This window comes from Dicentrarchus labrax, unplaced genomic scaffold (assembly GCF_905237075.1).
Source record: "Dicentrarchus labrax unplaced genomic scaffold, dlabrax2021, whole genome shotgun sequence".
Classification (NCBI taxonomy): Eukaryota; Metazoa; Chordata; class Actinopteri; family Moronidae; genus Dicentrarchus; species Dicentrarchus labrax.
Genome location: NW_026136706.1, coordinates 30414312 through 30465141, shown reverse-complemented (window position 1 = coordinate 30465141; position 50830 = coordinate 30414312). Strand labels below are relative to the sequence as shown.

At 39.1% G+C, this 50830-nt stretch overlaps 6 protein-coding genes across 7 annotated transcripts; all 6 read right to left on the bottom strand.

Annotated features, from left to right (window-relative positions):
- Positions 1 to 15938: 15938 nt before the first annotated feature.
- On the bottom strand, positions 15939 to 17531 carry LOC127365908 (trace amine-associated receptor 13c-like). Its single transcript, XM_051404480.1, has 2 exons — positions 17359 to 17531; positions 15939 to 17174 (listed from the first exon to the last, which is right to left on the bottom strand). Exons 1-2 carry the CDS (start codon positions 17529 to 17531, stop codon positions 16358 to 16360), a joined length of 990 nt encoding a protein of 329 aa, XP_051260440.1. The 3' UTR covers positions 15939 to 16357.
- Positions 17532 to 20350: 2819 nt separating this feature from the next.
- Positions 20351 to 23414, bottom strand: LOC127365913 (trace amine-associated receptor 1-like). Its single transcript, XM_051404486.1, has 2 exons — positions 21770 to 23414; positions 20351 to 21585 (listed from the first exon to the last, which is right to left on the bottom strand). Exons 1-2 carry the CDS (start codon positions 21940 to 21942, stop codon positions 20811 to 20813), a joined length of 948 nt encoding a protein of 315 aa, XP_051260446.1. The 5' UTR covers positions 21943 to 23414; the 3' UTR covers positions 20351 to 20810.
- A 1346-nt stretch (positions 23415 to 24760) lies between these two features.
- LOC127365912 (trace amine-associated receptor 1-like) lies at positions 24761 to 28893 on the bottom strand. The gene is made up of 2 exons (XM_051404485.1): positions 26180 to 28893; positions 24761 to 25995 (listed from the first exon to the last, which is right to left on the bottom strand). Exons 1-2 carry the CDS (start codon positions 26350 to 26352, stop codon positions 25221 to 25223), a joined length of 948 nt encoding a protein of 315 aa, XP_051260445.1. The 5' UTR covers positions 26353 to 28893; the 3' UTR covers positions 24761 to 25220.
- A 277-nt stretch (positions 28894 to 29170) lies between these two features.
- Positions 29171 to 33481, bottom strand: LOC127365907 (trace amine-associated receptor 13c-like). Its single transcript, XM_051404478.1, has 2 exons — positions 30591 to 33481; positions 29171 to 30406 (listed from the first exon to the last, which is right to left on the bottom strand). Exons 1-2 carry the CDS (start codon positions 30761 to 30763, stop codon positions 29590 to 29592), a joined length of 990 nt encoding a protein of 329 aa, XP_051260438.1. The 5' UTR covers positions 30764 to 33481; the 3' UTR covers positions 29171 to 29589.
- Positions 33482 to 33581: 100 nt separating this feature from the next.
- Positions 33582 to 35868, bottom strand: LOC127365914 (trace amine-associated receptor 1-like). The gene is made up of 2 exons (XM_051404487.1): positions 35002 to 35868; positions 33582 to 34816 (listed from the first exon to the last, which is right to left on the bottom strand). The coding sequence occupies exons 1-2, from the start codon at positions 35172 to 35174 to the stop codon at positions 34042 to 34044; spliced, it is 948 nt and encodes a 315-aa protein (XP_051260447.1). The 5' UTR covers positions 35175 to 35868; the 3' UTR covers positions 33582 to 34041.
- A 1895-nt stretch (positions 35869 to 37763) lies between these two features.
- On the bottom strand, positions 37764 to 40140 carry LOC127365910 (trace amine-associated receptor 1-like). Of its 2 annotated transcripts, none has more exons than XM_051404481.1 (2): positions 39425 to 40140; positions 37764 to 39243 (listed from the first exon to the last, which is right to left on the bottom strand). In XM_051404481.1, the coding sequence occupies exons 1-2, from the start codon at positions 39595 to 39597 to the stop codon at positions 38427 to 38429; spliced, it is 990 nt and encodes a 329-aa protein (XP_051260441.1). In that variant the 5' UTR covers positions 39598 to 40140; the 3' UTR covers positions 37764 to 38426. The 2 variants fall into 2 exon arrangements, with proteins under 2 accessions (XP_051260441.1, XP_051260442.1); XM_051404482.1 differs by having other exon boundaries at positions 39391 to 39487.
- Positions 40141 to 50830: the final 10690 nt, after the last annotated feature.

Below are 50830 nucleotides of genomic sequence, written 5' to 3'. Positions count from 1 at the left end.
CCCCTTTGCCCCTACATCTTTGTTCCTGAACGTAGTTCTAATACTTAATTCATTTTTTTGAATGAAACATACTTCTATTCTGTTCTATTTCTCTGCCTAGCTAGACAGCCAATGGCGATCCTGGGGGGGTGGCCTGAAAACTCATTTGCCACCCCTGTGGCCACCCCAGATCTGATAGGTAGTTGTTTGTCAACACAAGAAACAAGAGAAATGCTGTCAATCAATGACAGCTGATCAACTGATTTAGGGCCAGTTTTACATTTTTAACAAACACAGTAATGGTCGTACTGAGGCTGTGAGAGCTGATTTCTGCTCAGCGGACGTTTGGCCATGCAGGTCAGGTGACCCATGAGAGGAGCACGCTGCACCTGCTGCTGGTCCGTGAAACAGGAGGACGGTCACAGTTACAACATCAGCAATACAGCAACGATAAAAACACTGAAATCTGTTGATTGAGAGGTATGGTAATTTAATGTTTAGTTATATCGTAGTTCCCTCTGAAGGTGTAGGAAAACTTTATCTAGCACTAAGTAGCAGCTAAAATTCGAACTACACTGCCATAGCCAGCTTAGCAGCCTGCAAACCAAGTTAAGCATTGAACGTTAGCGTTTTTATTTTTTTTTTAAATTGTTATTTGGATACCGCCATGAAATATGAAACGCTATTTTCTGGACTGAAGACTGAGGGTGTTTTTTGCAGATGTGTGTGTTCAATAGAGCTAATGTTATATTTTTGGCCAACCAGTGTGTGAAATATAGTGTGACAGTCTAGATTTAAGTAGCTATAACACAAGAACAAGCTGTGACTTATTTATTTGCTCTGTGATTTAAGGGCTGTTTTTTTTTCTCTTGGAGATAAAGGACTTTTTGTTTGTATCAATTAGCTTATCTTCACAGTTTACATATTTTTAGAAGTTTAAATAGGCAGAGGCAGAGCAAATTGCATTCAAATGCCACAAATGCTTGAGATGCAATATGTGTTAATTGTGTTATTAAAAGTGAGTGGTAAGAGTGGTAGTTATGTAAAAATAAACCTTTGTAGAACCTATAAATAGAAATAATTAGGCACATTGCTGACACCTCCTTTCTGTTTGACATTTTAATAGAGTCAAAGCTGTTATTTAAGGGGTTCCAGAGCCCCACAAACACCTGTATTTTGCACACCGATTCTAATCCAATTTGACAATGATCCTGCTTGACGTTTGTAGTTATAGCTATTACTTCAAAGTGAATTGACTGACTGATTGATTGATTGAGTGATTGAATTACATTTCCCCCAGGGATATTGAGAGAATAGTTATGAAGAGAAGCAGAGATATTCAGAGCTTCTTCAAAAAAAAAGAAAAGAGTCAGAGCCAGCCACAGCTTCTACCAGCAGCAGTGAAAAGGCTCAGTCAGGTCAGCAGCCTAGGTACAGCAGTAGTGATGAAGAGCAGTCAGCTCTTCCTTCACAGGATGGTAAGTCATGCTTGGATAGTTTGAATTTACCATGTAGGCTCACATTCAAGTTGTTTGTCACTCCAGTTATACAATTACAACTCTGAAACATCACTACACATGAACAATAGTTAAAACAGTTGTAAAAGACAGAAGAACAATAATAAAATGTGCATATTACATAAATACACACACACACACACACACACACACACCGTATGTGTATATGTGTATGTTTGTACATATGTATTATTGTGAGTGTAAATATATGTATGTGTGTGTGTGTGTGTGTGTGGCAGAACCTCCAGCCTATTGATGTCTCAGATTTCTCAGATATCTGTGTATTCCCACAGCTGACCAGCCACACCCAGAGGAGGATCCAGCAGTGTCTGGAGCTCCACCTGCCAAGCATGGTATGTCAAGTTCTGTTATGTCCAGATATGTCATTCATGAACAGTTACCTGAAGTTGTCATGTACTCTCATACTTGATTTAATTTGCCCAAAGTGTATGCTATTCATTTGCTAATACACAGCAAACCCCACACTTAAACATAGACAATCTATTCTTTAAATCTCAATACAAAACATTATGAAAAGACAAAGGAAAATGTGTGACACTAATCTGTCCACATACAGTCTATGGGTGTAATGGTTATTGTTTTTACTACTTCAGGTACTTCATCTAGTGAGCAAAGTGATTCAGAGGGCATGTCAATAGGTGATGGTGACACCGATGACAGAGAGTACATGCTGCCCCACCTGGACCTCACACTATGTTGTGACATTTTATCTTTCAGTTTACACAACATTATGAGTGCCTTCCATTTAAATAACATGGAAGTTGTAATACTAACCACAAATTCACTTTGTAACTAATTATTTTGAATGAAACTTCATAAAAACTGAAGTAAGTACTGATCACGATTATTTATAATTTACAGCTGTTTCACAGTCCAGAGCAGCAGGTCCTACACAGCCTCAACTTAAGGTATTTCTGCGAACCATGCAAGGCAAAAGGAAGATGTCCTTCAACAGTGAGTGGTATAAACAACACCCATGGCTTGAGTACTCCCAAATCCAAAACTCTGTCTACTGTTTTGCATGTCGACACTTCTCTTTGCCAAAAATTCACATAACAACTGGGATTCTCTCATTGGTAAAAGGCAATGTACAAAGATGGTGGATTTAAAGGACATGAAAAGTCAGAGGGTTATGTCAATGCCATGTTTGCATGGGGTGAGCACAAGAAGGCAATACTAACAGATTCTTCCATACGTGATGCCCTTAATGAAGCATACAACAAGAAAGTCCAAGAAAATCGAAAATATATTAAAACAGTGGCTGAAGTACTTCTTTTGACAGCAACTCAAAACATTGCACAACGAGGTCACTGTGAGACAGAAAAGGCAGATAACGGAGGAAACTTTATAGAAATGTTGGAAATTATTGCAAAGCATGACCCAGTGGTACAGAAGAAAATGAAGGGAAAGCAGAATGCCAAGTACACAAGCAGTGTAATACAAAATGAAATCCTAGAATGCTTGGCAAATATGGTCCGTGAGGAGATAATTCAGGAAGTGAAGGAAAGATAAGTGTTCTGTGATTGCTGATGAAACCAAAGACCTGAAAAAGAAGGAGCAGCTCTCACTGGTACTTAAGTACTACTACAATGGGGCAGTGCATGAAAGTTTTCTTGACTTTCAACAAGCCACACGATTAGATGCAGAAGGACTCAAGGACAAGGTTATGACAGAGCATCAGTAATGAGTGGGAAACACTCTGGAGTGGCAGCCAGAATAAAGACTGACACAAAACATGCAGTTTATGTACAATGTAACACACATTGCCTTAACTTGGTACTCACTGATACCGTGAAGGCAGTCCCAGAGGCTGATTGCTTTTTTGCACTGCTGCAGAAGCTTTATGTGTATATGTCTGGGTCCTATGTTCACCAGAAGTGGCTGGATGTGCAAAAGGAAATGTATGAAGGTCAGCTGAGGGAGTTGCAGAAGCTCAGTGACACGAGATGGGCATGTAGATACTTGGCCTGCAGGAATCTAATGGACCGATTACCAGCTGTACTTCGTGTTCTGCATGACATTGCTACAGAAAATAGTGGAGAAAGATCTGTAGATGCTCGAGGTTTTCTGACTCAGCGAGACCTAAGCTTTGTCAGTCTTCTTGCAACCTTTCGAAGGCTCCTTGGGGATGCAAAGGTGCTGTCTGACACCCTCTAATCTCCTCCACTTGACCTTGCCATGGCAGTGGATTTGGTAAGGGCACTCAAAGACTAATTTCAGGAGTACAGAAGTGAAACATTTGTTGACAATCTGTGGAAAAGTATTGTAAACACTGCCACAAAGTGCAATATAGCCATGGAAAATGCAGAGAAAAAGAGGTCTCAAAAAGTTAATTCCAGACTTGGTGGGTCTGTCATAACCTCTACATTGGGTCAGCGCAAATGTAACGATGGTGACAAGGATTCCTTTAGGAGGAATTCTCCAAAGACAATTGTGAAATAATGAGAGGAATACAAGCTTTGGACCCCAAAAGTACGTTTCCTTCAAGAGGAAGCAGTCTTTCGCCTGGGAGAAATTTATGAAAGTGACTTGCAGCGTTCCTTGAACCTCTTAAGGATGTTTTTCACAAGCTTTTTCGTCTATGGAAGATTACCATAGCCCTCCCGGTAATCAGTGCAGAATGTGAGCGCAGCATTGAGGCTAGAAGAGCAAAGGCACTTGACATGGACAAGTTTATTAAACTTTTTGCTACCAATCACCAAAACAGGAGAATTCATCTGATGCAAGATGGATGAACACAGAATTTGTCTAATGGTCTTGTTTTTTTGTAGTTAAGGTTTGTTTGGTTAAATGTTACAACTGTTTATGTACAATTACAGTTACATTATGAAGAAGCACCTTAACCCTTAAGTTATATTTGGTCTGGTGCCATTGCATTGGACTTTAAGTCTTGTCTTGTGGTCTTATGGCCTATGTGAAAGCATTTTGTAGCAGGAGAATGAGCAAAAGCAAGAAGTAGCTACTTCTATAGTCTTTGTTACTATTATTAGAATCCTCTATTGTTCATGAGAGTTTGAAGGTTTACATAACATTACTTTATAGTATATACTTTGTTTGAGTTAAGATTTGTTTGGTTTATGTTACAATTGTTTATGTATAGTAATCATAAGTTAATTTATGAAGAAGCATCTCAACCATTTATGTTTCTAAGTCTTAACTGTTTGATTTAAATCAATTTAATTTATGCTGAATCAAAGCCAACGTTTCAATTTATACCTTCATCAGGGCCTTGGACATGAATACCGTCCGGGTTGAAAACCACTTTTTGCACATTTTCATACATCACAAGGCATCCTAATGACATTATTCAGTCATCAGGCCATCATCTGTGTTACCTGTATTGTTACCTATGTTTGCTTTACTAATTTAAGTGCCATCTTGTGGTTAAATAAAAACACACCTGGCAAAGAACAAACCAAAAAAATCAAATTCCAGTATCTCCAACAAATTATATCTAAGCTAAATAATAATACTATGCATGTAAAGAACAACAAATATTTCTGTTTTTTTCCTTACAAGCTTAGTTTATCTTTTGCTTACAGATACACTTTTTAATAAGGTCCTATCTTTAAGCATTTTGGTTTGTTCTGTTGCCTGGATTGCTGTGTTTTTATGTAACCATAAGATGGTGCCTCAATTAGTAAAGCAAACACAGGTAACAATACAGGTGACACAGATGATGAGCTGATGACTGATAAATGTTATTCTATAGGATGAGTTAAGAGCAGTTGAATTTTGCTACTCTAATCTAACTTGTGAAGGGACAAGGACTATTTAATCCACTACAAGGAAATGGCTCTTAGAAAATGTGTACCCTATCCTGAACATAATTACTAAAAATAGACATGTTAAAATAACCAGAGATACTTGAGGACTGTGATAGGTGGAAATGGAATAAAAAAATATTTTTTTTTACCAGCATAGACACCTTTATTTGACATTTACGAGACGGGAAATCATGGGAGAGAGAGGAGATGTGACATGCAGCAAAGGACCGGGATTCGAACCGCGGTCGGCTGCCTAGGTATACGCATTAAACTTTGCTATGCCATGGCCACCCCACACTAGCTTTGTGTCCCATCTTGGCCACCTCAGTAAAAATGTCCTGGATACGCCACTGTAGATAGCAATTGTAAAAAGAACCAACTGTTGTGGGAACATTTTTAAGGTTAGAGAATCCTGGCTCCTTCTGTACATAAGCATGGGGAACAAATGTGCCTGGTGCTAGGACCCCCAAGGCCGAGAGGTTGTCACTTGGTATTTTGGTTACCTGTTTGTAGAGCCCAAGGTTGTGTTACTGAACCTTTTGCTTAAAGTTGTTATAATCCAAAACCAGGAATGTAAGACATGGAGGTACAAAGACAAACTGGCACAGGGGGAATGAAACACACGTAATATCCGGTGAGGGGGAAACTAATGAGAAGCAGGTGAACACAATCAAGGCAGGGCAAAAAATCAACCTGGAGGTTAAAAGACAAAGACAGGAAGTAAAGAAACACAGAACACAGGATGGGCTCTATCTTGCACTCAGCGCAATTGACTTTGTACACTGGCGCTTGTATAATTCCTATTTTGCACTCGCACATTGGAATTTTCCCTCCACCGACGCACGTCCTTAAATCAGGGAATGAACTTGCGCTCCGGGGGGCGGTTCAGCGAAAAGAGGAGGCGTGTTCCGGCGCAAACGTTCCCTGGTGCTATTTTGCTGTTTCAGAAAACAATTCCGCCACAGACCAGGAAAAACCTAGTCTAAAGTCAGTGGCGCTTATTCAGATGCTATTTTAAGGGCGCAGACTTGAGGGGATGTGCCTGAGAGGCAGCAGCAACATCGCCACCCGGTCAGGACGGGCATTAATAATTTGCCGCATCCCGGACAGCTCCCGCTCCAGCATGTCAAACCCGGTTTGCTGCAGGAACGGGTGGTCCTCCGGCGTGTAGTGGGTCTGGATCCTCTGCACCTTGGTGTTTGCGCTGCTCCCTCCTCAGCTGGCCCTTGCGCACTGCTCGGCCCATGCGCACTGCTCCCGAGGCCAGGGTCTTCTTCCTGGAAGCTGCGTTACATTGTTTTGATTCATTGTATGGCTGTGTTACATTTATTTCATGTCAATAATGTCACTTCTCGGTCTTTTACGGCCCTGACGAGAACGTCGGTCTCCTCGGCTGTGAACCGCTCCTGGTGTGCGCCTGGCCAATCCGCCGTTATAATAGCAATCCGCCATGGAACAAGCGCGCCTGCTTTTAAAGGGAATGTGAGATGACGCTCTGATTGGTTTATTGCACGTTACGCCCAAACCACACCTATGACTAATGTAATTACTTCAGACCAACCCATTTTAGATTTGCGCTGGGCGCAAGAGTCATTTATCCCGCCGGCATAATAGCAACAGCACCCGAGATCCGCCCACAAAGCTACTTGCGTTTTGCGTTTGATACTTGCGTTTCAGATCGGCAAGATAGGGCCCGATATGTCAGGCAAGTGTGCAGATTGTTGATGACGCGCTGGTGTGCAGAGACGGCAGAACCTGGAGCCAGAGTGAGGAAGGAGACCACACCCACACAAACTGACAAACGGGAGACACAGGGAGACACAGTTGAATAGTCTTTTTTGCTTTGGAAGGTTAACAAAATTAACAATATGAAAAACTATTAGAAAGACAATAATAGACCATATGTACAATATGGCTATTAATTAAAATGGAAGATATACAGTTTGTGCAGGAATGTGAAAAAAATCCCAGTATTAAGCATAAAGTTTATTTGCAATGTGCAGTATAAGTTTTATGCACAGTAGTAGATTTGTAGGGCTATTTATAACACGTTACAACTGGTAGCCCATATTTCTTTTTTATTTCAATGCCAACCTGGCAATAAGGTCATAGTTTTCACTGGGCTGTCCACGTGTATATCACCTACATGAAACAACATGGCAAGAATGCAGGTGCGAAGTATCAAAAATGCACTTTTGTAGTCCATCCTTAAAGCCTTGTCCTTTCATTCCTTCAATGGCTGGTGTATAGGAGTTTTACCTTCACTATGGTTGAGACTAGAGAATAACTGCTGCTATTTCATCCTGTCACAAGGGTTTTGGCAACAGGTCAGTGTTTAACCACCCTCTAAAGAAACGCTTCCTGAGGGGCATACGGAGACACAGGCTAGTGTCATGCTCATGCTGAGTTGTCCGACTGAAATAGTCCTTTTTAATTTAGCCAAACCCAGTCCTCTTAAATTGGATCAATAAGGGGACCAACACAAAAGGGTATCAATTCTTTTTCGTGCACATTGTCAGTTTATTTGAAAGAGGATTTAGTTTTCGTTCAGGTCAACTTCAGCTCTGGGGGGCCTTTATCTTCTTTCTGTGTTTATTCTATAGTTCCTTTTGCTGGATTCTTCACTTTTTCTCCTTCTATTGCATGTAGTAAAGTACTTTTGATGCAGTTTTTTACTAGCATATCATATATACAGTAACACAGATTGCAGTTTTGAACAGAAATATAATATACTTTCTATATTAAATATAATTAAATATTTTGAAAACACCCTTACTTAAAGTGTGTGTGCAAATGAAATGCACACGATCAAAGTGTCATCTATGAGGCTTCGTAAATGTGGGTATGGTATATAAATTCATTGCAGCTAAAATTGATGATTTTATTGCTATAAATAAAAATGACACAGACCCAGTCTCATGCTCACTGCTCTGGGAATTGTTAAAAGCATAACTACGGGGACAAATAATCTCGTACTCTGCCCATTTGAACAAGTCCCGTAAAGCCAAATTGCAAGAACTCTCTATTATTATCACTAAATTAGACCAACAACTTGCTACCTGCCCCTCCCCCAGTTTACTTAAACAACATGTTGAGCTACAGACTGAATTTGATTTTATCACCACTAATGACTCAGAGCGACTTCTCTTACGATCACGCGCCACATATTATGAACATGGTGATAAGGCAAGGCGGCTTCTAGCTCATCAGCTACGTCGCCAGGCAGCCTCACGTATGATTTCCCAGATAAAAGATTCTTCAGGCACATTGCATAGAGATCCCACCACCATTAATTCTGTTTTTCACTCATTCTATTCCTCTTTATATAAGTCTGAATCTCCACCCGACACTACTGAAAAGAACTCGTTCCTAGATAGCTTAAATTTCCCAGTGATAAACCCAGATTATGCTAAAGACCTTGACTCACCATTAACGGTAGAAGAAATTATTCTCGCTATGAGAAACATGCAAAATAACAAAGCTCCTGGCGCTGACAGATTCCCAGTTGAGTTTTTTAAAAGATTTCAGGATAAATTGTCCCCATTACCGCATGCTGTATATAAGGTATCGCTACAACACGGTACTCTCCCTCCCACTTTAAGACAAGCCTCCATAAGTCTCCTCTTAAAAAAAGATAAGGATCCGGTTCTCTGCAGCTCCTACAGACCTCTCTCATTAATAAATGTGGATGCTAAGATCCTTGCGAAAGCTTTGGCCTATCGCCTAGAAAATATTGTACCAACTATTGTTTCAGCTGAGCAACTGGATTTATTAAGGAGCGGCAGCTTTTCTTTAATGTCTGTACTCTCCTAAATATTAAATACTAAATCTACTCTAAAACTAACACAGCAACACCTGAAGTAGTGATCTCGGTTGACGCTGAAAAAGCATTCGACAGGGTTGAATGGGACTATTTATTCACTGTACTAAAGAAATATGGGCTGGGAAATGTGTTCATTTCGTGGATACGTCTCTTCTATACATCTCCACAAGCTAGTATCTCCACCAATAACATTCAATCCAGTTTTTTCACTCTTGCCCGTGGCACCAGGCAGGGGTGTCCTTTATCTCCTCTATTGTTTGCACTAGCTATAGAGCCCTTGTCAATCTTTCTGAGGTCCTCTTCCATTTTTACTGGGATTTCACGATTGGGCACAGAAAGGTTATCACTTTATGCTGATGATTTATTGCTGTATGTCTCAGATCCTGTCCTTTCCATCCCAACAATTTTATCTACTTTTCAGAGATTTGGATCATTCTCAGGCTATAAAGTAAATATCTCTAAGAGTGAATGCTACCCTGTCAATGCTTCAGCATCACAGCTCAAACAGTCTGCTTTAAGTATCTAGGGATCAATGTAACCAGAACCCTAAACTCTCTTTTTTCTGCTAATTTCCTGCCTTTAATGTCTTAAATTAAATCTGACCTCCAAAGATGGGGAAGCTTACACCTCTCGTTAATTTGAAGAATTAATGCAATCAAAATGAACATTTTGCCCAAATTTCTATTTTTGTTCCACTGTCTCCCACTTTTCCTCCCAAAGCAGTTCTTTAAAACAATTGATCAAACTTTTTCTCACTTCCTATGGTGTGGAAAGGCACCCAGGATCCGCAAATCCACACTTCAGAGATGTAAATTCAATGGTGGATTGTCACTTCCAAATTTTCAATTGTATTATTGGGCAGCACATATCCACAAGATTTAATTTTGGTTCAAGTCAGTTGATCTGCCATGGTGTGATTTAGAGGCGCAGTCATGTGTTTCATCCTCCCTTACTGCTTTACTTACCTCTTCTATTCCATCCAACCTCTCTGGCTTTACAAATAACCAAGTGGTTCGTTCCACACTTAAAATTTGGTATCAATTTAGGAGGCACTTCAAATTTAAGTCAGCATCTACTTTAGCTCCTTTATTGAGGAATCATTTATTTCGACCTGCACTTACAGATTCAACCTTTTTTGCATGGCATAATAAGGGCCTGGAATGTTTTAAAGACCTTTACAAGGATGGTAGTTTTCGCAGCTTTACAGATCTCTCAGGAGAATTTCATCTCCCACCCTTTCATCTTTTTCGTTACTTTCAAATTAGACACTGCACTGACGCTTTGTTTCCAGTTTTTCCCTCATTACCACCAAGTCTACAGTGGGAGGAGCTTCTAAGCCATGACCCACTTCAGAAGTCACTCATCTCTAAAGTTTATAATGAAATCCTGTCTTTTGATTGCTCACCAGTTACCAAAGTCAAGGCTGTTTGGGAACAAGAACTGGGTCTACATCTGGGAGATGACCGGTGGGACACTGCTCTTAAGAAAATTTACACTAGCTCAGCCTGTGCTCGTCTCACACTTATACAGTTTAAAGTATTGTTTAGAGTCCATTATTCCAAAACTCGACTGTCACAAATCTATCCCAGTATCACCGACAATTGCGACAAATGCCATGCTTCATCTTGCAATTGAACTCATATGTTTTACTCTTATTCGTTACTGTCTCGCTTCTGGCAGAATTATTTTGATACCATGTCAAAAATACTTTCAGTGACCATAAAAGTCTCCCCCCATGTCGCCATATTCGGGCTGCCAGAAGACCACAACCGGTTTACCTCTAACCAATTAGATATTTTAGCTTTTACTTCCTTACTGGCAAGACACATCTTCTTCTTCGCTGGAATTTAACTAAAGCTCCCTGGTTCCTGTTCTAATGTGCCTTACCTCCTAATAAAAATATTAAAAGAAAAAAAAAAGGCATTAACCACAGGGTTTAGACAGGAGTTAGAATAGAACAAACAGATTACATAAGCTGCAGATGAAGCATTGAGCACGTTATCTTGGCCTGTAAGAGCAACACAATAATATGGACAGAGACATATAAGAAACACAACTACAACAACACCAAGAGTCCTGGCTGCTTTCATTTCAGATTTTTTAGCAGTTACTTTGACTGATTTCTGGAGTGTGACAGCTGCAATATGTGACCGCATGGCACGAGCCTGAGACACAGCCACCACAAAAACTCTCATGTAGAGAACTACAATGACAGTAATGGGAACAATGAAGGAAAAAATAAGATCTACAAGTCCAGCTATATAGTTAACAACAATGATACACTCCAACACAGGAGTTATACCTGCCTGGTTGTTCCAGGACATCCTTCAGAGTCAGACTTTGAAATATTACAGAACACACCCAACACAGACAAACACAGACTTGAACTCTTTTTTTCTGTAATTTCAGTGGAGTAATGCAGAGGATGACAAATAGCCACAAAGCGGTCAACAGATATAATCACCATGGTTCCTACTGAGGCAGAGGTAACAATGTATGTTAGATACTGGCCCAGAGCACACATGAGGTCACCAAAGAACCAGCAGCCATCTAACTGAATAATTTGAAAGCACATTACGAAACCCACGAAGAGAGGAGTATGAGGTTGGTGGAGGTGTGGAGCTGCCTGGGGAGGAAGACCAGCAATATATTTATCATTATTTATAGTATTAATTATAATTGAGATAACAGATTTCCTCACGGTTAAAGATCAGGCAATACTTTTTATCTATCAGTTTCATAAATGAATGATTATCTACTTGAAGTGGGAGATAGAGATGATGACCAGCAGGTTAAGAACTGCAGTGATCAGAGATAAGGAGGACAGCAGAATGTAAATCAGCATGGTCTCAAAGTGAGCACCCCCAATCTTCCTGCAGGAGGTGTTGAGGAGTTGTGGAAAGCAGAGTTCACTTCCCTCCAAGGTCTCCATCAGCACAGAGAGGAGAATCTGCTGAGCTCTGACAGCTTTATGACCAAAGCTTTCTGTCATATAGCTGATTTATGTCTATCCTCCTTCCCCACACCTCCTTCCTCCTCTCCTCTACCCAATCCCATTCTCAGCAAATTTAGGCATATGACCTAAATTTGGGGAAAGTTAAGGTGGCATTTAGAGTTAATTGTCCATTTAAATTTTGAGAAGTTAAGCTCTCCTGAGCTAACACATGTTAGGACCACCTTTAACCCTGTAGTGCCTGAACCATGAAATAATTGCCAGAAAATTGTATTTATTGTATTATTGTGTATTGAACCTTCTGACAGATTTAAAAAAAAGAAATTAAATATCAATTTGCATATATGAGTTCTAATTTGAATCATTTTTGCTACATCCGGTATTTTTGTTTGTTTATTTTATCAAACACATTATTTTTAACCCATTAAACTTTGACTTTCCTCAAGTAATTTCAAAGAGCATTTTTTTCCATACTGCACAACAACGTCATACATGAATGCTGAAATAAAGCGCAGCCATGACAAACCCACCAGTGGAACCGGCATGGTGGAAGAGGAACTTTTCACTTAGTTTAGTTCAGTTTTTGGTTCACAAACTCTTTATTTTGCATTGTGGTAGGCTTGAAAACAGTTTATATCCTTGTTTAGGGAAAGATGGATCTTACATTAAATGTTTTTCTTACCTTAACTTTTTCAACCACTTATGTGTCAGTGATTGAAGGCACACATTTTGGATGTCTCAACTGATCCCTGTATGGGATGTGTACATACCACAATCCCATTCAAAGCACATGTCCTCCGTTTCTGTTTCAGTTAATCTGTGTCTAGTTGAGATCTGTTGGGCTAACATTGGGAGATTGTCTTAGAGTTAGTCTTCTCAAGTGCAAATATCCAAATTTCAAGTAGAACAATCTTGTGTAGAAATGTACTGCAGTTCATCTATGCAGATGAGCACACAGACCAAATGGTCCTGTAAGTTGTCATGTGGGTTGTATTAATTATTAATTCATCTTTATTTAATCAGGCAGTCTCATTAAGATTAAGATTGTTTCTTTTATGATAATTTCAGATTGTGACTTGAGGAATTTAATGACTCTAACACAGGCAGGGTATTTGTGTGGTCTGCTAGTAAGTATGATGTCAGTTAAGGTTAATTTATGAGGGCTTATGAGCTGATTATGTTCCAGACACTGTTCTAAATCATCAAGGCTTTTGTGGGAGATAGGACTTTAGTCAACCTCTATGCCTAGCTAGGTGGACAGATTTATAGCATATTAAAAGCCCTACTTGTCGCAAAGACCATGCATCTCTTGTAAGATGCATGGTTCTGTAACACACTGGATGTGCTGAAGCCTCCCTACACACCCAGAGACTCTGCGTTGTGTTTATGGTTGTGATAGGGTGTTTGCGTGGGGAGAGAAGAGAAGCACTGGAGAAAGGAGTTCTGGATTGTAGCTGAGACCTGGAGACACTTTATTGGCACACATTGACAACTTTCACCTCTGGTCTGGTACACTGGCTGCTGGCTCCGTCACCCTTACAGGACAATGAATGGAAAAATGTTTTATAGTTTTTCTTAAAAACTATATTCTAGTGCAAATAAACAAATACATGTGTCAAAATAATACTGTACAACTAAAAAATTATAAATTACCGGATGTAATTTAATATGCAACCAAACACACTCTGGTTTCAATTAACTTTGAGAGCTATTTCCAAACCATGTATCCAAAATAAATGAATATTGTCACCTCTCTAGATCTGCCCCTGCAGTGGATGAAAGCACCAGTGTGACAGATGATGCTCAGCTGTATGTTTGGGTGAGATTCTTGAAGGTGAGGAAATAGGGAGCAGGAGTGAATGCACATCTGGAATTTTTGGATATGTATTATTCTAGTTAATATGCTTTACACTTGTACTTGTTTATTATGTAGAGATGGATTCTTGAGAAGCATAGACACTAAATGTGGTGCTTTTGTTTTATCATGACATTTTTAGATGAAAATGATCCCTATGTGCTGTAGGTGAAACTTATTCCCAGGATCATCGTCAGCTTGGCGCGCTCCAATAAGTTGTTTGTAGTCACATGATTCAGTTGATGCTCGAAATTCAGAATGAGGTATAGGTATAGGGTCAAAGGAAACCTTTAAATATCAACTCATTCATTTGGTGTGGTTAACTGGACTTTTATTGTGACGGGTCACTTCCTGTCACCTCATTCGGTCACTTCCTGTGACCGTTACTTGATGCTGCTTGATGGCACGCGATGGGTTAGGGTTAATCCAATTTCTGAATTAATAGTTTAGTGTTTTTTATGAGACTGATCAATTAATTATTGGCTACAGTTTTTCCTTATTTCAGGGTGGTGCCCCGAGGAACTTTAATATTAATTAAAGTCATTTTCTATTATAATGAGGACCAAAATTAATTGATTACGCTACAATTACACCACTGTATGGTACCACTGTGATTTATCATAGCACCTACAGAAGTGAATAGGAGAATGGATAAGGTGGAAAGATGAAAGCCCATACTGTGTTAGTTATTGCTCACTTATTGTGTCGTCCCAGTCAGCGTGTGTGTTTGAAATCTGCAATCGACCAATCCATAATTAAATTATGGCTAAAAACCTATTTTTAGGTCAAAATGACCTTTGACCTTTAAGTCAAAAGTGACCGGCTGTCAATACCCGTCTTGTGGACCATGCATAAATAGGAGGGAAACCGTTTTAAACTTAAACATGTACCATTGTATAACTTAACCATAATGCAACTCAAATAACATACAGGAAATATACTGAAGAGACTAATAATGAGATGTGGTAGTTAGTAATATCAGTGTGTCAGTAGTTGTATAAGTAAATAAGTGATGGGTGAGGGTGTAGTAAGGTGCAAAATCCAACTAATAACCAGGCAGAGTCCAACCAAACAGAAACATGGTGCCAGAGAAACAAAGAGAGAGTGAATGACAGGTAGCTGGACCTTAAATGCCCCTGGGAGACTGCCCAGGTGCTCCCAAGGCATTCATGACAACAGCAAGGGAAAAATACAGCAGGCCCTTCACTGACTGTGAAATAACACTGCAATCTCTCCTTCTTTTCCAGAGTTATGGTGTTGAATGACAATAAACAACAAAAAAGTATTTTTCCAGGACATTATGATTTCAGAGTGGAGATGACCTTTCACCTTTTGGGTAGTGTAAAGGTAAGGGTTATGACTAAAACTGTTCGTCAAGTTAATTTTGAGGTCACTATTACCTTGACCTTTGAGTCAAAAGCGTCACCAATGCATTATCTCACCAATTGTACAACTTAAATGTAAATACACAACTTCATGGCAATCAATCAGGGGTTGTTGAGATATTTCACTCTGGACCACAGTGGTGGGCCGACTAGCAGACTGTCGTTGTCATCATTGTTAGGAAAATATGCAAACTGTAGTGGTGCTCACATTATTTGTGTTCAATTCCAAGGCTGTATGCGACATTAACTTTTGGTCTGCGAGTGATATGTATGTTTGTCAGGATTCAGGAGTTTTTTATGGAATCACTTAGTTAAAGGTCCACTGTGAAAGATTTACTGGCATTGTTGTCAGTTTGTGACAATAGATCCTTCTAAATGTTACACACTGGACCTTTTTTAATTTATGAAGCTGATAAACAATTCCTTGCAGATGGAGTGTATATTATATATAGTATATCCTTCTTTTTCATTAACTTTTCTCTTCTAGCCTGTACAATGCAAGAAATCAGAACAAGTAAAAGACAATATAATATAAGTCAAAGGTTGTGCTAAATTGGCCTGTATGCCACAAATTAATGATGATAAAAAATATATTCTGTATTTCTTCAGCTTCTGAGGTTACTATTAATTGCTGACTCTTAGCTTTAAATGGGCTTGTATTTAAAGGTGTTCACATACAAAATGGCTGCATTACAGGCCTGGCACAACATCTCCAGGTAGATACAATACAAAGTATCGGCTAATGTCTGTGGGTCCCAGACTTCAGTCATGTATAATACAGGGTACAACTGCCTACACTTTTCTTTTAATGTGGATATAAAACTTCCACATCCACTGTGCTTAAGCATACAGTCAGCATAACAAAAATGTGTCACAGTCCTGATACCTACAGACTGTACAGTGAATCCTAGACGTGGTGATTTGTCCAAAATACATGCAGATGGACAAACCCCAAATAGCTCCACTGTTATATTAATAAACAGAATGGCAATTTCCATGACCAAGTAAATTTTTCTATTAATGCAAAGACAAATCTCAGGCATTACACAGAGTCTCTCTACAGTATGTTGGTCTCACAGGAGTCAGGCTGCAGTATCTTTAATGTAACAATGAGCTTAATGGATTTTCTAAACCAGGGATAAAAAAAGGCATAGATCATGGGGTTTAGACAGGAGTTTAAACACAGCAAACATATTATCAAGCCAACAGATGAAACATTGAGTAAGTTATCTTGGCCTGTAATAGCAACACAATAATATGGGCAGATACATATTAGAAACACAACTACAACAACACCAAGAGCCCTGGCTGCTTTCATTTCAGATTTTTTAGCAGTTACTTTCACTGATTTCTGGAGTGTGACAGCTGCAATATGTGACCGCATGGCACGAGCCTGAGACACAGCCACCACAAAAACTCTCATATACAGAACTACAATGACAGTAATGGGAACGATGAAGGTAAAAATAAGATCTACAAATCCAGCTATATAGTTAACAACAATGATACACTCTCCAACACAGGAGTTATACCTGCCTGGTTGTTCCAGGACATCAATTAGACTCAGACCTTGAATGATTAGAGGCCATATCCAACACAGACAAATACAGACTATAACTCTTTTTTCTGTGACTTTGGTGGAGTAATGCAGAGGATGACAAATAGCAACATAACGGTCAACAGATATAATCACCATGGTTCCAACTGAGGCAGAGGTAACTACGTATACTAGATACTGACCAAATGCACACATGAGGTCACCAAAGAACCAGCAGCCATCTAAGTACATAATTTGAAAGCACATTATGAAACCCACGAAGAAATCTGAGACAGCCAGAGAGAGGAGGATGAAGTTGGTGGGGGTGTGGAGCTGCCTGGAGAGGAAGACCAGCAATATAGTTATCATTAGTTATAATATCAATCATTGTTTAAACAGAAACAGATAGAGCAAAGACTGAAATATAATTAGATTAGTTCGAAAATTATTCTTTTCCTAAGATCAGCCAAATTTTTTTTTTTTTTACTTTCTGTCCATTTCATAAATGAATGATTATCTACTTGAAGTGGGAGATAGAGATGATGACCAGCAGGTTAAGAACTGCAGTGATCAGAGAGATGGAGGACAGCAGAATGTTAATCAGCATGGTCTCAAAGTGAGCACCCCCAATCTTCCTGCAGGAAGTGTTGAGGAGTTGTGGAAAGCAGAGTTCACTTCCCTCCAAGGTCTCCATCAGCACAGAGCTCTGGCAGCTTTATGACCAAACCTTTTTGTCACACAACTGATTTATCTCTATCCTCCCTGTCTACACCTCCTTCCTCTTCACCTCTGCCCAATCCCATTCTCAGCACATGACCTGTCTCTTTCACTAAATATGATGTATGAAGTAAAGGTGTCATTTAGAGTTAATTGTCCATTTAAACTGTGTTGAAAGTTGAGCTCTCCTGAGCTAATATATGTTGGAATCACTGGGACCTTTAAATACCAATTTGTTCATTTTGTGTGATTGCATTGTACTTTTATTATTGTAATATCTGAACATTACCTGTGCCAAGATTGATTTTAATACAGTGAAGCAAAGCAAAGTTACAGAGGTTTTAGTAAAGGACGTTTTAGGCGGAATCTCCAAATCTGTAAAACTCAAAACTTTAATGTCAAATTCACTTCTGGAATTTTTTGAAGATATGTATGATTCTAGTGAATATACATCACACGTGTACTTGTTTATTACGTAGGGATGGATTCTTGAGAAGCACAGACACAAAATGTGGTGCTTTTGTTTTATCATGACATTTTTAGACGCAAATGATCCCTGAGCTGAACATGAGCTGTAGGTATAACTCACTCCCAGGATCATCGTCAGCTAGGCGCGCTCCAATAAGTTTGTAATCACATGATTCAGATGACACTCGAAATTCAGAATGAGGCAGGAAGTATAAGGTAAAGGGGGGCCTTTAAATATGAACTCATTCATTTGGTGTGGTTAACTGGACTTTTATTGTGACAGGTCACTTCCTGTCACCTCATTCGGTCACTTCCTGTGACCGTTACTTGATGCTGCTTGATGGCACGCGATGGGTTAGGGTTAATCCAATTTCTGAATTAATAGTTTAGTGTTTTTTATGAGACTGATCAATTAATTATTGGCTTCAGTTTTTCCTTATTTCAGGGTGGTGCCCCGAGGAACTTTAATATTAATTAAAGTCATTTTCTATTATAATGAGGACCAAAATTAATTGATTACGCTACAATTACACCACTGTATGGTACCACTGTGATTTATCATAGCACCTACAGAAGTGAATAGGAGAATGGATAAGGTGGAAAGATGAAAGCCCATACTGTGTTAGTTATTGCTCACTTATTGTGTCGTCCCAGTCAGCGTGTGTGTTTGAAATCTGCAATCGACCAATCCATTCTTAAATTATGGCTAAAAACCTATTTTTAGGTCAAAATGACCTTTGACCTTTAAGTCAAAAGTGACCGGCTGTCATTACCCGTCTTGTGGACCATGCATAAATAGGAGGGAAACCGTTTTAAACTTAAACATGTACCATTGTATAACTTAACCATAATGCAACTCAAATAACATACAGGAAATATACTGAAGAGACTAATAATGAGATGTGGTAGTTAGTAATATCAGTGTGTCAGTAGTTGTATAAGTAAATAAGTGATGGGTGAGGGTGTAGTAAGTTGCAGAATCCAACTAATAACCAGGCAGAGTCCAACCAAACAGAAACATGGTGCCGGAGAAACAAAGAGAGAGTGAATAACGGGACGGCTGGACCTTAAATGCCCCTGGGAGACGGCCCAGGTTCTCCCAGGGCAAAGGAAATATACAGCAGGCCCTTCAATAACTGTGAAATAACGCTTCAATCTCTCTTTTAAACTTTAAACTGTTTTAAACTTAAAGATGTACCATTGTATTAACTTAACCATAATGCAACTCAAATAATATACAGGAAATATGTTGAAAACAATAAGATGTGATAATCAGTAACATCAGCGTGTCAGTAGGTGCATGAGGGAATAAGTGATGGGTGAGGGTGTAGTAAGGTGCAAAATCCAACTAATAACCAGGCAGAGTCCAACCAAACAGAAACATGGTGCCAGAGAAACAAAGAGAGAGTGAATGACAGGTAGCTGGACCTTAAATGCCCCTGGGAGACTGCCCAGGTGCTCCCAAGGCATTCATGACAACAGCAAGGGAAAAATACAGCAGGCCCTTCACTGACTGTGAAATAACACTGCAATCTCTCCTTCTTTTCCAGAGTTATGGTGTTGAATGACAATAAACAACAAAAAAGTATTTTTCCAGGACATTATGATTTCAGAGTGGAGATGACCTTTCACCTTTTGGGTAGTGTAAAGGTAAGGGTTATGACTAAAACTGTTCGTCAAGTTAATTTTGAGGTCACTATTACCTTGACCTTTGAGTCAAAAGCGTCACCAATGCATTATCTCACCAATTGTACAACTTAAATGTAAATACACAACTTCATGGCAATCAATCAGGGGTTGTTGAGATATTTCACTCTGGACCACAGTGGTGGGCCGACTAGCAGACTGTCGTTGTCATCATTGTTAGGGAAAATATGCAAACTGTAGTGGTGCTCACATTATTTGTGTTCAATTCCAAGGCTGTATGCGACATTAACTTTTGGTCTGCGAGTGATATGTATGTTTGTCAGGATTCAGGAGTTTTTTATGGAATCACTTAGTTAAAGGTCCACTGTGAAAGATTTACTGGCATTGTTGTCAGTTTGTGACAATAGATCCTTCTAAATGTTACACACTGGACCTTTTTTAATTTATGAAGCTGATAAACAATTCCTTGCAGATGGAGTGTATATTATATATAGTATATCCTTCTTTTTTCATTAACTTTTCTCTTCTAGCCTGTACAATGCAAGAAATCAGAACAAGTAAAAGACAATATAATATAAGTCAAAGGTTGTGCTAAATTGGCCTGTATGCCACAAATTAATGATGATAAAAAATATATTCTGTATTTCTTCAGCTTCTGAGGTTACTATTAATTGCTGACTCTTAGCTTTAAATGGGCTTGTATTTAAAGGTGTTCACATACAAAATGGCTGCATTACAGGCCTGGCACAACATCTCCAGGTAGATACAATACAAAGTATCGGCTAATGTCTGTGGGTCCCAGACTTCAGTCATGTATAATACAGGGTACAACTGCCTACACTTTTCTTTTAATGTGGATATAAAACTTCCACATCCACTGTGCTTAAGCATACAGTCAGCATAACAAAAATGTGTCACAGTCCTGATACCTACAGACTGTACAGTGAATCCTAGACGTGGTGATTTGTCCAAAATACATGCAGATGGACAAACCCCAAATAGCTCCACTGTTATATTAATAAACAGAATGGCAATTTCCATGACCAAGTAAATTTTTCTATTAATGCAAAGACAAATCTCAGGCATTACACAGAGTCTCTCTACAGTATGTTGGTCTCACAGGAGTCAGGCTGCAGTATCTTTAATGTAACAATGAGCTTAATGGATTTTCTAAACCAGGGATAAAAAAGGCATAGATCATGGGGTTTAGACAGGAGTTTAAACACAGCAAACATATTATCAAGCCAACAGATGAAACATTGAGTAAGTTATCTTGGCCTGTAATAGCAACACAATAATATGGGCAGATACATATTAGAAACACAACTACAACAACACCAAGAGCCCTGGCTGCTTTCATTTCAGATTTTTTAGCAGTTACTTTCACTGATTTCTGGAGTGTGACAGCTGCAATATGTGACCGCATGGCACGAGCCTGAGACACAGCCACCACAAAAACTCTCATATACAGAACTACAATGACAGTAATGGGAACGATGAAGGTAAAAATAAGATCTACAAATCCAGCTATATAGTTAACAACAATGATACACTCTCCAACACAGGAGTTATACCTGCCTGGTTGTTCCAGGACATCAATTAGACTCAGACCTTGAATGATTAGAGGCCATATCCAACACAGACAAATACAGACTATAACTCTTTTTTCTGTGACTTTGGTGGAGTAATGCAGAGGATGACAAATAGCAACATAACGGTCAACAGATATAATCACCATGGTTCCAACTGAGGCAGAGGTAACTACGTATACTAGATACTGACCAAATGCACACATGAGGTCACCAAAGAACCAGCAGCCATCTAAGTACATCATTTGAAAGCACATTACGAAACCCATGAAGAAATCTGAGACAGCCAGAGAGAGGAGGATGAAGTTGGTGGGGGTGTGGAGCTGCCTGGAGAGGAAGACCAGCAATATAGTTATCATTAGTTATAATATCAATCATTGTTTAAACAGAAACAGATAGAGCAAAGACTGAAATATAATTAGATTAGTTCGAAAATTATTCTTTTCCTAAGATCAGCCAAATTTTTTTTTTTTTTACTTTCTGTCCATTTCATAAATGAATGATTATCTACTTGAAGTGGGAGATAGAGATGATGACCAGCAGGTTAAGAACTGCAGTGATCAGAGAGATGGAGGACAGCAGAATGTTAATCAGCATGGTCTCAAAGTGAGCACCCCCAATCTTCCTGCAGGAGGTGTTGAGGAGTTGTGGAAAGCAGAGTTCACTTCCCTCCAAGGTCTCCATCAGCACAGAGCTCTGGCAGCTTTATGACCAAACCTTTTTGTCACACAACTGATTTATCTCTATCCTCCCTGTCTACACCTCCTTCCTCTTCACCTCTGCCCAATCCCATTCTCAGCACATGACCTGTCTCTTTCACTAAATATGATGTATGAAGTAAAGGTGTCATTTAGAGTTAATTGTCCATTTAAACTGTGTTGAAAGTTGAGCTCTCCTGAGCTAATATATGTTGGAATCACTGGGACCTTTAAATACCAATTTGTTCATTTTGTGTGATTGCATTGTACTTTTATTATTGTAATATCTGAACATTACCTGTGCCAAGATTGATTTTAATACAGTGAAGCAAAGCAAAGTTACAGAGGTTTTAGTAAAGGACGTTTTAGGCGGAATCTCCAAATCTGTAAAACTCAAAACTTTAATGTCAAATTCACTTCTGGAATTTTTTGAAGATATGTATGATTCTAGTGAATATACATCACACGTGTACTTGTTTATTACGTAGGGATGGATTCTTGAGAAGCACAGACACAAAATGTGGTGCTTTTGTTTTATCATGACATTTTTAGACGCAAATGATCCCTGAGCTGAACATGAGCTGTAGGTATAACTCACTCCCAGGATCATCGTCAGCTAGGCGCGCTCCAATAAGTTTGTAATCACATGATTCAGATGACACTCGAAATTCAGAATGAGGCAGGAAGTATAAGGTAAAGGGGGGCCTTTAAATATGAACTCATTCATTTGGTGTGGTTAACTGGACTTTTATTGTGACAGGTCACTTCCTGTCACCTCATTCGGTCACTTCCTGTGACCGTTACTTGATGCTGCTTGATGGCACGCGATGGGTTAGGGTTAATCCAATTTCTGAATTAATAGTTTAGTGTTTTTTATGAGACTGATCAATTAATTATTGGCTACAGTTTTTCCTTATTTCAGGGTGGTGCCCCGAGGAACTTTAATATTAATTAAAGTCATTTTCTATTATAATGAGGACCAAAATTAATTGATTACGCTACAATTACACCACTGTATGGTACCACTGTGATTTATCATAGCACCTACAGAAGTGAATAGGAGAATGGATAAGGTGGAAAGATGAAAGCCCATACTGTGTTAGTTATTGCTCACTTATTGTGTCGTCCCAGTCAGCGTGTGTGTTTGAAATCTGCAATCGACCAATCCATTCTTAAATTATGGCTAAAAACCTATTTTTAGGTCAAAATGACCTTTGACCTTTAAGTCAAAAGTGACCGGCTGTCATTACCCGTCTTGTGGACCATGCATAAATAGGAGGGAAACAGTTTTAAACTTAAACATGTACCATTGTATAACTTAACCATAATGCAACTCAAATAACATACAGGAAATATACTGAAGAGACTAATAATGAGATGTGGTAGTTAGTAATATCAGTGTGTCAGTAGTTGTATAAGTAAATAAGTGATGGGTGAGGGTGTAGTAAGTTGCAGAATCCAACTAATAACCAGGCAGAGGCCAACCAAACAGAAACATAATGCCGGAGAAACAAAGAGAGAGTGAATAACGGGACGGCTGGACCTTAAATGCCCCTGGGAGACTGCCCAGGTGCTCCCAGGGCAAAATAAATATACAGCAGGCCCTTCAATAACTGTGAAATAACGCTTCAATCTCTCTTTTAAACTTTAAACTGTTTTAAACTTAAAGATGTACCATTGTATTACTTAACCATAATGCAACTCAAATAATATACAGGAAATATGTTGAAAACAATAAGATGTGATAATCAGTAACATCAGCGTGTCAGTAGGTGCATGAGGGAATAAGTGATGGGTGAGGGTGTAGTAAGGTGCAAAATCCAACTAATAACCAGGCAGAGTCCAACCAAACAGAAACATGGTGCCAGAGAAACAAAGAGAGAGTGAATGACAGGTAGCTGGACCTTAAATGCCCCTGGGAGACTGCCCAGGTGCTCCCAAGGCATTCATGACAACAGCAAGGGAAAAATACAGCAGGCCCTTCACTGACTGTGAAATAACACTGCAATCTCTCCTTCTTTTCCAGAGTTATGGTGTTGAATGACAATAAACAACAAAAAAGTATTTTTCCAGGACATTATGATTTCAGAGTGGAGATGACCTTTCACCTTTTGGGTAGTGTAAAGGTAAGGGTTATGACTAAAACTGTTCGTCAAGTTAATTTTGAGGTCACTATTACCTTGACCTTTGAGTCAAAAGCGTCACCAATGCATTATCTCACCAATTGTACAACTTAAATGTAAATACACAACTTCATGGCAATCAATCAGGGGTTGTTGAGATATTTCACTCTGGACCACAGTGGTGGGCCGACTAGCAGACTGTCGTTGTCATCATTGTTAGGGAAAATATGCAAACTGTAGTGGTGCTCACATTATTTGTGTTCAATTCCAAGGCTGTATGCGACATTAACTTTTGGTCTGCGAGTGATATGTATGTTTGTCAGGATTCAGGAGTTTTTTATGGAATCACTTAGTTAAAGGTCCACTGTGAAAGATTTACTGGCATTGTTGTCAGTTTGTGACAATAGATCCTTCTAAATGTTACACACTGGACCTTTTTTAATTTATGAAGCTGATAAACAATTCCTTGCAGATGGAGTGTATATTATATATAGTATATCCTTCTTTTTTCATTAACTTTTCTCTTCTAGCCTGTACAATGCAAGAAATCAGAACAAGTAAAAGACAATATAATATAAGTCAAAGGTTGTGCTAAATTGGCCTGTATGCCACAAATTAATGATGATAAAAAATATATTCTGTATTTCTTCAGCTTCTGAGGTTACTATTAATTGCTGACTCTTAGCTTTAAATGGGCTTGTATTTAAAGGTGTTCACATACAAAATGGCTGCATTACAGGCCTGGCACAACATCTCCAGGTAGATACAATACAAAGTATCGGCTAATGTCTGTGGGTCCCAGACTTCAGTCATGTATAATACAGGGTACAACTGCCTACACTTTTCTTTTAATGTGGATATAAAACTTCCACATCCACTGTGCTTAAGCATACAGTCAGCATAACAAAAATGTGTCACAGTCCTGATACCTACAGACTGTACAGTGAATCCTAGACGTGGTGATTTGTCCAAAATACATGCAGATGGACAAACCCCAAATAGCTCCACTGTTATATTAATAAACAGAATGGCAATTTCCATGACCAAGTAAATTTTTCTATTAATGCAAAGACAAATCTCAGGCATTACACAGAGTCTCTCTACAGTATGTTGGTCTCACAGGAGTCAGGCTGCAGTATCTTTAATGTAACAATGAGCTTAATGGATTTTCTAAACCAGGGATAAAAAAGGCATAGATCATGGGGTTTAGACAGGAGTTTAAACACAGCAAACATATTATCAAGCCAACAGATGAAACATTGAGTAAGTTATCTTGGCCTGTAATAGCAACACAATAATATGGGCAGATACATATTAGAAACACAACTACAACAACACCAAGAGCCCTGGCTGCTTTCATTTCAGATTTTTTAGCAGTTACTTTCACTGATTTCTGGAGTGTGACAGCTGCAATATGTGACCGCATGGCACGAGCCTGAGACACAGCCACCACAAAAACTCTCATATACAGAACTACAATGACAGTAATGGGAACGATGAAGGTAAAAATAAGATCTACAAATCCAGCTATATAGTTAACAACAATGATACACTCTCCAACACAGGAGTTATACCTGCCTGGTTGTTCCAGGACATCAATTAGACTCAGACCTTGAATGATTAGAGGCCATATCCAACACAGACAAATACAGACTATAACTCTTTTTTCTGTGACTTTGGTGGAGTAATGCAGAGGATGACAAATAGCAACATAACGGTCAACAGATATAATCACCATGGTTCCAACTGAGGCAGAGGTAACTACGTATACTAGATACTGACCAAATGCACACATGAGGTCACCAAAGAACCAGCAGCCATCTAAGTACATAATTTGAAAGCACATTATGAAACCCACGAAGAAATCTGAGACAGCCAGAGAGAGGAGGATGAAGTTGGTGGGGGTGTGGAGCTGCCTGGAGAGGAAGACCAGCAATATAGTTATCATTAGTTATAATATCAATCATTGTTTAAACAGAAACAGATAGAGCAAAGACTGAAATATAATTAGATTAGTTCGAAAATTATTCTTTTCCTAAGATCAGCCAAATTTTTTTTTTTTTTACTTTCTGTCCATTTCATAAATGAATGATTATCTACTTGAAGTGGGAGATAGAGATGATGACCAGCAGGTTAAGAACTGCAGTGATCAGAGAGATGGAGGACAGCAGAATGTTAATCAGCATGGTCTCAAAGTGAGCACCCCCAATCTTCCTGCAGGAAGTGTTGAGGAGTTGTGGAAAGCAGAGTTCACTTCCCTCCAAGGTCTCCATCAGCACAGAGCTCTGGCAGCTTTATGACCAAACCTTTTTGTCACACAACTGATTTATCTCTATCCTCCCTGTCTACACCTCCTTCCTCTTCACCTCTGCCCAATCCCATTCTCAGCACATGACCTGTCTCTTTCACTAAATATGATGTATGAAGTAAAGGTGTCATTTAGAGTTAATTGTCCATTTAAACTGTGTTGAAAGTTGAGCTCTCCTGAGCTAATATATGTTGGAATCACTGGGACCTTTAAATACCAATTTGTTCATTTTGTGTGATTGCATTGTACTTTTATTATTGTAATATCTGAACATTACCTGTGCCAAGATTGATTTTAATACAGTGAAGCAAAGCAAAGTTACAGAGGTTTTAGTAAAGGACGTTTTAGGCGGAATCTCCAAATCTGTAAAACTCAAAACTTTAATGTCAAATTCACTTCTGGAATTTTTTGAAGATATGTATGATTCTAGTGAATATACATCACACGTGTACTTGTTTATTACGTAGGGATGGATTCTTGAGAAGCACAGACACAAAATGTGGTGCTTTTGTTTTATCATGACATTTTTAGACGCAAATGATCCCTGAGCTGAACATGAGCTGTAGGTATAACTCACTCCCAGGATCATCGTCAGCTAGGCGCGCTCCAATAAGTTTGTAATCACATGATTCAGATGACACTCGAAATTCAGAATGAGGCAGGAAGTATAAGGTAAAGGGGGGCCTTTAAATATGAACTCATTCATTTGGTGTGGTTAACTGGACTTTTATTGTGACAGGTCACTTCCTGTCACCTCATTCGGTCACTTCCTGTGACCGTTACTTGATGCTGCTTGATGGCACGCGATGGGTTAGGGTTAATCCAATTTCTGAATTAATAGTTTAGTGTTTTTTATGAGACTGATCAATTAATTATTGGCTTCAGTTTTTCCTTATTTCAGGGTGGTGCCCCGAGGAACTTTAATATTAATTAAAGTCATTTTCTATTATAATGAGGACCAAAATTAATTGATTACGCTACAATTACACCACTGTATGGTACCACTGTGATTTATCATAGCACCTACAGAAGTGAATAGGAGAATGGATAAGGTGGAAAGATGAAAGCCCATACTGTGTTAGTTATTGCTCACTTATTGTGTCGTCCCAGTCAGCGTGTGTGTTTGAAATCTGCAATCGACCAATCCATTCTTAAATTATGGCTAAAAACCTATTTTTAGGTCAAAATGACCTTTGACCTTTAAGTCAAAAGTGACCGGCTGTCATTACCCGTCTTGTGGACCATGCATAAATAGGAGGGAAACCGTTTTAAACTTAAACATGTACCATTGTATAACTTAACCATAATGCAACTCAAATAACATACAGGAAATATACTGAAGAGACTAATAATGAGATGTGGTAGTTAGTAATATCAGTGTGTCAGTAGTTGTATAAGTAAATAAGTGATGGGTGAGGGTGTAGTAAGTTGCAGAATCCAACTAATAACCAGGCAGAGTCCAACCAAACAGAAACATGGTGCCGGAGAAACAAAGAGAGAGTGAATAACGGGACGGCTGGACCTTAAATGCCCCTGGGAGACGGCCCAGGTTCTCCCAGGGCAAAGGAAATATACAGCAGGCCCTTCAATAACTGTGAAATAACGCTTCAATCTCTCTTTTAAACTTTAAACTGTTTTAAACTTAAAGATGTACCATTGTATTACTTAACCATAATGCAACTCAAATAATATACAGGAAATATGTTGAAAACAATAAGATGTGATAATCAGTAACATCAGCGTGTCAGTAGGTGCATGAGGGAATAAGTGATGGGTGAGGGTGTAGTAAGGTGCAAAATCCAACTAATAACCAGGCAGAGTCCAACCAAACAGAAACATGGTGCCAGAGAAACAAAGAGAGAGTGAATGACAGGTAGCTGGACCTTAAATGCCCCTGGGAGACTGCCCAGGTGCTCCCAAGGCATTCATGACAACAGCAAGGGAAAAATACAGCAGGCCCTTCACTGACTGTGAAATAACACTGCAATCTCTCCTTCTTTTCCAGAGTTATGGTGTTGAATGACAATAAACAACAAAAAAGTATTTTTCCAGGACATTATGATTTCAGAGTGGAGATGACCTTTCACCTTTTGGGTAGTGTAAAGGTAAGGGTTATGACTAAAACTGTTCGTCAAGTTAATTTTGAGGTCACTATTACCTTGACCTTTGAGTCAAAAGCGTCACCAATGCATTATCTCACCAATTGTACAACTTAAATGTAAATACACAACTTCATGGCAATCAATCAGGGGTTGTTGAGATATTTCACTCTGGACCACAGTGGTGGGCCGACTAGCAGACTGTCGTTGTCATCATTGTTAGGGAAAATATGCAAACTGTAGTGGTGCTCACATTATTTGTGTTCAATTCCAAGGCTGTATGCGACATTAACTTTTGGTCTGCGAGTGATATGTATGTTTGTCAGGATTCAGGAGTTTTTTATGGAATCACTTAGTTAAAGGTCCACTGTGAAAGATTTACTGGCATTGTTGTCAGTTTGTGACAATAGAGCCTTCTAAATGTTACACACTGGACCTTTTTTAATTTATGAAGCTGATAAACAATTCCTTGCAGATGGAGTGTATATTATATATAGTATATCCTTCTTTTTTCATTAACTTTTCTCTTCTAGCCTGTACAATGCAAGAAATCAGAACAAGTAAAAGACAATATAATATAAGTCAAAGGTTGTGCTAAATTGGCCTGTATGCCACAAATTAATGATGATAAAAAATATATTCTGTATTTCTTCAGCTTCTGAGGTTACTATTAATTGCTGACTCTTAGCTTTAAATGGGCTTGTATTTAAAGGTGTTCACATACAAAATGGCTGCATTACAGGCCTGGCACAACATCTCCAGGTAGATACAATACAAAGTATCGGCTAATGTCTGTGGGTCCCAGACTTCAGTCATGTATAATACAGGGTACAACTGCCTACACTTTTCTTTTAATGTGGATATAAAACTTCCACATCCACTGTGCTTAAGCATACAGTCAGCATAACAAAAATGTGTCACAGTCCTGATACCTACAGACTGTACAGTGAATCCTAGACGTGGTGATTTGTCCAAAATACATGCAGATGGACAAACCCCAAATAGCTCCACTGTTATATTAATAAACAGAATGGCAATTTCCATGACCAAGTAAATTTTTCTATTAATGCAAAGACAAATCTCAGGCATTACACAGAGTCTCTCTACAGTATGTTGGTCTCACAGGAGTCAGGCTGCAGTATCTTTAATGTAACAATGAGCTTAATGGATTTTCTAAACCAGGGATAAAAAAAGGCATAGATCATGGGGTTTAGACAGGAGTTTAAACACAGCAAACATATTATCAAGCCAACAGATGAAACATTGAGTAAGTTATCTTGGCCTGTAATAGCAACACAATAATATGGGCAGATACATATTAGAAACACAACTACAACAACACCAAGAGCCCTGGCTGCTTTCATTTCAGATTTTTTAGCAGTTACTTTCACTGATTTCTGGAGTGTGACAGCTGCAATATGTGACCGCATGGCACGAGCCTGAGACACAGCCACCACAAAAACTCTCATATACAGAACTACAATGACAGTAATGGGAACGATGAAGGTAAAAATAAGATCTACAAATCCAGCTATATAGTTAACAACAATGATACACTCTCCAACACAGGAGTTATACCTGCCTGGTTGTTCCAGGACATCAATTAGACTCAGACCTTGAATGATTAGAGGCCATATCCAACACAGACAAATACAGACTATAACTCTTTTTTCTGTGACTTTGGTGGAGTAATGCAGAGGATGACAAATAGCAACATAACGGTCAACAGATATAATCACCATGGTTCCAACTGAGGCAGAGGTAACTACGTATACTAGATACTGACCAAATGCACACATGAGGTCACCAAAGAACCAGCAGCCATCTAAGTACATAATTTGAAAGCACATTACGAAACCCATGAAGAAATCTGAGACAGCCAGAGAGAGGAGGATGAAGTTGGTGGGGGTGTGGAGCTGCCTGGAGAGGAAGACCAGCAATATAGTTATCATTAGTTATAATATCAATCATTGTTTAAACAGAAACAGATAGAGCAAAGACTGAAATATAATTAGATTAGTTCGAAAATTATTCTTTTCCTAAGATCAGCCAAATTTTTTTTTTTTTTACTTTCTGTCCATTTCATAAATGAATGATTATCTACTTGAAGTGGGAGATAGAGATGATGACCAGCAGGTTAAGAACTGCAGTGATCAGAGAGATGGAGGACAGCAGAATGTTAATCAGCATGGTCTCAAAGTGAGCACCCCCAATCTTCCTGCAGGAGGTGTTGAGGAGTTGTGGAAAGCAGAGTTCACTTCCCTCCAAGGTCTCCATCAGCACAGAGCTCTGGCAGCTTTATGACCAAACCTTTTTGTCACACAACTGATTTATCTCTATCCTCCCTGTCTACACCTCCTTCCTCTTCACCTCTGCCCAATCCCATTCTCAGCACATGACCTGTCTCTTTCACTAAATATGATGTATGAAGTAAAGGTGTCATTTAGAGTTAATTGTCCATTTAAACTGTGTTGAAAGTTGAGCTCTCCTGAGCTAATATATGTTGGAATCACTGGGACCTTTAAATACCAATTTGTTCATTTTGTGTGATTGCATTGTACTTTTATTATTGTAATATCTGAACATTACCTGTGCCAAGATTGATTTTAATACAGTGAAGCAAAGCAAAGTTACAGAGGTTTTAGTAAAGGACGTTTTAGGCGGAATCTCCAAATCTGTAAAACTCAAAACTTTAATGTCAAATTCACTTCTGGAATTTTTTGAAGATATGTATGATTCTAGTGAATATACATCACACGTGTACTTGTTTATTACGTAGGGATGGATTCTTGAGAAGCACAGACACAAAATGTGGTGCTTTTGTTTTATCATGACATTTTTAGACGCAAATGATCCCTGAGCTGAACATGAGCTGTAGGTATAACTCACTCCCAGGATCATCGTCAGCTAGGCGCGCTCCAATAAGTTTGTAATCACATGATTCAGATGACACTCGAAATTCAGAATGAGGCAGGAAGTATAAGGTAAAGGGGGGCCTTTAAATATGAACTCATTCATTTGGTGTGGTTAACTGGACTTTTATTGTGACAGGTCACTTCCTGTCACCTCATTCGGTCACTTCCTGTGACCGTTACTTGATGCTGCTTGATGGCACGCGATGGGTTAGGGTTAATCCAATTTCTGAATTAATAGTTTAGTGTTTTTTATGAGACTGATCAATTAATTATTGGCTTCAGTTTTTCCTTATTTCAGGGTGGTGCCCCGAGGAACTTTAATATTAATTAAAGTCATTTTCTATTATAATGAGGACCAAAATTAATTGATTACGCTACAATTACACCACTGTATGGTACCACTGTGATTTATCATAGCACCTACAGAAGTGAATAGGAGAATGGATAAGGTGGAAAGATGAAAGCCCATACTGTGTTAGTTATTGCTCACTTATTGTGTCGTCCCAGTCAGCGTGTGTGTTTGAAATCTGCAATCGACCAATCCATTCTTAAATTATGGCTAAAAACCTATTTTTAGGTCAAAATGACCTTTGACCTTTAAGTCAAAAGTGACCGGCTGTCATTACCCGTCTTGTGGACCATGCATAAATAGGAGGGAAACAGTTTTAAACTTAAACATGTACCATTGTATAACTTAACCATAATGCAACTCAAATAACATACAGGAAATATACTGAAGAGACTAATAATGAGATGTGGTAGTTAGTAATATCAGTGTGTCAGTAGTTGTATAAGTAAATAAGTGATGGGTGAGGGTGTAGTAAGTTGCAGAATCCAACTAATAACCAGGCAGAGTCCAACCAAACAGAAACATGGTGCCGGAGAAACAAAGAGAGAGTGAATAACGGGACGGCTGGACCTTAAATGCCCCTGGGAGACGGCCCAGGTTCTCCCAGGGCAAAGGAAATATACAGCAGGCCCTTCAATAACTGTGAAATAACGCTTCAATCTCTCTTTTAAACTTTAAACTGTTTTAAACTTAAAGATGTACCATTGTATTACTTAACCATAATGCAACTCAAATAATATACAGGAAATATGTTGAAAACAATAAGATGTGATAATCAGTAACATCAGCGTGTCAGTAGGTGCATGAGGGAATAAGTGATGGGTGAGGGTGTAGTAAGGTGCAAAATCCAACTAATAACCAGGCAGAGTCCAACCAAACAGAAACATGGTGCCAGAGAAACAAAGAGAGAGTGAATGACAGGTAGCTGGACCTTAAATGCCCCTGGGAGACTGCCCAGGTGCTCCCAAGGCATTCATGACAACAGCAAGGGAAAAATACAGCAGGCCCTTCACTGACTGTGAAATAACACTGCAATCTCTCCTTCTTTTCCAGAGTTATGGTGTTGAATGACAATAAACAACAAAAAAGTATTTTTCCAGGACATTATGATTTCAGAGTGGAGATGACCTTTCACCTTTTGGGTAGTGTAAAGGTAAGGGTTATGACTAAAACTGTTCGTCAAGTTAATTTTGAGGTCACTATTACCTTGACCTTTGAGTCAAAAGCGTCACCAATGCATTATCTCACCAATTGTACAACTTAAATGTAAATACACAACTTCATGGCAATCAATCAGGGGTTGTTGAGATATTTCACTCTGGACCACAGTGGTGGGCCGACTAGCAGACTGTCGTTGTCATCATTGTTAGGGAAAATATGCAAACTGTAGTGGTGCTCACATTATTTGTGTTCAATTCCAAGGCTGTATGCGACATTAACTTTTGGTCTGCGAGTGATATGTATGTTTGTCAGGATTCAGGAGTTTTTTATGGAATCACTTAGTTAAAGGTCCACTGTGAAAGATTTACTGGCATTGTTGTCAGTTTGTGACAATAGATCCTTCTAAATGTTACACACTGGACCTTTTTTAATTTATGAAGCTGATAAACAATTCCTTGCAGATGGAGTGTATATTATATATAGTATATCCTTCTTTTTTCATTAACTTTTCTCTTCTAGCCTGTACAATGCAAGAAATCAGAACAAGTAAAAGACAATATAATATAAGTCAAAGGTTGTGCTAAATTGGCCTGTATGCCACAAATTAATGATGATAAAAAATATATTCTGTATTTCTTCAGCTTCTGAGGTTACTATTAATTGCTGACTCTTAGCTTTAAATGGGCTTGTATTTAAAGGTGTTCACATACAAAATGGCTGCATTACAGGCCTGGCACAACATCTCCAGGTAGATACAATACAAAGTATCGGCTAATGTCTGTGGGTCCCAGACTTCAGTCATGTATAATACAGGGTACAACTGCCTACACTTTTCTTTTAATGTGGATATAAAACTTCCACATCCACTGTGCTTAAGCATACAGTCAGCATAACAAAAATGTGTCACAGTCCTGATACCTACAGACTGTACAGTGAATCCTAGACGTGGTGATTTGTCCAAAATACATGCAGATGGACAAACCCCAAATAGCTCCACTGTTATATTAATAAACAGAATGGCAATTTCCATGACCAAGTAAATTTTTCTATTAATGCAAAGACAAATCTCAGGCATTACACAGAGTCTCTCTACAGTATGTTGGTCTCACAGGAGTCAGGCTGCAGTATCTTTAATGTAACAATGAGCTTAATGGATTTTCTAAACCAGGGATAAAAAAGGCATAGATCATGGGGTTTAGACAGGAGTTTAAACACAGCAAACATATTATCAAGCCAACAGATGAAACATTGAGTAAGTTATCTTGGCCTGTAATAGCAACACAATAATATGGGCAGATACATATTAGAAACACAACTACAACAACACCAAGAGCCCTGGCTGCTTTCATTTCAGATTTTTTAGCAGTTACTTTCACTGATTTCTGGAGTGTGACAGCTGCAATATGTGACCGCATGGCACGAGCCTGAGACACAGCCACCACAAAAACTCTCATATACAGAACTACAATGACAGTAATGGGAACGATGAAGGTAAAAATAAGATCTACAAATCCAGCTATATAGTTAACAACAATGATACACTCTCCAACACAGGAGTTATACCTGCCTGGTTGTTCCAGGACATCAATTAGACTCAGACCTTGAATGATTAGAGGCCATATCCAACACAGACAAATACAGACTATAACTCTTTTTTCTGTGACTTTGGTGGAGTAATGCAGAGGATGACAAATAGCAACATAACGGTCAACAGATATAATCACCATGGTTCCAACTGAGGCAGAGGTAACTACGTATACTAGATACTGACCAAATGCACACATGAGGTCACCAAAGAACCAGCAGCCATCTAAGTACATCATTTGAAAGCACATTACGAAACCCATGAAGAAATCTGAGACAGCCAGAGAGAGGAGGATGAAGTTGGTGGGGGTGTGGAGCTGCCTGGAGAGGAAGACCAGCAATATAGTTATCATTAGTTATAATATCAATCATTGTTTAAACAGAAACAGATAGAGCAAAGACTGAAATATAATTAGATTAGTTCGAAAATTATTCTTTTCCTAAGATCAGCCAAATTTTTTTTTTTTTTTACTTTCTGTCCATTTCATAAATGAATGATTATCTACTTGAAGTGGGAGATAGAGATGATGACCAGCAGGTTAAGAACTGCAGTGATCAGAGAGATGGAGGACAGCAGAATGTTAATCAGCATGGTCTCAAAGTGAGCACCCCCAATCTTCCTGCAGGAGGTGTTGAGGAGTTGTGGAAAGCAGAGTTCACTTCCCTCCAAGGTCTCCATCAGCACAGAGCTCTGGCAGCTTTATGACCAAACCTTTTTGTCACACAACTGATTTATCTCTATCCTCCCTGTCTACACCTCCTTCCTCTTCACCTCTGCCCAATCCCATTCTCAGCACATGACCTGTCTCTTTCACTAAATATGATGTATGAAGTAAAGGTGTCATTTAGAGTTAATTGTCCATTTAAACTGTGTTGAAAGTTGAGCTCTCCTGAGCTAATATATGTTGGAATCACTGGGACCTTTAAATACCAATTTGTTCATTTTGTGTGATTGCATTGTACTTTTATTATTGTAATATCTGAACATTACCTGTGCCAAGATTGATTTTAATACAGTGAAGCAAAGCAAAGTTACAGAGGTTTTAGTAAAGGACGTTTTAGGCGGAATCTCCAAATCTGTAAAACTCAAAACTTTAATGTCAAATTCACTTCTGGAATTTTTTGAAGATATGTATGATTCTAGTGAATATACATCACACGTGTACTTGTTTATTACGTAGGGATGGATTCTTGAGAAGCACAGACACAAAATGTGGTGCTTTTGTTTTATCATGACATTTTTAGACGCAAATGATCCCTGAGCTGAACATGAGCTGTAGGTATAACTCACTCCCAGGATCATCGTCAGCTAGGCGCGCTCCAATAAGTTTGTAATCACATGATTCAGATGACACTCGAAATTCAGAATGAGGCAGGAAGTATAAGGTAAAGGGGGGCCTTTAAATAAGAACTCATTCATTTGGTGTGGTTAACTGGACTTTTATTGTGACAGGTCACTTCCTGTCACCTCATTCGGTCACTTCCTGTGACCGTTACTTGATGCTGCTTGATGGCACGCGATGGGTTAGGGTTAATCCAATTTCTGAATTAATAGTTTAGTGTTTTTTATGAGACTGATCAATTAATTATTGGCTACAGTTTTTCCTTATTTCAGGGTGGTGCCCCGAGGAACTTTAATATTAATTAAAGTCATTTTCTATTATAATGAGGACCAAAATTAATTGATTACGCTACAATTACACCACTGTATGGTACCACTGTGATTTATCATAGCACCTACAGAAGTGAATAGGAGAATGGATAAGGTGGAAAGATGAAAGCCCATACTGTGTTAGTTATTGCTCACTTATTGTGTCGTCCCAGTCAGCGTGTGTGTTTGAAATCTGCAATCGACCAATCCATTCTTAAATTATGGCTAAAAACCTATTTTTAGGTCAAAATGACCTTTGACCTTTAAGTCAAAAGTGACCGGCTGTCATTACCCGTCTTGTGGACCATGCATAAATAGGAGGGAAACAGTTTTAAACTTAAACATGTACCATTGTATAACTTAACCATAATGCAACTCAAATAACATACAGGAAATATACTGAAGAGACTAATAATGAGATGTGGTAGTTAGTAATATCAGTGTGTCAGTAGTTGTATAAGTAAATAAGTGATGGGTGAGGGTGTAGTAAGTTGCAGAATCCAACTAATAACCAGGCAGAGTCCAACCAAACAGAAACATGGTGCCGGAGAAACAAAGAGAGAGTGAATAACGGGACGGCTGGACCTTAAATGCCCCTGGGAGACGGCCCAGGTTCTCCCAGGGCAAAGGAAATATACAGCAGGCCCTTCAATAACTGTGAAATAACGCTTCAATCTCTCTTTTAAACTTTAAACTGTTTTAAACTTAAAGATGTACCATTGTATTACTTAACCATAATGCAACTCAAATAATATACAGGAAATATGTTGAAAACAATAAGATGTGATAATCAGTAACATCAGCGTGTCAGTAGGTGCATGAGGGAATAAGTGATGGGTGAGGGTGTAGTAAGGTGCAAAATCCAACTAATAACCAGGCAGAGTCCAACCAAACAGAAACATGGTGCCAGAGAAACAAAGAGAGAGTGAATGACAGGTAGCTGGACCTTAAATGCCCCTGGGAGACTGCCCAGGTGCTCCCAAGGCATTCATGACAACAGCAAGGGAAAAATACAGCAGGCCCTTCACTGACTGTGAAATAACACTGCAATCTCTCCTTCTTTTCCAGAGTTATGGTGTTGAATGACAATAAACAACAAAAAAGTATTTTTCCAGGACATTATGATTTCAGAGTGGAGATGACCTTTCACCTTTTGGGTAGTGTAAAGGTAAGGGTTATGACTAAAACTGTTCGTCAAGTTAATTTTGAGGTCACTATTACCTTGACCTTTGAGTCAAAAGCGTCACCAATGCATTATCTCACCAATTGTACAACTTAAATGTAAATACACAACTTCATGGCAATCAATCAGGGGTTGTTGAGATATTTCACTCTGGACCACAGTGGTGGGCCGACTAGCAGACTGTCGTTGTCATCATTGTTAGGGAAAATATGCAAACTGTAGTGGTGCTCACATTATTTGTGTTCAATTCCAAGGCTGTATGCGACATTAACTTTTGGTCTGCGAGTGATATGTATGTTTGTCAGGATTCAGGAGTTTTTTATGGAATCACTTAGTTAAAGGTCCACTGTGAAAGATTTACTGGCATTGTTGTCAGTTTGTGACAATAGATCCTTCTAAATGTTACACACTGGACCTTTTAACTTGTGTGCAAAAATGTATAAAGCTGACAAACAATTCCTTGCAGATGGAGTGTATATTATATATATATAGTATATCCTTCTTTTTTCATTAACTTTTCTGTCTAGCCTGTACAATGCAAGAAATCAGAACAAGTAAAAGACAATACAATATAAGTCAAAGGTTGTGCTAAATTGGCCTGTATGCCACAAATTAATGATGATAAAAAATATATTCTGTATTTCTTCAGCTTCTGAGGTTACTATTAATTGCTGACTCTTAGCTTTAAATGGGCTTGTATTTAAAGGTGTTCACATACAAAATGGCTGCATTCCCGGCCTGGCACAACATCTCCAGGTAGATACAGTACAAAGTATCGGCTAATGTCTGTGGGTCCCAGACTTCAGTCATGTATAATACAGGGTACAACTGCCTACACTTTTCTTTTAATGTGGATATAAAACTTCCACATCCACTGTGCTTAAGCACACAGTCAGCATAACAAAAATGTGTCACAGTCCTGATACCTACAGACTGTACAGTGAATCCTAGACGTGGTGATTTGTCCAAAATACATGCAGATGGACAAACCCCAAATAGCTCCACTGTTATATTAATAAACAGAATGGCAATTTCCATGACCAAGTACATTTTTCTATTAATGCAAAGACAAATCTCAGGCATTACACAGAGTCTCTCTACAGTATGTTGGTCTCACAGGAGTCAGGCTGCAGTATCTTTAATGTAACAATGAGCTTAATGGATTTTCTAAACCAGGGATAAAAAAAGGCATAGATCATGGGGTTTAGACAGGAGTTAAAATAGAGCAAACATATTATGAAGCCAACAGATGAAACATTGAGTAAGTTATCTTGGCCTGTAAGAGCAACACAAAAATATGGGCAGGTACATATTAGAAACACAACTACAACAACACCAAGAGTCCTGGCTGCTTTCATTTCAGATTTTTTAGCAGTTACTTTCACTGATTTCTGGAGTGTGACAGCTGCAATATGTGACCGCATGGCACGAGCCTGAGACACAGCCACCACAAAAACTCTCATATACAGAACTACAATGACAGTAATGGGAATGATGAAGGAAAAAATAAGATCTACAAGTCCAGCTATGTAGTCAATAAAAACAATGCACTCTCCAACACAGGAGTTATACCTGCCTGGTTGTTCCAGGACATCATTTAGACTCAGACCTTGAATGATTAGAGGCCATATCCAACACAGACAAATACAGACTATAACTCTTTTTTCTGTGACTTTGGTGGAGTAATGCAGAGGATGACAAATAGCCACATAGCGGTCAACAGATATGATCACCATTGTTCCTACTGAGGCAGAGGTAACTACGTATGCTAGATACTGACCAAATGCACACATGAGGTCACCAAAGAACCAGCAGCCATCTAAGTACATAATTTGAAAGCACATTACGAAACCCACGAAGAAATCTGAGACAGCCAGAGAGAGGAGGATGAAGTTGGTGGGGGTGTGGAGCTGCCTGGAGAGGAAGACCAGCAATATAGTTATCATTAGTTATAATATCAATCATTGTTTAAACAGAAACAGATAGAGCAAAGACTGAAATATAATTAGATTAGTTCGAAAATTATTCTTTTCCTAAGATCAGCCAATACTTTTTTATTACTTTCTGTCCATTTCATAAATGAATGATTATCTACTTGAAGTGGGAGATAGAGATGATGACCAGCAGGTTAAGAACTACAGTGAGCAGAGAGATGGAGTACAGCAGAATGTAAATCAGCATGGTCTCAAAGTGAGGACGCCCAGTCTTCTTGCAGGAGGTGTTGAGGAGTTGTGGAAAGCAGAGTTCACTTCCCTCCAAGGTCTCCATCAGCACAGAGCTCTGGCAGCTTTATGACCAAACCTTTTTGTCACACAACTGATTTATCTCTATCCTCCCTGTCTACACCTCCTTCCTCTTCACCTCTGCCCAATCCCATTCTCAGCACATGACCTGTCTCTTTCACTAAATATGATGTATGAAGTAAAGGTGTCATTTAGAGTTAATTGTCCATTTAAACTGTGTTGAAAGTTGAGCTCTCCTGAGCTAATATATGTTGGAATCACTGGGACCTTTAAATACCAATTTGTTCATTTTGTGTGATTGCATTGTACTTTTATTATTGTAATATCTGAACATTACCTGTGCCAAGATTGATTTTAATACAGTGAAGCAAAGCAAAGTTACAGAGGTTTTAGTAAAGGACGTTTTAGGCGGAATCTCCAAATCTGTAAAACTCAAAACTTTAATGTCAAATTCACTTCTGGAATTTTTTGAAGATATGTATGATTCTAGTGAATATACATCACACGTGTACTTGTTTATTACGTAGGGATGGATTCTTGAGAAGCACAGATACAAAATGTGGTGCTTTTGTTTTATCATGACATTTTTAGATGCAAATGATCCCTGAGCTGAACATGAGCTGTAGGTATAACTCACTCCCAGGATCATCGTCAGCTAGGCGCGCTCCAATAAGTTTGTAATCACATGATTCAGATGACACTCGAAATTCAGAATGAGGCAGGAAGTATAAGGTAAAGGGGGGCCTTTAAATATGAACTCATTCATTTGGTGTGGTTAACTGGACTTTTATTGTGACAGGTCACTTCCTGTCACCTCATTCGGTCACTTCCTGTGACCGAATGAGTTAATAGTTTAGTGTTTTTTATGAGACTGATCAATTAATTATTGGCTTCAGTTTTTCCTTATTTCAGGGTGGTGCCCCTAGGAACTAATATTAATTAAAGTCATTTTCTATTATAATGAGGACCAAAATTAATTGATTACGCTACAATTAAACCACTGTATGGTACCACTGTGATTTATCATAGCACCTACAGAAGTGAATAGGAGAATGGATAAGGTGGAAAGATGAAAGCCCATACTGTGTTAGTTATTGCTCACTTATTGTGTCGTCCCAGTAGGGCTGGGTATCGGTACTCGATACCTTTCAGGTATCGACCGAAACAACACGTAGTACCAAGTTGTATCGAAACTGTGCCTGTCAAACGATACCTGCAATCTGTTCTTTTTGTACCCACTACTCAGATCAAGAAAAAATTGACTGTCTCTATGGTTTTGCTTTGTATGGCGGTAAAGTGTGCGCGCTTAGTCTGTGGCGGAGTTGGCTGGTCAGCATTCCGAGATGCTGGCAGCAAAACGTTCAAAAGTATGGTTGTACTACACGCCTGTGGAGCCGGGTACAAATAGTACATACATTTTCCTGTCTTGACCTATCAACACATGATTGATTTTAATATTCAAATGAGCCACGTGTTGATTAGCCATGCGATCACCGCAGTTGCTATCACCAGGCTGTCAATCAAGCTCTCAGCGACAGAGAACGTAACGTGAGCTAACGTTGGTTGTTGGACTGAAATTCTGAAATGCTCATACTCATATGTAAAGGCAAAGCCTAGTGTTGTGGAAATGTCTCTGCTGCTGATGAAGAATAAAATAGAGAACTTCTGCCGGCCGACAAGGTTTTATTTTCTTTGCAAAGAAAAGGTCAATCAACACGCGAGCCGTTAAAGATGAAGAGAGACCCAGAGCATGGGGAGACCTAAACATTTATACCTGAGGAACACCTCTTTCACATCCCTTTGTCTGCTGCAGGGGTCTGCCCCTACAGGAAGTGTTTTCACACCCTTTTGTCGATTGCAGGTATCGGTGCCGACGCCCCGTTGGTGTGTTTTACATCTGAGGTATCCTGCAGGATCTTGTATTTAGGTGCAAAGTTGAGTCTAGACATCACAATTTAAACACAAAAGGACCTGGTACCTTGTGTTAGGAAGGGGGAGGTTGGGCATCTGTAGTGGCTGACACAAAGAAATTGAATTTACCATTACACTAGGCAAAGCCTATACATCTGAACATCCTATACAACAGTTTCTGTATGATGTTTATTAGACCTATGTAATCTGAATTGGAGGGCACGTTGTCATGAGCTGTATCTTGTATATTTATTATTAGCTATGTGGTATGTGTATGCACCTTTATGTAATCTGGTGGAAAAACATATTAAAATATAAAACCGGATCATACCAAACAAATATCTGCTTGCGTGTCCCCGTGTATGCAAAGTGTCCTCTTTTTTATGTGAAGGAAATGGCAACCCTAACACGGAGTAACTGTCGATAACTTCAGGTAATATATATATATATAATTATATATTATAATTCTTGGTTGTACATGTTTGTACAGTTATTTAATAAATATTTGAGCACTTTCAAAATGTATTTGTGTCCAAATCTGTGGTGACATTTACACAACCGATTGCTTTTTTTTTTTAATGTTGAAAAAAAGTATCGAATGAAGTACTCAATTGGTATCGGTATCGTGTTAAGGGTACTGGTATCGGTACTGGTATCTAACATTTTTAAATGATACCCAGCCCTACGTCCCTGTCAGCGTGTGTGTTTGAAATCTGCAATCGACCAATCCATTCTAAAATTATGGCTAAAAACTATTTTTAGGTCACAATGACCTTTGACCTTTAAGTCAGAAGTGACCGGCTGTCATTACCCATCTTGTGAACCACTGTCAACTAATAACCAGGCCGAGGCCAACCAAACAGAAACATGGTGCTGGAGAAACAAAGAGAGAGTGAATAACGGGACTACTCATGCCTTTAAGGTTATTGTCTTCACCTTAGCGAGTGTAACACGTACACCTTGGATGTATCAGCTCCGAGTGAAACAACTGTTTCCCCTAAATATTTGCAGATGGTGCGGAAGTCTGGCTCTCAGCCAATGCTGGATCTGTTCCCAGTTATCCATTTATCTATCTTATGTTGTATATTAGAAGACTAATATTTATTTTATTATTACAACTCATGTAAACAAGCACCATGTTGTATGGAAAATCACTGTGGTATAGGTTAAATAAAAATGTGTAAGGTTACTAGTAAACACAGGTATATTTGAAACATTCCACAATAATGATTTGGTATTATTAAAGGTATACTGGTCTTATTTGTTTGAGTTGGACAAGGAACATGACACACTGTTTTCACAATTCTTACTTGATAATAGCTTAGAATATACATTTCCAGAGGCACATATCAGCTCCACTGAGTAGGAAGGTGGAAAAAATGTGGAAAGATGTGTCATGTTATGTCAGGGATATACAGAAGGATGCCATGCCATACGATGCTACATAGGCTATGATTTGTCTTTAATTCAATTCAATAAAATTTTATTTGTATAGCGCCAATTCATAACAGAAGTTATCTCAGGACACTTTTCAAATAGAGCAGGTCTAGACCGAACTCTTTATTACATTATTTACAGAGACCCAACAGTACCACCATGAGCAAGCACTTGGCGACAAGGGCAAGGAAAAACTGCCTGTTAAAAGGCAGAAACCTAGGACAGACCCTTCGGCTCTAGGTGGGTGGTCGTGTGTCTCGACCAGTTGGGGTGCTAGAGAGAGAGAGAGAGAGAGAGAGAGAGAGAGAGAGAGAGAGAGAGAGAGAGAGATAGAGATAGAGATAGAGATAGAGATAGATAGATAGAGAGACACACACACACAGAGACAGACATTTGCAGTGTGACTGCCCGGTTGGCCCTGTCGGTAGAGCTGGCAACCCATATACGGAGTTGCTGCAGTGGCCCGGGTTCGGGTCCGACCTGCGGCCCTTTGCTGCGTGTCATCCCCTCTCTCCCCGCCCACCTTTCCTGTCTCCCTACAGCTGTCTCTATAAATAAAGCCAACAAAAGGCCAAAAAAATAACTTATATGGTATGTGAACCTTTTGGAATTTCATGGTTTTCTGAATAAATTTGTCATAAAATGTGATCTGATCTTCATCTAAGTCAAGGGTATTGACAAATAAAATGTGTCTAAAATAATAAAATAAAATTTGATCTTTCATGTCTTTATTGAGAACAACCCAAAAAACCTCATAGTGCTTGTGGAAAAAGTATGTGAACCCTTGAGTTGATGACCTCAAAAAAGCTAATTGGAGTCAGGTTTTAGCACACCTGGAGTCTCGTTAAGATATTAAGTTTGGAGGTGTGGACTACAGCTACTTTGACTGATAAAAACCCCTCAAACTTTTGGAGTTTGCTCTGGACAAGAAGAACACGCTTATGAGCCATGCCTCGCCAAAAAGAGCTTTCAGAGGCGCTACAATCAAGAATTGTTGATTTACATAAAGCTGGCAAGGGTTACAAAGTTATTTCAAAGACTTTAGAAATTCACCAGTCTACAGTTAGGCAAACAATATACAAATGGAGACACTTTGGAACTGTTCCTACTCTACGAAGAAGAAGACACCAAGAGCACAACGAAGACTCATCAATGAGGTAAAGAAACAATCCCGAATGACAGCCAGATTTGAAGGCATCATTGGAACTTGCTCACATCTCTGTTCATGAGTCTACAATACGTAAAACACTGAACAAGCAGGGTATCCACAGCAGGACACCACGAAGGAAGACACTGCTTACTAAAAAGAACATTGCTGCACACCTGAAGTTTGCAAAAGAGCACATGACACTCCACAGCGGTATTGGCAAAATGTTTTGTGGACGGAAGAAACTAAGATTGAACTATATGGAAAAAACACACAGCACTACATCTGGCGTAGAAAGGGCAGGGTATATCATCATGAAAACATCATCCCAACCGTAAAGTATGGTGGAGGAAACATCATGATTTGGGCCTGCTTTGCTGCATCAGGGCCTGGCCAGCTTGGAATCATTGAGGGGAAGATGAATTCCCAAGCATATCAGACAATTCTTCAGGATAATGTGAGAATGTCTGTACGTCAGCTGAAACTGTGTAGAGGGTGGGTGATTCAACAGGACAACGACCCAAAACACCGGAGCAAGTCCACAACAGAATGGCTTCAGAAAAACAAAATCTGCCTTTTGGAGTGGACAAGTCAGAGCCCAGACCTCAACCCAATAGAGATGCAATGGATTGACTTGAGGAGGGCCATACACATGAGACATCTAAAGAATATGACAGAGCTAAAGCAGTTCTGCCAGGAAGAACTGTATTCGTATTCGTGGGTTACAACAGCAATCAGTAAAATCATGCAGACTTGGTAGTCTCAATTATTTAGCACAAAAAGCAGAGTGTTGGTCCACCAGCGCTCCATTGGAAAGTTGCACTTTAGTACTTACTGTACTGCTTCACCCCTCCCTTTCACATAGCTTCCACTGAACTAGATAATGTATTGGACATGGCTGTGAGCAGTGATAGTTCACATTGGGGCATGATACTGGAGGAAGCTGACATACTCCTGATTAATCTGATTAATAGTGGTAATCATCATGTTGATCTATTGCTGTCCAAGTGGTGGTTTAGGCTATTAATCCAATCAGTTGCATTTTATGTCCAGCAACAAGTGTCCTATCAAAACACTGGTTACACTTTTAGTGCATGAAGTTTTTTACAACACTAGCAGACTTAATGGTTTAGGTCACAGATTCCTCCTTGTAAGTAATTAAGATAATTATATTTTACCTTTTATTTTAAGAGATAAACCACTGAAACCCATAAGTGCAACACTTTTTTCTTTTTAGAAGGTGCTCCCTTACTTTAAAGTTAAAGACACAATTCTCTCTCTCTCTCTCTCTCTCTCTCTCTCTCTCTCTCTCTCTCTCTCTCTCTCTCTCTCTCTCTCTCTCTCTCTCTCTCTCTCTCTCTCTCTCTCTGAAAATGAAGGGCTGAAGAATTGTGCTAATTATTGGTAGTCAGCTGTATGTGATCACTGGGGCAGAAAGAGCATCTCTGGAGGGGTGAAACCTAAACGGCTAGTCTTATGACACTCTTCAGGGGTGAGAGCCTGCTAAAGTTCACCACCTGTGTATCGCGTAAGCAGCCCTGGTAATGTCTTCATCTCTCTGACCCACACAGCCCACCAGTGTCCATAGTGTGGTACGGAACTGGACCTGCTGGCAGGAAGATGAGGGAAAAGAACAACAGTCCTCATTTAGCTGTAGGCTATGTGTGAATGGTCATACTGCAAAAGTCTTGCTGAGTAAAATAGAATACACAAAACCTGTTAATACTAGTGTCGATATTGTAGGCATTGGGGTGTTTTTGTATTCAAATCTAGATCCCATACTTGGATCTGGATGAGGTATTAAATCAGAAACTTATGGAAGCGAATCGTGACCAAAATTTTTATTTAAATGCATTTGCAGAAATGCTTTTTCATTTTAAGAATGTGGCTGCATTATTTGACTCATAAATAAAATTAATAATCATCCTATTTGCATTTTAATTTTCTTCTTCAAGACTGCTCATTTTACTTAATGAAAAAGACATTTGAGATTTAATTTTCAAAATATGCCCCAGCAAATAGATACCAAAATTCAATTTGAAATGTAAAATTTGAAAATTTAAATGCATTTGCAGAAATGCTTTTTCATTTTAAGAATGTGGCTGCATTATTTGACTCATAAATAAAATAAGTAATCAATCATCCTATTTGCATTTTCTTCTGAACTGCACATTTTATGCCATTATCAAAAAGAAAACAAAGACGAGATTGCTATTTTGTTTTTCGTGGTCTGCCCCGCAAAATAGTGCCCATAATTCGAAAAGGATTTGGCAATCTGAGCGGCGCAGGAGAGTGACGTCAGTAGCCGCTCTTCTTCCGCTCCGTGCTGACCGTGCTACCCACAAGACAGACCAGTGTCTTCAGCGCCCCTAGTGGTAGTGACCACTGGTCCGTGCCAGGTAGGAGCTGGTCGCGAGGAGCTGGTCAGGACTGTGCGGCAGGTCACAAACACACTGACCTGCATAATCGATAGTCGACTCATACAACTACGACTAATAATTTAATCATTGTTGTTATGATTTCTATTAATAATAGTGATCAATAACATTGGATAGACAAACAATTATGGCTTCTCACATTAAGGCTATTCTGCTAACACAGTGAGAAACGTGAAAAGTTGTATTAAAAATAAATACAAACAAACAAACAAACACTCCACAGATCAGTCAACTGGTCCAAACAACAGAACAGATCACAGAGGAGGTGGTCAGGACCAGTAATTTTAGTGCCCTTTGTGCCAGTAAGAAGCTGGTCATGACCGCTGTGCCACTGGTTGCGACCAGTGTCTTTAGAGCACCTAGTGGTTGTGACCACTGGTCCGTGCCAGAGACCAACTGGTCCGTGCCAGAGACCATGGTCCCAGGACAGACCACAGAATCGGCTACAACCCCCTCTCGTGAACCGATGGCAACCCACACAAACAGCGGCAGGTGCCTCGGCATCCTAGACTGCCACCAGAAATACCATATAAACGGCGAAAGATGCCATGGCATCTCAGGAAAAATCGTTGGCATCTCAACCTGCCAGCGGAAATGCCACAGCGAGCTGCCGATGCCACTATTTGAACTAGCTGTCTCTCCAATCTCACACAGCAAATTCTGGCCTTTGGAATAAACTCTCTGGGAGTTAAACTTAACTACATTTGAGTGTACATGTGAGACCATTGAATGTACTCCAAGGAAAAGTTAAAGTAACCCCTTTCCGGGAGTTGATTTTTTAACACTTCTGAGTTAATATTTAAAAACACAAAAGATATTTTAGGTGAAAATGACTACAAAACATTGATTACCACACATTTTTATTTTAAATCCATGTGTGACATTTTGAATTACAAACTGTGTAAACATTTTACAGCAAACCAACCAGACATATTCACATTTAAAACAAACTGCTTTAACAGCAGCTAAACAGTTGGAACAGGGTCACTCTTCTGCGCTGCTCAGATTGCCAAATCCTTTTAGAATTATGGGCACTATTTTGCGGGGCAGATCACGAAACTAAATAGCAATCTCCTCTTTGTTTTCTTTTTGATAATGGCATAAAATGTGCAGTGAAGAAGAAAATGCAAATGCAAATAGGATGATTGATTACTTATTTTATTTATGAGTCAAATAATGCAGCCACATTCTTAAAATGAAAAAGCATTTCTGCAAATGCATTTTAATTTAAATTTTGGTCATGGTTCACTTCCATAGAAACTGACCTCTCTCTTTCGAGAGATAACTGAATATAGAAACTCCAATTGAATTGGTTGATTTACCTCGCAGACAAACTGAAATACTTGCAACTGTAATACAGAGTACATGCTGGGTGTGTGGGCTGAAACAGTGGCTACCACAGTAACTTCCACTGAATCCCTGGAATTTCCAGGTAACAATGTGATTCAGCCAAAAAAGGCCAAAGACTAGGTTTTAACAGTGTTACATGAAAAAGCTTTATCAGTATAGCACAGTGAATTATGTTCTTTAATGTTAAAATAGCAAAAACTTTGAAAGAAAGCATCTAGTCAACTTTAGAATTCATTCAGTGCAACTTCTGAACTCTCACAGATCTAAAAGAAATGGTGATGAGGTCCCAGAAATTGGATCAGTAAATAACATTTCAGGTGCTATATACTGCGGTGGTATACTTTACACTTGTTACTCACCATATCTCAGTAATTGTTTTTGTGCGCCATAATGTTTGACAAATGAGTCGCACCACAACAGCACTATTCAAAACTGCACAAACTTGCTGATATGGATTAAAATCAAACAAACTCTAATTCACCACCAGTCACCAAACCAACAACATGCCTCACCCCCGAGGATAATCAAAGAATGGAAAACTCTCAGACCACCCATGAATACACACATAAACTCATACACAGGCGCTGCATGGTGCAAAAGCAGATTGACCCACTGAATGTTAAAAAATAAAATTCACAAACACCTGGGAAATTAGTGAAAGCTAATGGCGGAGAATATGGCAGTTTCATCACACTTTCACAGATGCACACACACTACGCATGCACAGATGTTTTACAAGGTGGGACAATGGCCTAATTGACAATTAAATTATCCTCCACCTGGACGCTAAGCCTGTATCTTTGAACTCTTTGGCCATGGCTCCCATCCACGGCAAATTGTCAACCATGATTCACAGGAATACCTTGTGTGGTTGCAGGAACCCTCCACCTTCCCCGGGCCTGCTCTGTTCTTTTAATAATGCTTAATTTCTTCAAAGTGCAGACAAGCTGAACAGCATTATACTAATGGGCATTCAAGCTAAGGCTTACTCACAGCAATGAATTAGTCCCCATGAATGAGCCTGTAACAGGTTCCAAGGTCCTGAGATGCAAGTTGACAGAAGCTGTGGCTGTGTCAGTGAACCTGAAAATATTTGTTTGGAAGCATCAAACACAGAGGAACCAGTGGCAGAAAACTATGGCTGTAGAATGAAAGAAACTGAGAACATTTCTGTCGGAATTTATTTCCGCCGTCATGATTATGACTTAAAATAAGGGCCTTCTTGAAGTTTTTGTTTTAGGGCTGAGACAAAAAAAAAAAACCTATAATAAAATATAACCACATATTATGACACACAGATGTCAAGTAACCTATAGCACCAATTTTTGATTTGTACTTCCTTGAGCTAGTCCTTTCTAAATAATGGAGCCTTTTGTTCCTTCTGTTAGATTACATTCACGTTAACAGTGAATTTAAGCAGTTATTGTTTGGAACATTTAAACACATTGATAATTCTGGTTGTTAATCTTAACTCATAATCACACAGGCTGAAATGTGGGGTGCACTACTTTGTCTTGATTTATGGAAACAGCAGAAATAAGTAAAGATATTTCCAGCTGTCGCTAGAAAGCCCCAGAGTGGACTGCTGTCAATCACTTAGCTAGCGTAGCTAATGACATTATCTACTAGAGATCTGAGGTCCTGTCCTCCTTTTAGGCAAGATTTTGTTTCTGTGAGCCTCTGCTACACAGTTTGTATAGAGGGTGTCTTTTGTCTTTCTGAAAAGCTAATAAGGAGACTATATTAGCTCATCAGATCATATTTTATTGTTCATGGGTAGCTACCTCTGTAATTTATTCTAAAATGTAAGAACCGTGATAGTTTCACACAGCAGCACGTTATCAGACCCTTACGACAAATGGAGCCGTTGAATGTTATGGTAGATGTCCAAAGAAGACAAAACCTCTCACCAATCAGCATGACAACTTTAGATCTACTGTTTATCAATATTCTATAATCAATTTTGTTGTTTATCTAACGCAACAAATGTCTGAAAGAAATTGTGATGTTGGCAGTTTTCTTACTTGGACCTGAACATAATGCAACTTGGAGTGATCAGGGTACATTTTTAATACAAAAACACTACAATTAGTGAAAACAATTGATAGAAGGTGCCTCCCACTGCAGAAAATAAATCTGCTCTGCTTAAACATTTAAACTGACTTCATGTATTAAATAATATTTAACCAGGCAAATTGACAAGAACATTTATCCATGGCACTGACCTGTAAAAGTTGCACATAATCACTGTGGAGGTGGGTGTGGTTTGCACTCAGCTGCAGGAGAGAGAAGTGTGGGGAAGGCTTGTGAGAGCAGCGCCAGGTGAGTTGATTATCTCAGCTGGAACTCATGGAGTAATCACACTCACCTCTTTTAAGGCAGTAGTGTGCTGGACCTCAAGGCTGACACACAGAAAAGACAAGGAGAGCAAGCCTTGATGGACTTTTGGAAGCAGACTAAGTTGTGTGTGCGGCTGAGAAAAGAATAAAGCTGTCTTCTTCATTAATCCCTGTGGTTGGTCTGTGTGCTGCGAGAACCGTCTGTTGTAGCGAGTCTTGCTACAATCACATATTGACCTTCATACCACTGTTATGTGGATGATACACAGATCTACTTTTCTGCGAAACCCAATAACCTGAATCAACTGTTCTCTCTCCACGAGTGCTTAGCTGCCACCAAAGACTGGATGTCTCTTAATTTTCTCCACTTAAATCCTGACAAAACAAACAATTTTATTTGGTCCTGATAACTTTGTCACTGCAGTTGACCAATACGCACTATATCAAACCCAATGCTAAGAATCTGGGTATCATCTTCGACCAGCATATGACATTTGACCATGTCACAAAACTTGTCCAGTCTTGTTTCCTGCAGCTACGAAATGTAGCAAAAATCTAAAGTTTCCTGTCCTCCAGTGATCTGAAACAATTCATTCACAGCTTCATTTTCTCCCATCTAAATTACTGTAACTCCCT

Coding starts and splice junctions, on each gene's coding strand:
- LOC127365914 (XM_051404487.1), bottom strand. CDS start 35,174: ATGGAGACCTTGGAGGGAAGTGAACTCTGCTTTCCACAACTCCTCAAC. Junction 34,817..35,001: donor ATCTCTATCTCCCACTTCAA/GTAGATAATCAT, acceptor CTTCCTCTCCAG/GCAGCTCCACACCCCCACCA.
- LOC127365908 (XM_051404480.1), bottom strand. CDS start 17,531: ATGGAGACCTTGGAGGGAAGTGAACTCTGCTTTCCACAACTCCTCAAC. Junction 17,175..17,358: donor ATCTCTATCTCCCACTTCAA/GTAGATAATCAT, acceptor CTTCCTCTCCAG/GCAGCTCCACACCCCCACCA.
- LOC127365910 (XM_051404481.1), bottom strand. CDS start 39,597: ATGGAGACCTTGGAGGGAAGTGAACTCTGCTTTCCACAACTCCTCAAC. Junction 39,244..39,424: donor ATCTCTATCTCCCACTTCAA/GTAGATAATCAT, acceptor CTTCCTCTCCAG/GCAGCTCCACACCCCCACCA.
- LOC127365913 (XM_051404486.1), bottom strand. CDS start 21,942: ATGGAGACCTTGGAGGGAAGTGAACTCTGCTTTCCACAACTCCTCAAC. Junction 21,586..21,769: donor ATCTCTATCTCCCACTTCAA/GTAGATAATCAT, acceptor CTTCCTCTCCAG/GCAGCTCCACACCCCCACCA.
- LOC127365912 (XM_051404485.1), bottom strand. CDS start 26,352: ATGGAGACCTTGGAGGGAAGTGAACTCTGCTTTCCACAACTCCTCAAC. Junction 25,996..26,179: donor ATCTCTATCTCCCACTTCAA/GTAGATAATCAT, acceptor CTTCCTCTCCAG/GCAGCTCCACACCCCCACCA.
- LOC127365907 (XM_051404478.1), bottom strand. CDS start 30,763: ATGGAGACCTTGGAGGGAAGTGAACTCTGCTTTCCACAACTCCTCAAC. Junction 30,407..30,590: donor ATCTCTATCTCCCACTTCAA/GTAGATAATCAT, acceptor CTTCCTCTCCAG/GCAGCTCCACACCCCCACCA.